Here is a 71,514-nt window from a genome sequence, read left to right on the forward strand (position 1 = left end):
GCAGGTGGACAGGTCCTCCTCAGTGAGGATGGCTGTGCAGGGCCCTTTTCCATCGCACCAGTCCTAAGTTACCAGCCGCCATTCTGCCCCCCACTCTGTTTTTGGGGACTGTGTGTGGCTCTGGGGCCAGGTAAGCCCCTGCAAGAAAGCTGGAGAGGGTCACGAAGAGGGGCATGGGAGAGAGCGGGTGTTCTATCAGTCACAGGGAAGGATCCAAATCCAAAGGGCTCCCTTGACTCTCTTCCAGTCTCCATGGAAAAGCAACTCGCAGCTCTCTTTCCTCACACTCTTTGTGTCTTGGAAGCTGGTTCTTTAAAGTCCCAGGCCCCAAACTCTCTGGGGAGATTTTGCTTTGTTTGGTCAGTATATATACTTAGCTGTCCATTGTTCCTGCTATGCCCTTTTGCTTTTCATGGGCCTGCCCTGCTATCACCTATATGAGCTGCCCCAAAATTGGCAACTCCAAATTTCACCTGATAGGGGAAATATTTTTTTCCCTTCATTTCTATCACTGTAGTTCTCGCCCCTCTTTTCCCTTTCTCTAAAGCAAACAGCACAAGGCAAACTGTGTAACTCTCAAACAAAACCATCGGCTCCCTCCCATCCCTCCACCTCCTCTGGGGCACCCTCTTCCAGCCTGCCTTTCCTGTCCTATGCCTGTCCCTCAGGTCTGCACAACTTCTGCCCCTTTTCCTGCAGTGCCTCCCACCTCCCCTGATGAATTCACCCTTAGTCTCCAGACGGCTCTTCTTTGAGGAAGCAACTTTTTTCTAATGCATATTATTTATACAGAAAAATGGGCTTATTTGGTATATTCAGTGCATGCATGTAGCATTCTTTTAAACTGATTATCTCATTCCCTGCATCCTCCTTCTCCTTCCCTCTCCCGATGAGCCCTTTCTTCTCTATTAGTATCCTTTCTACCTTCCTGCTCTCTTCTCTTCCTCCCTCCCTCCCTCCCTTCCTCCATACTATATAGGAAAAAACATGGGATTCTTAACTTTCTGTGTCTGGCTATTTTGCTTAACATGATTATCTCGTTTCTTCCATTTTCATGCAAACGACATGATTTTTCCTTCTGCATGACTGAATAAGCCTCCATTGTGTATATATGCCACATTTCTTTATCCATCCATCTATCCGTGAGCACTTAGGCTGTTTCCATGGCTTGGCTATTGCAAACTGCACCACCATAAACGTGAATAGGTAAATGTCACTACTGTATGCTGATTTTATTTTTTATGGAAATTTACATATCGCTGCATCAAATGGTAGCACTATTTTCAACCTCTATACTGATTTCCGGGTGGCTGCACTGGTTCATGTTCCCACCAGAGAGGGTTGCTTCTCCCTGCGTCTTCATCAGCATTTACAGATTTTTATCTTCTTGAGGATAGACATTCTGCTTGGGGTGGGATGGAAAATCATGTAGTTTGGATTTGCATTTCCTTGATGGCTAAAGATGTTCAGTATATTTTCTTATATTATTGACCAGTTGTACCTCCTCTTTTGAGAATTGTTCAGTTCATTGACCTATTTATTGATGGGGTCTTTGGTTTGGTTTGGTGTTAAGGTTTTTGTGTTCTGGGTATATTCTGGATATTAATCCTCTGCCGTAAGAGCAGATGGTAAAGATTTCCTCCTGTTGTATAGGCTGTCTCTTCACTCTGTTGACTGTCTCCTTTGCTGTGTGAGAACTTGAACTTGGTGCAGTCCTATTTATTAGTTCTTGCTGTTATTTCCTGTGCTATTAGAGGCCTGCTGAGGAAGTCTTTAACTGTACCTAAGGCTTCAAGTGTTTCTCCTATGTTTTCTTATGGTAGTTTCAAAGTTTCAGGCCTTGTACCTAGGTCTTTGTTCTATTTTGAAAGGATTTTTGTTCAGGGTGAGAATCAGGTATCCAGTTGCAATCTTTGATGTATAAATACCCGTTTTTTTCAGCACCATTAGGTGAACAGGTTGTCCAACATAAATTTTTTTGCCCATTTTTCCTTGACTGTCTCATCATAATTACCGGTACAGTTTTCTATGAACTGTTTGATATCTGTCCTCCCCTCTTTCTTTGCCCTGCCCCCTCCTACTGTGAGCTCAGGGAGAGAGGGTACCCAGTTTGTCTTGCTCACAATTTTATCTACAGTTTTATGCTACTACAATTTTACCCTAGTTCAGTCTGAGTTTTTATTACATATTGATGAATCTGTTTCATTTTATTCATTTATTTTTACTGTACAGACAGAGTCTTACTAAAATGCCAAGGCTGGCAGTGAATTCATGATCCTCCTTCTTCAGCCTCCCAAGTGCTTGGATTACAGGTGTTCAATACCACGCCCAGATTGAATTATTTCTGTCTGACATTTAAGTGGACTCACTGATTTTTTTTTTCAGACCTATTTGGCAATGTTGCTAGGTTTAGATGAAAGAAGGATGTGCTCAGTTATAGCTGCATGGGTGAAAGTCACCTTCCAGGACAGAGAGTTTGCAGAAGTCTGGCAAACCAGTGAAGACTCTGGTCTGGGAGCAGGAGGTCTGCAGGTTGACTGAGGCTGCTCTGACCCCAGCCCCTGACACTGGCCTTGCATATCACTGTTTTCTCCATACTCTAGCAGGATCACAAGCTCTTCCTTGACTGACTCACCTGGATCCTTGCACTTAGGATTGATGGGCACTGCCTTCCTCAACACAGGGAAGCCCTGAAGCCCATGCCATGGGGCATCATGGGTAGTGGCCTCCGTGGATTTGCCCTTATCCTCTACAAGATGACTACCATTTTGTTGGCAGGATACACTCTGCGTCCAGCATTCAGGAGTGGAGGGAATCAGAAAGTGGCTCTGTCCTGTGAGGACGCTAACAAGCTACTTGCTCACTTCCAACAACCACAGCTGGGACTCAGGACTGGTCCGCAGGTTAGCTTGGAAGAGCAGTTCTCTGTGCACATAGGATCTTTCTTTAGCCTTCAGTGTTCTCCACTACCCTTTCCCCCTCTAGCTCTTGCCTCCACACGCTGGGATAGTCAAGGAGGACTGGGGAGGAGGCCCCTTCCTCTGCACCCCAGCTCTTATCAAAGTAACATTAATCACCAATGGGGCACAGAGCTGGTTAATCATTAGACACTCACCATTCCTTGAGGAATGGGAGAAATTTCTGGAAGAGTCATTGGCCTGGGGACACTTAAGACCCAGAAAGTTAACAACAAAACACCAGGTTAACAATCTCAGGACCAAAACAACTAGAATCTGATCACCCTAGGGCCCTAGAAGGCAATGGAAACTTCTCGAGGAAGCTTGGTGCTTGTTGAGGGCTCCTTATTGGGCATAAGGAGGACACCAGACAGGAGCCTAGGACTTCATGTTCCTTGTAATATAAATTTGGCCACCAAGTCATGCTGCCATACTCTTGCTTGTAAACTAGGACAAAGTTTATTGCTCCAAGCACTGCAGGACCAAAGCCCCGCTGGCATTGTGACACCAGGCATGGCCCATCCAGCCCCTTCCATTCTTCCTAAATGCCTTTCACTAGCCTGCCCCTGCTCAGGAAAGTCTGTGAGCCTCCGGTGCTCAAGCCTGTCCCGGCCTTCCATGATGGAGCCTCCCAGCCCTCTTTCTTTCTTTTTCTCTTTCTTTTCTTTTTCTTTCTTTCTTTCTTTCTTTCTTTCTTTCTTTCTTTCTTTCTTTCTTCCTTCCTTCCTTCCTACCTTTCTTTCTTTTTCTTTCTTTCTTTCTTTCCTTCCTTCCTTCCTTCTTTCCTTTCTTCCTTTCCTTCTTTCCTTCCTTCCTTCTTCTTTCTCCCTTTCTTTCTTCCTTTTTTGTTTCTTTTCCTGCCCTTCATAAGCCATCAGAGACTGAGCTGCAAACCTCTGCACACCCGCTCACAGTCCTCACTCCTCTCTTGAGTCCACTTCTGAGTCCTCTTTCCTCTTGAGGTCTCCTTATCTCTACCTGGTCTCCATGAGTCTCCACTTTCCCTGAATTCTGCTGCAGAAATAAAGTGCTACAACTTAGTCCTGACCCAAGATTGTTACCTGCATGAGGGCCATTTCTGTTTATTAGCTATTCAATGTGATCTGTTGTCTAGGACAATAGCCAGTACATAGTAAGCACTTAAGAAACGTTTGCCAGTTTAATGAACTCCATTTTTAAAATTTTTTTATGCTGTGAGTTGGCTGCCTCAAGTAAAGTACAAGCCTTCTTGAAGCCTGGTCCCAGTTCCATAACTCATACAAGTCTTGTCCATTGATGAAGGTGGCTTCCAGAACCCAGGGACAGTAGTGACTACGTGGGATTTGTCAAGGCTAAGTGTCCCTACCTAACCTTTCTATGGAACATGACATGACAGTACAAACCTAGAGCCTTGAAACCACACATAACCCTTGGTTGGCAAGAGCACTTCTACAAATCCATCCAAGGAAATTAACTGAGATGGCATCAAGAATAATAAAACAGGAGTGATAGCAATTTACTCAACCATTTACACATGTCAGTGTGCTCAAAACTGCCCTGGTCATGCTACATGTGTCCTTTGATCCAATCCTCTGAGTCACTTCATGAGATAAGCATTATGACTTTCACTTTACAAATGAGAACATTGAGGCTTATTTGGCTCACAGTTTGGGCATAAGGAGGTTTATTTACTTTGTCTTTTTGAGACAGGGTCTCGCTATGCAGTTCAGGCTGGACTTGAACTCACTTTGTAGTCCAGGCTGGTCTCAAACTCATAATGAGCCTCCTGCCTCAGCCTCCCAAGTGCTAGGATTACAGGTATGAGCCACTGTGCCCAGCTCATGAGGAGATTTATTAAACCTGATTATGGTCATATCCCTCTTAAGTGGCAGAGGGAGAATTTCTTGTCAGAATACCTGACTCCAAAGCCTATGTAAGGTATCCTTAGTATATGAATGTAAACTTTAGGGGCCTTAGTATAAGAATAGGAAATCGTGAGATTAAACATCTAAAAGAAAACAATGAATTGGGTTTATCATAATATATCTGCAATATGGGACATAATTAGCTATCAAAAATAATGTTCCTAAGACTGCTCAGTGACATAAGAAGTATTTTAAATAGGAAGTACAATGAAAACAGATACTCTAATGGGTTGAAGACTGGCATCTGTAAGATACGTACTTGTTCAAATCCTTGGAACTTATGAAAAAGGGGCTTTGCTGATGTAATTATGACAAAGATTTTGAGATAAGACCATCCCCCTGTTACCCAGATGGGCCTGAAATCAAATGATAAGTGTCCCTAAGAGCCAAAAGAGGAAAAGACACAGGGAAGAAGAGAAGATGATGTCAGGGTGGAGACAAAGATCAGTACGATGTGGCCATGAGTCAAGAGATGTCAACGGCCACCAGCAGCTAGAGGAAGCAAGAAAGACTCTTTCCCAAACCTTGAGAAGGAACAGAGGGGCGCTGACAACTTCTCTTCAGACTTCTGACTCCTGGAAGTAGGAGAGAACACACTGCTATTGCTTTAAGCCACTGAGTTTGTGGTCATTGTTATGTCAGTCTCAGAAATAAATCCAAATTCCTAGGCATTTATGCCAGTGGCCACCTGACTCCTATTGTGGCCATCCAGATTCATTGTAGTCTAACCTACAATGCTAGTAGACAAAAATTCTGTAGAATCTGCCTCAACAAATGTTGTCATGTCTTTCTCTAGGAATGGTGCTCTTGAGTCCACCATCGATCACTTAGGATATCAATACACGTAGAGACTTGTACTAATATGTGTGAAACAAAATTCTGTACTTAATATAAACTCTAGTTTGGTTCTGTTAACACTGACAAAGTGCCAAGCACCATTCTAGTTACTGGGATGCCTGGGGGAATCTATTTCAAGTATGTAGTGCTTCTGAGTTCACAAGTTACATCCATGTGTCTATTTGATTTTCAACCTACCCTAAAAGGTTAGCAAGGCAAGACATTTTATACCTGTTTTTCAGATGGGAAAAATGAGGCTCCAGAGATCTTAAGTGTTTTACTCAGTGTCATTCAGTGAGTCCAGGGCTTCAACCCAGATTCCTCTGAGGCACCAAGCCCAGTGCTTTCAAGTCCAGAGAGAAGAAAGTGAAGTCTCACAGCATGTGGGCAAACCTCTTGGAAGAGACAGCATCGAAGCAGAGTTTTTGTAAAGTGAATCATGATAGAACGTTGAATTGGCAATACGAGTGAGCTGGAAGGGTGTATTGCTGGCCCTGGGTCCTCCTTTCCCTCTCTGCTTCTTGGCTGCCTTAGACGGGCAGCCATCCTTCCTTCATTATGCTCTCCCTTTATGCTGTTTCGGCATTGGAGCCAGATGCCATGGACTGCACCCACTGGAAAATATGAGCTAATTAAACCCCTCCTGTTTTAAATTGCAGGTTTTGAGTGTTTTGTTCCAGCAATGGGAAAGTACTACACCCACCCCTGCTTTTGTAAGTAAGGCTGTATTAGAACAGTCTCCCTCTTTCATTTAGATGTTATCTATGGCTGCTTTCACTCTGCAATGGCAAGGGTGGGGAACTGTGATGGAAACTGTGTGGCCTGCACGTTCTGAAACATCTACTATTCCACCTTTGACAGAAAGAGCTTGTTAACCTCTGCAGTAGATGGTTCCACAGGCAGGAGAGGAGCTGGAGGGATTGTATGTATGAGGGTGGCTGATGCCCGCAAGATAAAGAAATTCACGGTTCCTGCTTAAAGTAATAGTCAATTCCTCAGGGTGCTATCTTTTTAGTCTTAATAGCAAACACTTATATGGTGCTTATTGCATACTAAGCAGCATTTTAAGTGTTTTACAGAGGATCATTATTACTGTCATCCCCACTTCAGAGGTGAGGAAATAGGCACAGAGAGGGTTTGAGTACCACGCGGAAGCTTCGACAGCTAATATGTGGCAAAGCCAGGGTTGCAGCTGGGCAGTGAACACTAGAGGCTGCATGTGGACCCCCTGGGTGCCGACCCTCACACCCCTAGGAATCTGGGGCATTGGGTAATTCATTTTACACAATGGTGCAAAGCCCTGCTACAGTGAGGTCCAGCACCGGACACTGTGATAAGAACAAACTATTTTGTTCTGCTTAGGCATTTTCTCACCACTTTACTGCCAATCCCACATACCAGTGTGTGATGCCTACCACTCACTTGAGAGTGCAGAATAGGTGCGGGATGGTGACTCTCTTTTGATGCACTGGCCTTAGGAGGAGGGAAGCTATGACAGAGCAAGTCTTTTCTGGAACAGAGACAGAGTGTGAAAGCCACGACGCAGTGATGTAAGGCAGAGTCATCAGTTGAGTAAGGCAGGGAGGGAGACTGCTCAGAGACCCGTCAGCCTGCCCTGGAGGATGGCTCACACCGACCAACAGGGGCTGCGGGGCTCTGCTGAAGCCACTCGTGAGTGACTGGGGAGGATGAGACACAGGCAGCTCACCTCCTCCCACACCCCGCGGCCCCAATCAGCCGTCTTCCACTGCCTAGTGCCCTATCACAGCTTGTTTCTCATCTGCCAGGAAAGGTGATTGGTGCAAGAAATCTACGCACCTGGTGTCTGTTAAGAGGCAACACATTTCATACTGATTATTTCATCTGAGGAAGGAAGGAGGCTGCTCTGCGGGAGAATGTTTAAGAGGAAGCAAGAAACAGATGGGAGCCGCGCCCACCCGCTGAGGGGAGTTCACCTGCAGCTCTGGGCCGCTGTGGTCAGACTCGCCCCCCACTGCTGGGGAGAAGGGAAGGGAGAGAAAACAGCTGACAGCGAAGGGGAGTCTGGGCTCCAGCAGGTGGTAGGTAGCTCTCCACCCACAACCCCTGCTCCCCAGGCAGCGCCTGGAGCTGAGGAGGAGGAAAACAGGTCATATCTCAGTGTCTTTATCACCCTGCCAGCCCAGTACTGAGAAAAACAAGAGGAAGGAGAAAGAACAATTGATCAGTGCTCTCTGGCTGTCAGGAGACAGTCACATGCAGCATTCCTCCTGCAGTCATGGGTGTCAGGTTAAAAAATGGAATACAAGAAAAAATACTTGGGTATGAATAATAACTTACTGTCTCCAGACACTCCATACCTGGAGGTGAGCGGAGGGAAAGCAGGAGGAGAAGCTGTCTCTGAGTTTAACTATCCCAGTGAGGACAGTTTTTTTTTTGTTGTTTTAATTTTATTTAAGGAGGAAAAAAAAGCAGAGAAAGGGTACAAGTTATACAGATTTACAGAAAAAAATAAACAGTAGGAAATCACTAGTTAATGGATTACATATTGTCATCTCAGAAATAATTGTTGAGGACAGTTTTTAGGGGAACCCCCTGTCACCCATCTGCTCCTGACCTTTGCTGACAGCTGCTGGCACAATTGCTGGTGGGCCTGCTACCTGGGGCTGGGGTCCTTCCCAGCGTGGACTCTTGGGAAGGGTGGAACCTCTACAGCCATAGAGAGCTGGGTGGTGTGGAGCTCTGTGCCCACTGTGCCTAACCCGGGCTAGGTACTCCTCCCTTTCTGTCATACCCTAAAGGCTTACACAACAGGCTCCCCGCTGCATGCTGGGCTGGCCAGCGTTTCAGGACAAAGCTGGCCAACAGGCACGAGTCCCAGGAATCTCAGTCGAAACCTACTGATGCCACTTTCATTTAAATCAGCGAGTGATTATGGGAGCTCCATGTGCCAGGCCAAAGGCACTAAGGACCCAGACCCTCCTCACACAGATTAGGTCAGACTACAATGAATCTGGATGGCCACAATAGGAGTCAGGTGGCCACTGGCATAAATGCCTAGGAATTTGGATTTATTTCTGAGACTGACGTAACAATGACCACAAAGTCAGTGGCTTAAACTAATAGCAGTGTGTTCTCTCCTACTTCTAGGAGTCAGAAGTCTGAAGAGAAGTTGTCAGCGCCCCTCTGTTCCTTCCCAAGGTTTGGGAAAGAGTCTTTCTTGCTTCCTCTAGCTGCTGGTGGCCGTTGACATCTCTTGACTCATGGCCACATCGTACTGATCTTTGTCTCCACCCTGACATCATCTTCTCTTCCTCCCTGTGTCTTTTCCTCTTTTGGCTCTTAGGGACACTTATCATTTGATTTCAGGCCCATCTGGGTAACAGGGGGATGGTCTTATCTCAAAATCTTTGTCATAATTACATCAGCAAAGCCCCTTTTTCATAAGTTCCAAGGATTTGAACAAGTACGTATCTCACAGATGCCAGTCTTCAACCCATTAGAGTATCTGTTTTCATTGTACTTCCTATTTAAAATACTTCTTATGTCACTGAGCAGTCTTAGGAACATTATTTTTGATAGCTAATTATGTCCCATATTGCAGATATATTATGATAAACCCAATTCATTGTTTTCTTTTAGATGTTTAATCTCACGATTTCCTATTCTTATACTAAGGCCCCTAAAGTTTACATTCATATACTAAGGATACCTTACATAGGCTTTGGAGTCAGGTATTCTGACAAGAAATTCTCACTCTGCCACTTACGAGGGATATGACCATAATCAGGTTTAATAAATCTCCTCATGAGCTAGGCACAGTGGCTCATACCTGTAATCCCAGCACGTCCAGTAGGGGTGTGTGCCCCCAAAAGTAGTCAATTGGAAACCAAGAGTGACCCTCTGCGGTGAAAGAGAAGAGCCAAGTGCCGAGTGGGGAGACACCTGGAGATCCAAGTTGGCTGGAGATCAGCAGGGGTGTGGAGGCCACTGTGCAGTCTTGGGAGGCGGTGCTAAGTGGCAGTCTAGAGGAGCTATGTGAGCAGATGAAGCTACACCCTGCCTGGGGCACCAAGAAGACTCTCAGCGCCCACGCCAGGAAGGAGGGTAGAGGAGGGGCTCTGGGGTGCCCACTTGGATAGGACTCTTAATGGGGTTTCCTCAGGGCTCAATTCTCCAGGTACCAAACAGGACAACTCCAAGATTTTTCAAGAGATTTTGCATGTAATTTGCCTACTGTACCCGCTTCTTCTCTTTCTCTGCATCTCCTTTGTGTTTCTCAATGGATTTATACTCCAGCTCTGCAGCCATCTTTTATCCTGTCTGTGTTTAGGTTTAAATGCCACCATTTCTGCCCCTTCTGAGCTACATCAAGCAAAATATTTATCTTGGAATGAGAACAGAAAACACAAGAAAACCCTCTGAGGAGCCATTGGTCAGGCTCTCCTTCCTCAAAGACTGCACAGAGGGAAGGGCCGCCAGGCCAGAGAAGGAGAGGGAGTCTTTGATTGTATCCTGTCTTGATTTGGCCTCAGATTACTAGGTGACCTTAAGCAAGTACCTCACCCTCTGGATCTGTATTGTCTCCTGTGTAAATGTGTAGTAGGTGAGGAATTCCCTATGTGGGGTCCCCTGTCCTAAGAATACCTGAGATTGAGTGTAAACTTTAGAAGTCTTGAATATCTATGCATTTTTCCAAGATGAGTTCCATGAACTGTCATTCAATTTTTATAAGAGGTCAGGTACACCTGCCCAGGGTGACACCCACCACCCACAGCCTTCAGGATGGAGCCTCATCAGTGACACTATAAACCCTGAGGCTGAAAAGGGGGCTGCCCACCATCCTGCCTTCTGTTTCCTGTCCTCTCTCCCTGTCTCCTTCCTTTTTCCTTTTTGAATTGCTGGTTCTGGGGAGCAGTGCAGAAATTACCCGAGTGTGTGGCCCAGCTCTGGGGGACAATGGCAGGGTCCTGGGATCCTGAAGAGCCACACCTGTGATGGGTGACTAAGCCGGGACCCGGCGCGGTGACGTCTCCCTCAGCACAGAGCAGCTGAGCCTCTCTCAGGGCTGCCCAGCTGTGTTCCGCATGACCAAATCGGACACCTCTCACTTCCTCTGCAAGCGGAACCTGGTGTTGTTTGGGTGACGCGCACAGGCAGGTCCGTTGTGTAAAATAGCAAACTCCACCTTTAACTCCAACCCCCACGGCTGGAAAGAAAGGAAACAAACAAACAAAAAAAAGTAACATCTGAAAGGAACTGGGCCTCAAATGAGTAACGACTTTTGTAAGAGCCACAAATGCCACACCGAGCCTAAAGAGGGCTGTGGTGGGCTCCGGAAACTGTTGGTGTCTCAGAAGAACTCTGTGTGTGACCCAGACTGGTTTACTTATGGTGGCTGAGCCCCCGCCTCTTGTCCTCCTGTGTTGCAGAGGCACAATGGTGCTGCCAGAAGGGAAGCTCACATGCACCCTGTCTTCCTCTAGGGTGGCAGGAGGATGCAGAGCTGCAGAAGCGCCTTCCAGGGTTGGGAATACCGCTTGGGGTATTTCCACCCCATAGCAGGGTGGGGCTGATGTCCTAAGCTCAAGCCCAAGCCCTCCAAACCAGAGGGAGGCCCCGTCTCCCCAGCCTTTCAGTGCACACTGGAAACAGCTCTTCTGGTCTCTGGACTTGCCTTTCTACTCCTTTCTACTCCTAGGACCATGACATGCCCATGACCAAGCCCTTCAGGAATGATGCTCCTTTGAAGTCCTTGGTTTAGTTGAAATAAATAAAAATGGAAATATCTGTAATTCACATGAGGCAGCATTGGTTTGTTTGTGTCATGTGGTTCAGAGGCCGAGTCTCTGTTAGGCCTTGCTCAGGGCCAAGGCTCCAGCCAGCTTCCCACAGGTCTGGTTCATCCGGGGACCACGGAGCATGAGCAGATGTGGAAGTGAAGAAATGAAAACCAGAGGCCAGGAGCAGGCACTTCTGTGCTGTGAACTTGGGTGTCACTGACGTCCTCAGAACCTCAGTTTCCTGTTCGGAGGGGCTTTTCATACACACCTCAGAGACACTTCCGTGGCTTGTTTTTGCGTCATGCTTGGCACCCCCGTGAATCTTCAGATCCTCGGTGCATAACTGCTAACGTTGGTACCTTGCCTTCCCCGGGGTACTTGCTCTGAGAATAACAGAGCTCACCATCCTCAGTCCCACCAGCCAGAAGGGGCGGTGTTTGAGCAACTCCCTCCCCCTCAATGCCTCACTGGGCAGCCGCTGAGGCCTGTGCCTTCTGCCATGTGGGTGTCTTGCCCTCTGTTCTGCTGCCCAGGCCAACCCTTATCACCTCTGGTCTGTGGCGTGGACTCCAGTCACCACTTCCAGTGCAATCTGGTCTTTCTGCCTCTAACCTTGCCCATTTGTATCCACCCACTGTCTTCTGAAGCTCCTCCTGGCCTCTGATGGCATCTGTGCCTCTCTCCTGATGTCATCACTCTGGAGAATCTGCCCCATTTCCTGTCTCTCCTCCTGTGCCAGCCCCTGGTGCAGCTTCTGGCCTTTGTTTCTCCACCCACTGCCGGTGGCTCAGATTTCAAGGCTCAGTGTAAGCATCACATCCTTCAGGATTCTTCACTGACCTCACTAGCAGCCCCCTCAGCACTGACCATCCTGTTTCATTTCTTCCTGATCACTTGACTCTTGCTCTTCAGAACTAACATAGGACGGAAGTACTACAAGCCAGCCCCACCCTAAACGACTTTTCTCATGTTAACTCAGTCCATTCTCACAAAATTACCCTATGGGGCAGATTCAGCTGTCTTCTCTGTCTCCATGGGATATCCTCCAAGACCCCCAGTGGATGCCTGAAACTGCAAATGGTAATGAACTGTATATACATACCCCAGATTTTTAAAAACTGGAAGAAGAGCTGGGAAAACTCAAGGCCTTCATATTGAGCTACATTCCCAGCCCTTTAAAAATTTTTTTTTTAATTTTTGAGAAGAGTTCTTGCTAAATCACGAAGTTTTCCAGGCTGCACTCAAACTTTTGATACTCTTGCTTCAGCCTTCCAGAGTGCTGAGATTACAGGTATGCGCCACCACATGTGGCTAATAAAATTTAATTTATAAAATAGAAACGGTAAAAGATTAACTACAAGAACTGATAGTAAATAAGACAAGTATAACAACCCACTATAATAATAGGTTTGTTTTGTTTTGTTGACATCATGGATTGAACTCACGACCTTGTGCTTGCCAAGCAGGCACTTACACCACTGAGCTAAATCCCAAGCCTGATAATATTATTTTAACACTTATTTCTGGATTTTTTTTCATTTAATTTTTGGGAGCCACAGATGACCTTGGATAACTTAAACTGTGGAAAGCGAAACCACAGGTAAGGAGGACTGCGGTATTCTCATCTGTATTTTTGTGGATGAGGACGTGGAAGCACAGCGAGGCTCAGGGCCCCCCTCTGGTCACATAGGTAGGAGTTACATGGCAGGGCCATCGGACCCCTATCTGGTTCTGTGCCCTTATAAGACTCACCTGCTGTTCAGGGATTCGTCTACTTTGTCACCTGTCCTCATCTGCTTGCACTGTCAGTCGCCCTGGGATCCTTCCCAGTGTGGAACCTGCGGACCCTACCTGAAGTCAGCTCCCCTCTGCAGGTGCTCAAGCTGAAGGAGCCAGCGCTTGCCCACCTGCAAGCTGCAGTGGTGAAGCTGTCGGGGAGAACAGGGTCCACAGGGTCAGCTGAGCACCCCTCCCTCCAGGTGACGCCCTCGAGAGAGCAGGGGAAGAAGCCACACTTACAGAGGCTTGTTCCTAGGTGTTCTGGTAGAAGAAACTAGAATTCAGCTGTCAGTAGCTCATGCAAGACCTGAAGAGGTGCAAGGTTCCCAGCAGCCTCCCCAATACGCCACCTGCCTGCAGATGGTCCTACTGTCAGCACTGCTCCTCCCACGCTGAGGTGGCTTCAGATGAGGGCATCTTACAGGCCTCTGGACTGACCTCTTGGGATGCCTCCCCATCCTGCCTGGGCAATCCTTCCCTCTCACTTTGAAGTTCCTACCAAGGGGGACTGGCCCTGGAATGCAGCGCTCAGACACCTGGGCCGCTCTGGCTCAGTTAGGAGACTTTGCAGCTGGCTCGCACTCAGATATAGGGAAACTCATCACACTCTCTCTGCTGGCATGGCTGTAGCATACAAGCCCTGGCTGAGAACACAATGTGTAGCTAGGAGCAAAACCGCAAAGCGTGTCCTACTGGCTGGGTTCTGAGCCAGCACTGCCCATGTAAGGTCTAAGCATCCAGGCAACCAATAAGATGCTAACGTCCTTGTTTACAGAGAAGGAAACTGAGGCTCTAATTGGAGCCACTTGCTCAAGGCCATGTGGTGGCAGACCCAGGTACCAAGCAGATGGAGCCTTGTAACCTCCCCTCCTCTGCTTCCTAGTAGCTGATTCTGAGCCTGCACGATTCGGTCAGCACAAATGACTAAATGTGTTTGAGGATGGCTGACAGCGATTAGAGAGGCAGAGTCCCCCCGCCAGGCCTCCTGGTGGAAAAGCACAGGCCAGGGCATGGCCATTCCTTGCCTGCCCATCCCACATCCCCATTCCAACCCACTGTCCTCTCCCACGCAGTTTCCAACCATCCTCCCACCATTTTCCAGTGTCTGCCAGAGAGGAGGGGAGAGATTTTGAGCACCCATGACAAGCTGTCTGTTGAATGTTTAACCCTTCGAGGTTGGATATTGTTTTTCCCATTTTATAGATGGGGAGGGAGGCTCTGAGCAGGCAAGCACCTTGCTCAAGATTATTTCATTGGCAGAACTGAACTTGCAAAAAGCTAGACCTGAACAAGGGCCTTCACACCTGCCTGCCCTGCCAGGAAACAAGAGAGTGACCTGAAGGAATTTTCAAAGTGACTTCAGAACCCTGGAGAGCAGGGCTGAGCTTGGCTGGGAAGGAGGGGATGGGATGGGAAGGAAAGCCATGGCCTCCTGGCAGACCTCAGCTTATCCTGCCTTCCTCTGGCCAGCCAGTGTTTGGCCCCCTGCCAAGAAGATGGGAGATGCCATCCCTCCAGGGAGAGCCATTGGGGAGTGGGGAGGAGCCACTCATCACCCACCTTCTATATGATATGCTTAGCACGAGGCATTGGGAGCTCTTAGGGTCGCATCTTCCAAATGCCACGGGCCCACAGGCCCAGGAATGCTTGGCCTCAGTGACCTGGGATTGCACCTCGGCTTGTTTGTGTCAATTGTCAGCAGCGATCCCCAGCAGTTTAGCCTGCTGGACAGATACATTCCCACGGCTAAGGAGCTGGGCTGGGCTCTGTGTCCTCCCTTTGTCTTGCCAAGGGCCAACTAGACAACAGGTGCTGGAGCTCCCACCTGCTGCCTTCACTGTAGAAACAGAGGCAGGCAGGACCAGGTGGATTCCACAGAGCTTGAGAAACTTCCACGGCTTGCACATAGCTGTGGAACCAGATGGGCCGAATGAAACCCCAGTTCCTCCTTTTATTAGGTGTGTGGCCCTGAACAAGATATGGTGTCTTATTAAATCTCATTGTTTATGTTTGTAATAAGAGACTGATCCATCACACCTCCATAGTTTTGGAGGAATGGGAAAATTTGCATATGCATCCATCCTTCTGTTTGAATGTTGCTCCAAATGTCCACAAGCTGGAACCCACCGGTGGCAGTGCTGAAGTGGTGGAACCTTGCAGAGGGAGACTAGTGAAGCGGGTAAGGTCATGGGGGCTCAGCTCTCAAGAGTGGACTAATACCTGTGTCACGGGGTAGGTTAAATAGAATTTCCCTCTCTCCTCATTCCCATCCTACTCCAGCAACAGCAACCAAAAATGTCTCCTAAGAGGCAAAATCTCTCCTGGAGGGGAACAACAGCTCCAAGGCTTAGACTCTGTAAAGTGAAGAAACTCATCCCTAGTCACTCGCTGCTGGACCGCGGGGGATTTCTTCACTGTGTCTTTAACCCAAACACTTCCCTCACTTCCCCAATCTCACCCGAACCCGGAAAGCTTGAAGTGAGGTTCTTAGTCTTAATACCAGCCAGCCACATGACCGGGGTGAATTGAATGGCCACTCTGGACCTCGGTTTACTTATCTGTAAAATGATGGCAGACTAGATGAGCTCTAAGATTTGATGAGCCTGTATGTCGATGCTAAGGCTCTAATATCACTTATTTTGTAAATGAAGAAATGACATTCGGAAATGTGCTGTTCTTTTCAGCATCACCTACCTAACCATAGGCAGACCATTACTGCAACCAGCTCTGACTTTGCCGCACTCCCTCCTTGTCTTGTAACCGCCTTGTAGAAGAAGCATTGCCTTCCTGTTCTAAAGATAGGATGAAAACTGGAAAGTGCTGGGCCTGGTCACTTGTGTGAGCCGCTAAGTGAGGTGGGCAGTGCAGAAAACCCTCTGTGTAACTACAGCAGTGCCTACAATGAGGCTTTCCAGTAAGCCGAATGCCACTCATGGAAACATGCGGCTAACTGGCTCTTTGAAGACAGTGGAGAATCAGAGACTGATGAATTACATGCTATTCAGTGGCGGGCTGCTGTGACAGAGGGCTGCAAATGCCACTCCGGGGAAGTGTTAATGAAGGCTCTGCATGCACAACATGCACGGCAATTACTCTGTTCTCGCTGGCACCAGCTCCTCCTGGCAGGAGAGCAGCCCACAAGGCTGGAAGGAGTTCAGTAGAAAGTTCACTGAGAAAGCCAGATGGAGCAGGAACAGAACTTGCTGTTGGGCTCAGCCACCAGCAAACAGACAGAACGCTCGTCTGCCTGCACTTCCTTATCCAGGAGGACAGGAAAAAGAGGTGGAAGGAAGCCTTAGATGGTAGACAGAGAGATTCGGGCTGCTTCTGGCCTGCGTGGAAGCTGCCAGCTCTATTAGCTCCACAGACCTGGGGCCACCTTCACCCCTGGCCTGGAGATGTCATTGAGATGGGGCTCAGGGAACCATCCCAAAACAACAGATGGCCAGGCAGATGACTCATGAGGATGAGGGGTGGCAGTTCAATTTGTAATGGCCCGCATGGCTTTCCCTGCATGGGCAGACCCCTGCGTGCGTGTTCCCAGGTTCCCATCAAAGGACTTCGTCTCCTTCCTCTACTATTTGGGACCAGCCTGTTAGTGGAATCATCCAGGGAAATGTGGTCCCCTAACTCCCCCCAAATGAAATCTAGGGCAACTATGAGGGCCAGCTGAGTCACATGGCCTGAGCACAGGGCTCCACATTTCCCAAGGCAGTGCTGGGGGCAGGGGGAGCTGTGGAGTCTATGGAGGGGTACATGAAGGCCAGATCACAGAAGCAGTCTTCTCCTACCCCCACCAGCTCCCATTTCTTGGCCAGGAGGGACCTTTCTGCTTCATATTGTCCCAAAGGCCACTTGCTGCTGCCTTGTTGAGTCAGAAGGACTGGTTGGTTTATTGTGGAGACCTCGTCACCTAGCCACAAGCTTCCTTTATTTCTAGTTCTATCTCAGGAGGTGGTGATGTCCAACATGCCTGCCCAAGAGGTCGTTGCCACCAAGCATCAAGTACAGTGAGCAGCATCTCAGGGTTGGTGCCAGGATGTGGCAGGTCAAGATGAGGTCCAAAGGAAGAGATGGGCACAAGGCCTGTGGGCCAGGATTCAGGGATTAAGAAGGTTGTCCTCAGGACTAACTGAGCCTAAGCCGAATGAGAAACTGCAGGCCCAGGCATCTCTGGGGCAGTTTGGGGGTGGTTGAGGGCACAGGCTGGGGTGGGAGGGGTGCACAATATGCTCCAGAAGTCAAATTCAGTCTCCCAGTATAAAATGAGCAAGCTCCTTACCATCTCTGAGCTCCACTGTCCTCCTCTGTGAAGTGGGGATCTTAACTGGGCTGTGGTAGGAAGCATCTGAGCCTGCACGGAATCAACTTAGCTCAGAGCTGACCCAGTGAGGAGGAAAATGCTAAAACTGCTGGCCATTGGATCTGCCTCCTCCCCTGGTCATCAGTTCAACACTCAGAATATTTTAGTTTATTTTCTATGGGGAAAAGAAAAGGCCATTCTTGAAAGACACTGGCAGAGAGACTTGGGCTTTCAGCATTTCATTAAGCATACTATGACCCCCCAGGGACAGCAGCTTGGCTTGGTCTGGGGGGCAGAACCTGTCCTTGGGAGAAAGGCTGCATCCTTGGTTTCTTCCCTTTTCTCTCCCTCTAGGCCTCAGGGAAGTGGAGTAGTTCCTGGGACAACCCAGACCTGTGTCATCACTGCCAGGACTCCAGGTTGACTCAGTCACAGGACAAGAAGTGTCCCTGGAAACAGCTGCCCTTTCAGAGAAAACCCCCTCCTGGCTTGAAGAGAAGCATAAATGGTATAAAGGGGAAATAGAAACTCCCTTAACTTTTACCTAGAAAACTCCCTGCTCGTGGCATGGTTAGTTAGCAAGTAGCTCTAGAGACCGCAGGCTTCTTGAAGGTCACTTCAGTCACCCCATCTCCTTCAACATCCGGGACTTAGTGCCTGGATGGAAACATACACAGGGAAAAAAAATAAGAAGGACAGACTCACAGACAATGAGGGTATGAGTGAGGAGGATTTTTGATGGCACCCTTTTCTGTGAGCAGCTCACAGGCTAGCTGAGAGGTCAAGATACACCCAAAACAGTCAGCGTGCAAAAGACAGCGTTTGCTTAAACATCATACTGACACTTGTGCAATTTCTAGAGTTCATTGTTTGGGGGAATGAGAATGAGCCTCCCCAACCTTCAGCCTTAGAAATGATAGATCTCTCTAGGCACTAGCTATGGAGGTTACCCTCCAGGGCACTGCTCCCAACCAGGACTGGGGGTGGGGGGCTACCCAGCACAAGGCTCTTCATGGGGCACAGCTGGCTCTTCTGGCAGCTGGCTTCTGCTGAAGTCTCCCCAATAGCCTTACCAACCTGCTTCAAACTACAGGACCCTTTAGGATTCTTTCACCCAAACTCCCAGGCTTGTGGGAAGAGGTGGCATTTGGTGGACTTTCATGGCAAGGTACAGGGAGGGATTTGGAGTGTGGCAGCCAAAACTGAAGCTGTGCTGTAAGCTCCTTGAAGACGATGGCTGCTTTGGTCTCTGTGCATCTCCTGCACCCAGTGAGGTGCTCATGGGGTTCTCATTGGGTACTGTTGAATACATGAACGACCAAAGACCACATCTCCATCCTTGGGAGCCCTGGAATTCTACCTGTGCCTGTGTTCTAGAAGCATCACATTTCAGTGCTGCAGAATAGTTACTCATTTATCTCGGCCCCTTGTCCATTTGCTTCTGGAAGAGGTCTTCATCCTGGAGACTCAGAGGCCTGGCTTAAAGGTAGAGTCCAAAGGTGGAGTTAATAGACCCATAGCCAAGGGACAGGTGATCCTGAGAACTGGGTATCACTGCGGAACTGTAGCTCCTGGTTGAGTGGGGCAAGTCCCTGGTGTACCCAGCTTGCCTTCTCACACAGTTCCTAGGAAGATCTGACTGTACCCTGCCAACTTGGCTTGCTCTTTTCTTTTGGGCTAACACTCTGTGGCCTCATACGGACTATAGTCAGTGTTTCTAAGTCCTGCTTTAACATGGTTTCATGGTAAGCGCACAGCTCATGGAATGGAGAGGTAAGTTACTGTTTCCAAGGTTACAGAGGCAGTGACATCTGTGGCTTTAGGCTGCCCTCATTCCCCAATACTTCTACTGGTGACCCCAGTTTTGCTTTAAGGAATGACCCTGCTCCGTTGGGTTATTTTGAGGGACTGTCTGTCAGCCAAGGCACCCCACCCTTTCCTGGGCAAAAATTGATCACATTATGGAGGAGAGCAAATGAGACATTCATCCTGAATATGCATTTTTCAAGGAGATACTATCACTGAAAACAGTTGGGTCTTACAGTACAACTCAGAAATTCTATTTTTAGGTATATACACAAAAGAATTGAAAGCACATATTTGAACAGTTACATTAATGTTGATAGTGGCATTAATCACAACAGGATAAAAAAGCAGAAAGAACCAAAATGTCTTTTAGGTAAGCAAAGTGTGTTGTATACATATAATAGAATATTAAACCTTGAAAACACACTAAGAGAGAAAAGCAGACACCAAAGGACAAATATATATATTTTGCGCTTTCGTACAATACATATAATAACATTTCATTTACTTGAACCATTGCCTTGAACAGTCACATTCTGAGACTTGGAGATAGCAGCACAGGGAATTACGGTTCAGTGCATGCAGACTCGGGCTTGTGGTGATGGGGATGTTCTGGAAGTGGACAGTGGTGACGTTTGCACAGCACTGTGAATGTTCTATACCACTAAAGAGCACACTAAAAATGATTCCAGTGGTAAATCATGTATAGTTTTCCATAATTTAAGAATATTAATAAGTTCAAAAATTTGCTGGAGCTAATGCTTACCCAGTACCCATGCCCTGAATAATTTTTTCAATGATTTCTGCTACCTGAACCCCAGGTAGCAGGGTTTCACTGCGTGCCAACTGTGTGACCTGGGGGAACTCACTCAACCTCTCTGAGCCTTGATTTTTCTCATTTGTGAGTGAGGACAGCAATATCCAGAACACAGGGTGGTTGGGTTCCCCCGAAGAGAATTCCCGTCAAGTGCTTAGCCCGGAGGCACAGCTCAGGCTCAGGGAGGAGTAAGTGTCTGGGGCTCCTGGAGAGGGGAGCTGGGTGCTAATGCCATATCCACACAATCAGTCAGCCACGGAACTGCCAGGAGGAGCCAATGCTTACTCCCCTGGCTACACAGCTGGAGAGAGGACGTGACCTGTGTGGTGTTCACTTGCTCCAACCAGTGACGAGAGAGCTTGTGCACCAGATTTATCCTGAGTCCTCCCTTAGTTGAGAAAGCCATTGGCTCCCCCACCATCTTCCCTCAGCTATGAAGATACTTAAAGAAGAGAGACTTTTGTCTCGATAGGAGATGGGAGAGGAAGGCAAACGCTACACTCAAAGCATCTTAGAATTAACGTTTAATATTTTGGGGGGTTACAATTATCCCAATGGGTTTATATGGTACTTTAGTGAGACATGACTGATGAGCATACATACAGGTAAGGACCTAGTCAAATCTAGTTGATAACTGAGGGTGCTATGGTGATAGGACCCATGCATGAATGGCCCCTCATCCCCTCCATCCACCCTCATTGCTGCTCCTACCAGTTCGGGGTCTGAAGTTAGAGACCCAGCTAGAGATACAGCTGACAAGATGATAGAAGTGGAAGGGACAAGGGTGACCAGGGATGTTGGCTGGGGACCTGGAGCTGCCCTCCCAGCTGGAGGTGAGCACAGTGCCTACAGGCCCTTGCTGGCTGGCCCTGGCAACTCTCCCTCCCCTTCACTCAGCAGAACCAGTTTCTGGAGACAGTCTCAGCTGACAAACAGCCAAAGAGCAGTCACAGGGAGGAAACCCCCTATGTTCTGCCACGGGGAGGGGCCGGGAGCCTCAAAGGTCACCTGGAGATCCCTGCCACTGCTGGGTTACTCAGGCTGTGTCCGAGCTTTCCTGTCACTGGACACACACTGAGTACTTGCCAGGAACACAAAGTAGAGCACTGTTCCCGTTCCCTGGGGAGTCTGGGGTTGCTATGTATGGGTCCGGTCCCACAGCCCCTGGGCCTGCTCTGCTTTTGGCCACAGCTCCCCATTGCCTGTGTAGTGCTACCCCAGGGCTCTCTTGCACTCACCAAGGTGTCAGGTCTACAAATGCCAAGTGAGGGGTGCAGCCCCCAGCTAGGAACCAGCAAGGCAATACATCAGCCTCCCAGCAGACTCCTCCTCCTTTCCAGGCTCACGCGCCCCACCCCTTCCTTCCAGGATCAGCTGCCACATAAATTCTCCCCTCCAAGTCCTTATTCAGGCTGTGTGGGAGAAACCCGATTTCCTTGTGTGTTACTGGGGTGGTAAGCCCCACATTGGTATTGGGGGAAGGAACTGTGGGGCACAGAGAGGAAGTGCCCGTCCCCTGGCAGAGGATGAGCCTTCAGAGGTGGTGCCCTTGGGTCTGAATCTCGAAGGATGAGGAGGAGTCCTCTTGCAGATGCGATAGAAGGCATGCATGACAGGCAGGAGTGTGGCCACGGAGACTCCACAGAGAGAGCAAATGTGCAGAAGCTTCCAGTGTTTCAGCCCACGGGAGCCTGGGGTGCCAGTGAGGCAAGGACGTGGGCTGCTGGGAATCTGTCCTCATGCCCAGCACATCAGGGTCCAAGGTGGTAATGGAGCAACGTAGGAGTTGCTGCCACAGCTGGAGCCAGGCCTGTTAGGTCCCCTGGTTCCCAGAGCTGGGAGGAGCAGACCGCCCACCTGGGGCTACAGGAAGCAGAGGAGGTGGAGAAGCCTGCAGGAGCGACTGGCCAGACTGGAAGTCAGCCACGCCAGGGTCCTGTAGCAGGGACACAGGATAGCCTGGGTCACTCGAAGGCAGTGATGAAGGGGACAAGGAAGGACATGATCTGACTCCTCGTGACAGCTACATTCTGCAGAGCCCTCCTGGAAAGCCACCTGAGCCCCCTACTTCCTCAGGAAGCCCTTCTTCTTCCTCTGTCCTCGTCTCTCACCACCAACCCATTCCTATCGCAAAGGTTCTGGAAAAGACCTCATCCCTTAAAAAGCAGTCTCCAGGGACCTGCCCGTGAAGGACACTGCCATATTCTTAGCCCATTTCTCTCTCTCAGTACTGGGAATGAACCCAAGACCTTCATACTGAGCTATCTTCCAAATCCCTTTATAAAATTTTTTTATTTTGAGACAGGGTCTTGCTAAATTGCTAAGCTGCACAAGCTGGGCTCAGAGTTTTAATTCTCATGCCTCAGGCTCCCTGTGCGGGGATCACAGGCCCTGGCACTACACCCAGAGTTTATAGGGGTGCTGTGTGTAGGGATTCTGGAGATGGAGCCCAGGGCCCCAAGCTTGGGCATGCTAGGAAAGTGCACTACCACTGAGCAACGTCCCCAGACTGATGTTTGGTTTTTATTTTTAGAAAGCACAGAGGAGCTGGGCAGGTTTTTAACTTGCCATTTGTATTAGAATGCTGTCGTTTCACGGGGCACAAGTGTTATGTGTGGGACTGGGATGAAAATCCAGCCCATTTGCCAAGAGATCAGGGTCCGCTGTGGAGCAGGGAGAACTGGACATAGCAGCTTCCCCTGTCTCCCTTGCCAAGCCAGAGCAGGCCCTGCTGTCACTGTCATCCTGCAGCGGTCAGCCCGCTGCCCCTGTGCAGACAGAGCCCTGGCCTGAACCAGCCCAGGGCAAGAGCACAGACGACTCCAATCCCGGAAGAAGGAGCATCCTTGAGCTTTGACTCTGGCCAGTGCTTCATCTGTGGTCACTCCTTTCCTGCAACAATCCTGTACAGTGCCATCATCACCTCCATTTTGCAAGTGAGGAAACTGAGGCACAGAGAGGGGAAGTAGGTAACCTGTAAACCACAGCTAGCAAGCAGCACCTATGAGCCGGCACAGCCAGTTGGAGGCTCTTGGAGTCAGCAGTCTAGGGCCTGTGTAGGGGGAGTGGGGGTGTTCTCGTGAGCGGAGGAGCGGGTGCGGAGGGAGAGCGTGTGCCCAGTGGCATTTGCTGAGTGCTTAGAGGGTCCTGGGCCTCCTGGAGCTCTCAATCTCACTGGTGCCATAAGGCCATCGCTAAGCAAGAGCCTGCCTTCCTTCCTTCCTTCCCTCCTTCCTTCCTTCCTTCCTTCCTTCCCTCCTTCCTTCCTTCCTTCCCTCCTTCCTTCCTTCCTTCCCTCCCTTCCTCCCTCCTTCCCTCCCTCCGTCCCTCCTTCCTTCCTTCCTTCTTTTCTTCCTTCCTTCCTTCCTTCCTTCCTTCCTTCCTTCCTTCCTTCCTTCCTTGTGTATCCATCCCCTGCTCTCCCAGAGCTCACACTGTGTGGCAGCCCCACACCATGGTCCAGATGCCCAGCACTAGACACCCTACCCCAGGCCAAGTCCACTAGAAAGAGACCTTCTGCTGGCTATGCTCAGGGTGGGTGGTGGCCTCCCTTGCCCAAGTCCCCAGGTGCAATCTGAGTGTTTCCCTCCCGTTTTGTACCCTCTCCAGCTGGCTGACTGCTCAGACCTGAGATTCCTTCTGGTCAGCACTTGCCCAGGCTGCTCACCTGTGGGGTAGACAGACACCCTGCTATCCCCAGCCAGGCTGAGGGCCCAAGGATGATACTGAGGACCAGAGGCCTCTAGCGTATATTGCTGAAGGCATATTAGGCTCAGACTTTTTTCCAACCCTTTCCCCATGGCCTGGAGAGACCCTGCTGCCCCAGCAAAGTCATGGTCCACTCCCCTGTCCCTTCCCCCAGGGTTTGATGCCCTGTGTCTATCCAGGAAGTTTGTCTTTCCTTCCAGAGTAACCTGACCTTGGCCAGGGAGCATCCCAGAGTGTGATTTCCATCCGGCTTTGTCCCGTGATCGCTGTGGCATGGAAACATCACCCTCCACTCCCCTCCCACCCTGCAGCCACCTCAAGGCCACTTCCTGTGTGACCGTCCTGCTCCTAGCAGCAGAGTCATTCCCACACTGGCCTGGGCTGGGGCTGGGGCCAGTTCTCTCTCCCTTCCCCTCTCTCTCACCATCCCTAGAACTCTCCAGAAAGGAAGCCCTTCTGTTAGGAGGCCGATTGATTAATAGCCCAGCTTTCACTGATAATCCCAACCCTGAGAGCCACAGCAGCCCAAAGCCTTGAGTAAACATAGTAATTTTCCTTAAACAAACACCCTTCCCACAGAGTGAAGTTGGTGATCCCATAGCCAGGCCAGCTGACCCAGCAACCATTTTCCTCTGGTGTCCAGCCCCATGACAAGGCTGCAGGAATGCTTGGGGATTGAAACCTCCCATGGGCCTGGGGCTCTCATGGCTTAAGTACTGTGCTCTACACCTGCTTCCCAGCCTGCAGAAGCTGCTCCACCTCTACCTCGAGCCCCTCACCCTGCCCACCTGACAGCTCTCCTGGAAGGCTGCAGCCCTGCTCTTCATCTCAGCCTGCTGTTCCTTTCCGATTCCTCTTGGACTTGGGAAACCAAACATCCTACCTCTTCGTCTCCTACCTTCAGGCCATCTTGTCTTCCTAGTGTGCTCAAATTCACTTTCCTATTGCTACGCTGGTGGCCTCAGTTTGGGCACTGTCCCCCAAGTTCCTTGCCTGCTTCAGAGGTGGGGTGGAGGCCCTGGGGCCTGCAGAGTGCAGCACCTGCTGACCTGTTTAGGAGTCAGTTACAACGGGTCACAGAACTGAGGGCAGAGAGGTCTCATGGCCTCCGGTCCTATATGGAGGCCATCATGGTCACCCAGTAGGCTGTCTATTTTGGAATGCTAATTTTTCTTGCCTTTCTGTTTGTCTGGGGTGTCTCTCTGTGTGATATCTCTTTTTCCTTTCTCACATTTAAACCAGAGTAGTTTGAAAGTCTTGCTGAGTTGATTTGCTCAAAGTTAAGGGCAATTTAGGAAATTTGCAGAGGAGATAAATAGATTTAGTGGGATGAATAAATTGGCCCCAGGGCACAGCGGGGTGCAGAAGCTCTTGACCAGGATGGGGAGATGCTTGGACAGTGGGGTTTGTGACTCTGCCTCCTGGCAGGGATCAGGAGTCCGCAAGAGTCCAGGGAAGAGCAGTGCTCACCGCTCATCCAGCCTTTGCCATCGTACGCACAAGGTTCCCGGCCTTGACAGAGACTCAGCTCAGAGGCAGAGAAGGGACAGTCGCATCTTCATGTGGACTCTGGAGCCTGGTGGCTGCCCTCAGTCTGGGTGCAGTGTGGGATGCAGGAGCAGTTCCCAAACCCAGGAATGCCAGGAGGGACAGAGTGGCATTTCTGCAGTCTGGAGGATTGATCCCAGAGCCAGCCACACCTCTCCCTTACAGAAGAGGCCTTCTAAAGGTGTGGAGGCATGAACCCAGCAGAGCACACGGCCCTGTGTCCCATCCTTGAGCTCAGCCTCTGCATATGCTGGTCTACGTCCAAGTCCTCCCTGCCATTTGCTGACTCCTCTTTGGAACTGGGCTTATAGATGGTGCCCATTGAGGCTCAGCTGCCCACACCTCTACCTCTATGCTCCACTTCCTCCACCCTATGTCCCTCATACTGAGCCACATCCTCAGTCCACTTGTTTTTTTGTTTTCACAAGGTCTCACTGAGTTGCTTAATGGTCCAGGCTGGGCTCAAATATGGGATCCTCTTGTCTCAGCCTCCCAGAGTGCTGGGAGAACAGGTGTATGCCACCACACCTGGCTCTCTTCTTGCTTTTTTATTGAGATACAATTTGCATATGGTAACGTTCACCCTTTTGAAGTGTATGATTCAGTGTTGTTGGTGTTTTCATAGAATTGTGCAACCATTGCCACTAATTCCGGAGCATTTTTATCATCCTCAAATATACCCACACCAACTGGCCTCACGTGCCTTTCTCTTTTGCCCTGAGAAACTGGCTCCTGCTCTGAGCGGAACCTCGAGTAGTATGGAGATTTTCATGCTTGGCTTCTCCTTCTCCAGCATGTCTTCAGCGTTCACTTGTCTGGTGACATGCCTCAGGGGTATGCCTCCCAATTTTTGTAAGGTAACGCTGTATGTTATTTCTTGACCAAGTTCTTTTTAAAAACTAAACTAGTTATTAGACCACAGAAAAGCCATAACTTCTTTTTTGAAAGAGTCAAGCCCTAACCTCCTATTCAAAATGAATGACTCAGCAGGGCAGGGTGGTGCACTCCTGGAATCCCAGCACTTGGGAGGCTGAGGCAGGAGAACTGTTTGCAAGATCGAGACCAGCCTGGGCTAGAGTGAGCCCAGAGGCAGCCTGAACTATGCAGCGAGACCTTGCCTCAAAAAGACCAGGAAAAAAAAAAAGGCCCTAGATTTATTTAGCGAGTGCTATTTCTATAAACTAAATACAAAACTTGAATTTTACATCCACCCCACAGTCTCCCCCTTTCCTACTCAGAGTACCGATTCAGTCAGTATCTATGTAATTTTTTTACTCTGCATAAAGACTGATAAACTGTAAGGAGGCACTGCCACTTCAATCCACAGAAAATTCTTCTAATCTTCCCGAAGTAGCCCAGAATCTCCCTGGCATGTGTGCCCTATTTCTATAAATTTTAGTTCATTATCACATCTTCCCATGTGTGCTGTGTCCTCCTCCCATTTTCTTTTTGAAGTTACAGGGAGGAAGTTCAAAAAAAGAGGAGAGAAAAAAATAGGAAGAAGAAACTTTTTAAAAAGTTTTTTATTTAACTTTCTTTCTTTCCTTTTTTTTAAAGACCTGTATTTTCCAGGCTGATAAGATGGATGATTTCTATTGTATCTCTTTGATCATCAAAGAGGTAGAAGAATAACAGATTCTTAGTATAGTTATCAAGCTCACCTGGTACCATCAGAATGAAGAATTTAAATGAAATATTCAAGTCAAGGGGGAATACTTCATAGATTAAAATTCTCTGATATTCCCAGTACTCTCATTTATTGCCTATGTGTTTTCCTAAAAATAAATTGGAAGTATAATAAAAAGAATCCAGTGAAAAGCTGGTAAGTGTTTAACATGCGCATTGACTGAATATGTATTTTATTTTATTTTTAATAAATATTTAAAATGTTAAATGCTATATTTTTCTGCTAAAAGGAAAAAGTAATTTTCCATTTTGTCATTGAGTAATATGTAGGCCCTTTACTACTAGTGCACTACTAGCCTGTGATATGTTCTTTTTTGTTGTTTTGCTTTTTGGTGATGATACTGAGGACTAAACTCAGGGCCTTTCCACTAAGCTATGTCTCTAGCCCTTTTCCATTTGAGACAGGACCTCACTAAGTTGCTAAACTTTCCAGGCTGAGCTCAAACTTTCAATCCTCCTGCCTCAGTTTCCCGGAGTGCCAGGATTACAGGCGTGTCCCACCATGCCCCATGCAGTGAATAAACACGGAAGACTGGAGACCCAGGCTCTTCAGGGAATCCTTCTGGTTTCCTTCAGTGTTTTTCCATCTCAAAGAATCTACATGTCTAAGTTTCCTCTATGTGGAAACCTGTGGTAGGTCTTGGGCCCTTTCTTGGGAAGTAGTGGTTGAGCTCCGAGGTCTGGATTCTAGAATGTTATGTCATGCTACCTAACGAATGACCCCAATCAACACTTAGCCTTCCTTTTTCATTTTCTTTTCTTGTTTCTCTTTTCTTTGGTGGGGTTATGGGAAGGTGGAAAGGGTACTTTCCATCCAAAGTTCATGCAGCCCTGGTTGAATTTTAAATAAAGGAAGAAAACCTCTCCCAGGTTGTACCACATGGATCTCAAGACACGAAGACCTTGTGGCCACATCTAGTGAGTCTGTTCATCTTGGTTGGCATAGTAGTTGGCTTTACATCACTGTGAGAAAACACCTGACATAAACACTTAAAGGAGGAACGATTTATTTTGGCTCATGGTTTGAGAAATCTGCGCCATGGTCACTTGGCCCCATTGTTCTTAGGTCTGTGGTCAGGCAGAGACATCAAGGCAGAGGAAAGCTGCTCCCCTTATGGTGGCCAAGATGAGGGTGGGGGTAAACAGAAAGGAAGGGACTGAAGACCAGGCACGGTCTCAAAGATCACACCCACGACTCCACTCCCTTCACCTGGACCCCATCCTCTGTTCCTGTCACCTCCCAATAAAGCCATCAATTATGATCTCATCAACAGATTGATCCACCGATGAAGCTGGACTCTTGTGACCCAGTCTCTTCCCCAAAAACCCATCAGCGAGCTACCAAGATTTTAGCAGGTGAGTTCCGTGTATATTTCAAATCCAAACTGTAACACCTGGTTCTTCCGTGTGCTGCTTCCCACCCATTCACCTTCTCCTTTCTGTGTCCAGAAGCTGCCTCTTGTGGGTGAAGTTAGTGGGCTCCCTTAATCTCTGGCTGGATTTGGCCAACCAAATGGTGGAAGATTGGACAGAGGGAGGTGAACAAGTCGGGAATAATTATTCCTTAGTAAGGCTGCTCCAATGTCCCTTCACTGAAGGTCACAGTCCTCTTTGCTCAGGTTCTGGGCCTCCTGTTACAGGCAGCTGAATTAGATAGCAGTATTATAGGCAGTCAGACAGGGCTGGGCCCTCAAAGGAGCCAGTGCAGAAGGCTAGATACCTTGCAACCTTGGAGGAGACAGATACCCACTGTAGGCCAGACCTCAAGACAAAAGATCAAGCAAATACACCCAAACCCTAAGGACTGATATTCTGAATAGGTCTCTGTCACCCTGAGGAAACCAGGAGTCACCATCCCAACCCCCTAAAGAAGAGCACTGCTCTGCGTGCACGCCTGTTTGCTATGTGACTCACTCCCCATTTGTTCCTGATTCAATCAATTTTACCCACACAGTTCATCTCACTGGTTGACCCACCTTAGGCCCATCTTGTAAATTCCCATTTTGGGCCTGTCTCATCTCATGGTTTTGCTTTATAAAAGTCCCTAGCAAAGAGAGTCTTTGCCAACCCTCTTGGAATTCTTTGTCTCTCTCTGACAGAAGCTTTCTTTCTCTCAATAAATATATCCTGCTCTTAATCTCTATTTTTCCTAAAATTCATTCTTCAATTTCACAGAACACAAACTCATATCAGAACATACAGAAGGTTGGGAGTTTTTGTTCTTCTATATCACTCCCATGAGGCTTTATGTCCAGGAATGATATCTGTGCAGCTGGTACCAGTAGCCAGAGCTCCTGTGGCCTGCATTCAAGTTGCCTAGACCTTCCCTGAACCTTTGGGCAGAGTTGCTTTCTCAACCCCCTCAAATTACCCCACTTGAGGGGTGCCCCATTTCCTGCTGAACTCTGGCTGAGACAGCTGGGGACTGTCAAGTGTCATGGCCAAGAGTTAGGGTTTTTGTTTCAGATTGCCACCCCTTAGTGGCATTAACTTGGGAAAGTTAATTGAGCCATCAAATCTCAACTTCCCTATCTGCAGAATGGGCACAATGGCAGTTCCTTCACAAAGCTAAGGGGGAAGGACAGCAGGCATGGCTGTGGCACATTACTGACCCAGGGGAGACTTGTGTCAATGACAGATGCTGTAGTAGGATGCGTGGAGCTCTGAATGTTTCAAGGGAGGCTGCTGTTTTCCTTTTCCCTTCCTGCTTACTGTCATCTCGCTTCAGACCAACAGCTGGCACAGGAGTGCCAGGGACATTTAATGAGCCCCTGCTCTGTGGGAAGACACCGACATCTCCTCTTCTTCCTCATAGGAGCCTGCTGTCAGGAAGTCACCACAGCATGGAGAAGCTGAGACAGGCTCCCAGGGGCCCTTGGTGCGGGAGACTCTGCTGTAGCTCAAGTCTCGGTCATGCAGATGGCTGACTTTATTACTGCAGCTGGGGACTGTAGGCAGAGGAAACAAGGTCTCCTCTTTGCTTTGTTTGGACCCTGTGCAAGTGCCACCTGCTAAGTGGGTCGCCTCCTGGTTTATGAGGGAGCTGCCGGGTTGCAGAAGGAAGAGCAGGGTCTCGGGACTGCAGAGAGCTGGGCATGACTGTCACTGTGCTCTGGCAGTGGGGAGACCTGTGCTAGTTGCAGGATCTCTTGGACCAGCAGCTTCTGCATCTGTCCTGAACACACAGAGCCACACTGTCAGCAAGGATACTGGCCACTCAAGGATACCGAGCACCAGGTGTCCAGCTCAGCAGCACAGTACCAGCCCGGCAAGCACAAGGTCCTGAGTTTAACTTCTGTTACAAAAAACACCACCAAATCCCCCAAAACTACAGAAAAAGAAAAGGGGTACTGTGAGGACAGGAAATCAGGGAGCTTCTGTGAGGGACCAGAGCCAGGGACGGGATGAGCTGGCTGGGTGAGACTGGGTAGCATCTGAGGATGGGGAGCAGCTGGGGGTGGAGAGTGGAGGATGTGGCTGGAGGGACTGGTCGTGCCCGCTGCCTGCCTCCCACAGTGGGCAAGCGTGGGGGAGCGGACCAGGAGACTGAGAGCACCTGCCAGCGGATGCGCCCCCACACCCACACTTTCCTTCACGTGCTCAACACTTTCAAGGAGCATTTGTTGACGCCTGTGAGGTTCCAGACCTGTGTTACACACTGGGGCACAGCAAGAAAGAGATCTGAGCACTGCTCTTGACAGTCATTTGCATGTGTGTAACCTTAATAAATAAGCGGTTTTCTTAGAGAAATACTCCTTCATGAGTCAGAGAAATACTCTATGCTGAACTGTATGTAATAGCTAAATCCTGCCGAAAGCAGGATTTGTGTGTTCAGGCTGCAGTAACAAATACCTGGGAGACTTGGAAACAGCAGAAGTCTGAGGTCCAGGTGCCAGCAGGTTTGGTCTCTGATGAGGGTTCACTTTTGGCTTCAGAGGTGACACTTTCTAGCCATAATCACAGAGGGTGTGGGTGGTGGGGAAACAAGCTACCTTGGGTCACTTTTTATAAGGACACTGACAACCGTTCACGCACGGCTGGGCCTGCTGACCTGCTTCCCACCAAAGAGTCTATGCCACCACATTCAGGGCAAGAATTGGGTTTCAATGACACCAAGGTCTGATGGGGAAAGGCACACTGAGACTGGACCAGTGTCTATGCTAGGGGAGGGTTTCACCAGACCACATCCACACTGGGAAACGCAGCCCAGCAATGCAAATGAACCGGCCAGCTCTTTCATGCTATGAGAAAGGGTCACCAAGATGTAGCATTCAGAGCAAAGCACAAATTGCAAGACAGTTAGAGAACGGTTCCATTTCTGCAGAAAAAGATCTTGAAGGAGTGATGCAAAGAATTTTCACCAGTGTTACCCACCGGAAGGGACTAGGATGGAGGTGGCCTCCAGGCGGTCTCACTATATGTTGTTTAAATCCAAGAATTTCTGTGTATCAGCTACATGAGAAATGGCTCAGAAGGAATGATGTTATCTTTTCCTGTCTGAAGCTCAGTTTATTTCTTTGCAGAATGAGGAGTTTGTACGATAAGATAAGATATTTAAAGGGTTTTCTACCCCTCCCCTTGCCCCCGCCCCAGTACTAGGATTGAACCCAGGGTCTCTGTGCTGGCGTTACTATATTTTCCTTTGAGATAGGCTCTCACTAAATCACTAAGTTGTCCAGGTTAGGCTCAAACTTTTTATCCTCCTGCCTCAGCTTCCCAAAGTGATTGGATTACAGACATCGACCACCACTAAATTTTTTTTGGTGGTAAAATACACGTGAGGTTCACCATTTTAAAAATTGCTAGAGTACAACGCTGTGGCAGTATGTACATTTGCACTGCTGTGAAATCATCTTCACTATCCACCCCCAGAACCTTTTGATCTCCAACCCCAAATCCATACTCATTGACAAGAACTTCTGTTCCTCTGCTCCCTGCCAGCTCCTGGTAATTATTATTCTTTTCAGTGCTGGGGATTAAACCCAGGGGTTTGCCCGAGCCGGGCAAGTGCTCCATCAGTTACATCCCTCGCTCTGTTTTTATTTTGACGTGATGTCTAGCTAAATTGCCCGGGTTGTACTCCAATTTGTAAACCTCCTGCCTCAGCCTCTCACGTGGTTGAGGTAATAACAAACGTGTTAACATGCTCGGTTCATTTTATTGATTTTCAGGGACTTTTGTTGTTGCTGAGTTGTAGGAATTTTTATTATATATCTTGAATATTAGTTCATCAGATACATAATTTGTAAACGCAATTTTCCCCCATCTGTGGGTCTTTTTTCTGCTATCATGTCCTTTAATGCACAGTTTTAAATGTCAAACAAACCCAATTTATCAAAAGGAATGGATTATAAAACATTTACAATAAAAAAGACGAAAAGAAACATAGGTGGAAACAGCAGGAACAAAGTTGCCCTCCGTGTCCTGGGATTGCGCTGGCCACAGCTGCGGGGGGGGGGGGGGGGAGCTGAGGGCTGGGTGTGCGCACCCCCCCCCCAGGACCCCAGGGGGGGCCTGACTTGAGTGGATGCGTGTGGAGGACTTGACCTGGACTTTCCCTGAGAGGTGTCACTGGGGACCTGCCCGAGTGGCCACAGGCAGGAAGTTCTCTGCCAGCGAAGCCCTGGGGGCGCCCACCTGCCCCTTGCAGCCCCCTAACTGTGGGTCCAAATCCAGGGCCCAGAGCCCGGGTCTCTAAAGAACATCTGTTTCTCTGCCCTTTGTTCCCTGTAAATCGCTCGTCACCTTTCTTTTGTTTCATAAGGATTAATTTTTTTCTGATTCTAAAAATAGTATGTTTACAGCCAAGCGACCCAAGTATAAAGGGCGCGCGAAAACCGCAAGCCACCACGCAGTCACCTCCGCTGCCTTCATGCCCGGCCTCCCCATCCTCACCCCCCAGGGAAGCCCCTTCAAGCCTAGCTGGGCTCCGCTCGGGGTGCCCTGGTTCCCCAGCCCGTTTCCACCCGAGCCTCTATATTGCTACTATTAATGTTCGAACTTATTTTTTTCCAGCCTTGAAAAGAATTATTTTATGTTTCGAAACTCCCTCTTACAAATGTAATTTGGTTATTTTAGGAACAATAAGATAATGCTGTTTATAATAGCGTTTACTCATAAAATGATCACATGAGGTGTTACTAAAAACGGCTCTCATCAGGATGCTGCTTGCCGCCCTGCGTCAGGCAGGCTGGCGAGGAGTGGGCGGCCCCCTCTTCCCTTGACTTTTCTCTGAGAGGGCTGCTCAGCGGGCCTGAAGTCTTGCACATTTTCTAGACGTCAGTCACTGCGTAAAGTTGCGTCCATGGCCCGCCCCAGTGCCCACTACTTTCCACAAAGAGCTGAAAAGTACAGGCTCCCCACGGACTGCTGGGGCGGTGCCCTGTTAGTGTTTAGCAGGGTCTGTTTATCTCCTGCTCCAGTGCCTCATAAACACCCGAACCCCCTGTGCCTCTTGTAGCTCAGTGCTAGCACACCTGGTTAGCCCAGACTTGCAATGGGACAGATGATATCTTATCTCCAAGCCTGGAGCTGAGACATGCCTTCCTCTTATTGTATAAATAGCATAGGTCCAATGTCTAAAATGAAAATTAACTACAGCTGACCACCTTGGCACATACTTGTGAGCCCAATACTAGGAAGGCTGAGGCAGGAGCATTGCTGTAGGTTTGAGGCTAGCTCAGGCCATAGTGAGTTCAAGGCCAACCTGAACTAAACCAGAAAACCATCTCAAAAAAACAAAAACAAAAATAAAACAAAAACTTCAGAAAACCAAAGTAAAATAAAATTTATCAACAATCTTATAACCTATAAAGAACTACTGATACATATATTTTGTGATACACCTGTGCCTATGTGTGAGTAGGTGTGTGTGTGCTTTAAAAAAAAAACAAAATAGGGGGCTGGGGATTTAGCTCAGCGGCATAAGTACCTGCCTTGCAAGCAGGCAGTCGTGGGTTCGATCCCCGGTACCAATAAAAAGGAAAAAGACAAAAAAAAAAAAAAAAAAACAGAAAAAAAACAAAATATACTACGAATACTGTTCATATCTATTTCCTTCTCTTAACAATAGGTGATAATGGGGCTGGGGATTTAGCTCAGCAGCATAAGCGCCTGCCTTGCGAGTAGGCAGTCGTGAGTTCGATCCCTGGTACTGATAAAAATGAAAAAGACCAAAAAAAAAAAAAAAACAATAGGTGATAATAATCTTATTAGCTATGTATAAGTTAAACACTCTGTGCCTCAGTTTCCTCAAATGGAACATGGGATGCTATGAAGATTAAAGAAATTACCATGTGCTGGGTGTGATGACACACTCCTGTAATCTCAACTATGGAGGAGGTTGAGGCAGGAAGATCTCAAACTCAAGGCCAGTCTAATCAACTTAGTAAGACTCTATCTCAAAATAAAGTTAAATTTTAAAAAAGCCTGGGGATTTAACTCAGTGATCCCTTGCAAGACGTGATGGCACACACCTGTAATCCTAGCATTTGGGAGGCTGAGGCAGGAGGATCATGGTGAGTTCAAGGCCAGCCAGTACCTACATAGTGAGATCCTATCTCAAACCAATCCCCCCCCCATTAACTCAATGATCCCTGGGTTCAATAAAAAATTTAAAGCACTCATATTAGGGCTTGGTACACAGGTGCCCTCCATGGGTGTCAGCTGTTATTTTAGTAAGTATTACTCATCGTTCTTAGTGGCTGCACAGAATTCCACTGTATACACTGATGGATCTGGTGGTTTGTCCCAAAGCAATATTGACAGACATTTTTGTTTCCCACGGCTGGAGTGAGAGCTGCTATTGGCATCTAAGGTGGAGGCCTGGGATTCTGCTAAAATGTCCCACAAGGCATAGGACGGGGTCCCAAGACAAGTGAATAGTGCTGAGGCTGAGAAAACTGAGTCTAAGTGATTCCTAGCTGGTGTCACCAGCCCCATCTCATGGCCCGCTGTCTCTGGGCTCAGCTTTCTCACTCTGCACCATGTGGTCATAGTCACGCCGGAGCTGTCTCGGGGGGAGACAGAAGTAGGCCTGACGTGCTCTGCACAGGGTGACCTGGCACAGTGCAGACACGAGCAACTGTTTCCATGCCCAGCGGGGCAGGAAGGGGAGTTTGAGATTTGTACCCCTCAAGACCTCTTGCACCATCAATAAATGGGCGCAGCTTGAGACCATACTCATAAGTGAAATAAATCAATCTTGCATGTGTGAATACCGAATAGTTTCCCTAATGTAAGTAATGATTCAAATATATAAAAGTAGGTGGTAATCATGATTCCCCATTATGCTGGCCTTGAAGCCTTAAAAAGTTTTCACTTATTAATTGGAAAGGCTTTATTCTGGGCTGCTTGATATTATTGCCTGTGATGAAATGAACAGCTATTTTGAAGAAAATAAGTCATCATAATAGCTAGTGCTGATTTACTATCATCTTGTTTTGAAGCCCCACCAAACTGTGGCTCTTCTGTCTCCATTGGTTTTATCATGATGTATCTTTCTGGATTTTATTATATGTGATAGTATAAACAAAAATTGTTATAGGCAAAGAGATAATATAGAAACCATTGTTTATTTTCTGTTAGTGGGTTCTAAAAACCCTACAATGCTTTCATCCACTTGAATGGTTTTACACTGACTTGATATGTTTGAAGCTATAGTATATGAAGTTATATTCAAATATTTCAAGGAAAAAGACACTATGGTAACTACTATCAAACCGGGTTATTTGGTGGTGAAGCACTAGGTTGCTGAAACTGTCATGCTTTGACCTGTATTGTTATGATGTTATGTCCTCTTTTATCTCAATCTCTTCCTTATTCATTAAAAAATTATTTAGTTATTTTTTATGATTTTTTTAATTAAGGGGAAAAATCAAAAAAATTAGCAGGATATATAATAGTAACTTATTTGATTTCCTATTAACTTGATTTGAAGTCCTGTAATACTCCCGCTATCTTGTTTTGACTGATTAGACTCTGTTCCATTCTGTATGATAGTATCAATTTTGAAGGTATAGGCAACTACTTTGAAGGCAGTAATATTCACTATGATGCCCATTCTGGTTTGACTATTATCTTCTTTGGAAGTCTTGTAGTGTTTACAAGGTTTAGGTTTTATTGGTCTTGTTCTCTACTGTTTTGTTCAACTTTATAATACCTAATGAGATAGACAATTCTTTTTAAGGAAGCAAGAGGCATTATGGTAACCATTGTCGATAACCATGTACCCTGTTTTTACATCATGTGCTATGTCTATCCTTGGTTTTGACTGACAGCTTTGTTTTGCCATATTTGACTTTATTCTCTTCCAAAAAAAAAAAAAAGTAATAAGAACTAAGGAGTAATAAAACCCAAAATGTGTAAATTTTGTTGTAAAAAAGAGAGGGAAAAAAAGTGCTCTAAAGTATACAACTGCAAGTGTGTTTAGGGGTGTTAAATAGATGCCCATATTAATGTTTTTGGTTGGATCATTGAACACAGCTGTTTGCAGTCTCACTGTTTGAATGTCCACTTTGTATGCTTTGATACTGTGACTTGAGCAACTGTCTCTAGGATGATAATTGTAATCTATTAACTGGTGATTTCTTACTGTTTTTTTTTTTTTTGTAGTTTTGTATTAATTGTACCCTTACACTGCTTTGTTTTGTTTTTTCTCTTTTTCCTTTTAAATAAAATTAAAAAAAAAAAAAAAAGACCTCTTGCACCTCCTGTGCCTCTTCAACAACCTAAAGGGCAAAGCTCAGCCATATCACCCTTAGTACTGGCACTATCACCAGGGCCCTGGCTCACTGCCATGCTGCCTTGGGATGTCTGTCGGGATACAGGAGGTGTTGTAGTCAAGGGTTGCAGGGAGAATGATTACATACAGGACACAGAACTTATAATACTGTCTTATGATGGTCACCCAGAGTTAAATATAAGAAAGTGCAGGAAATCTGCCCACAACACCAAAGACCCAGGTTATTCAGTCAAGGGCCTGGATCCCACAGCAGTGTCCTGCATGAGTCCAGATGAAGATCTACCGCCAATGACAATGCATACCACGAGTCCAACTGGAGGTCTAGAGCCCACGAGAAAGACTCACACCAGTCTGTTTTATGGATCTGCACTGGGAAGACCCAAAGGTCAGGGTGGAAGCTAGAAAGTCTATGCCAGTGGGGTGAAGGAGCTTTGCTGGTAGATTGAGGGTTCTACACTGGAGCTGAGAAGTCACACAACAAAGACCAGGGCTGTCCTGAAAAGCACCACAGCCATCCTGAATGAGAGGGAGGTCCTGACCTCCTCTGATGATAACAGCTGAGTACCTATCAGGAAGCCAGCATGAGGAGTTTCTCCTGGAGATTAAACAGCACACATCTTCCCCTCTGGAGCCAGGAAGCGATGGTTCAAAGTGAACCACAGCCACTCCCAGAGACATGATCCCGAGCTCCTCCAATGATAGTGGCTGAATTCCTATCAGGGAAGGCAGCATGACCAGCTCCTCCAGAGGAACCAACAGCTCGACACAGCAACACTTAGGAGAACCCACAACACCTAGCTTCTCCTTTTCCACGTCTCTGTCTATGCTGGCAACTTTCCTCAGGTGGGCCATCTACACGCAGCACCATGCTGATTTAAATCAGCTGGTGTTAAATTGACCACCAGTTTTGAATTCATAAAAAGGGCCCTGTAGGCGCCACTCCTGAATAACCTCCAGGTGTGTGGGGGGGGTTGGGCTCTGTTCTCCTTGTCTCTAGAGTATACACTGAGGCCCTTCCCCCCCCCCGGGATTGGACACAGAGACACATTCTGACAGTGACCTTTCGTGCTGTTGGAGGGGCTGGTGTCAATCACAGAGTATAAAAGGGTTCTCTAGGAGGTCCCCGAGGTTTAACCGTGGGTGAAGAAGTGTGGAAAGCCAGCCTTTGGGGTTAACGCTACTCACTCCCTTCCTTTCATCCCACTGCGCCCCACATCCCTCAAAAACCCATGACCTTGCCCACCCATTTCCATGTGGTGAAGGCAGCTGACTCCTCTGGACACCTGCAGCCCTCAGGGCCTCTCTGTGGTTTATCTCACTTGGGCTTCTCCATATCAGGCCCTGGGAGACATCGATAAGCCACCCAGACAAGACCCTGCCATCACAGGGGAGACAGGCCGTGACCCTGGGCATGGGTCAGTGTACAGAGGACTGTAGTGGTGATGAAATCTTCCGGGGAGAAAAGTGGGGCTCCCCTAGGCCCATTCCAGGCAGCTTCTCCGGTGAGAGGCTTGGTTGCAGCCAGGATAAGGAGTTGGGATGGGTGCACACAGGTCAGGAGGGAGAGGATGTACAAAGACCCTGTGGTGGGAAGGAGCAGGAGGAGGAAGACACACGGTAAAGCAGAAAGGCTCCACTACCTCGTCCAGCACGGCGGTGGCATGGATGAGGAACCCAGAGTCAAGGAGAAAAGGCCATTCACCATGTGGCTGTAACTCCTCCTTCCCAGGACAGCATCTTTTCCACATACAAGTCTGCAAATCCCTCCCCACCCAGTCCTGGGAGCGGCTGCGCTGGCTGGGGCCTTGATCACCTCCCTGCTCTGCCAGGAAGCAAGAGGCGATGTGGGTAGGTAAGGGGCTGCCTCACTGCTGGGCGCAGCCTTAAGCCCATGCACCCCAGCTCCATGCCTGTCTTGTCTCAGGCATTCACCTTGTCCTTGGGAAAATAGGATTGTCATTTAATAATAGTTTAAATAGGTTCCTGACAATGCTGAAGGCTCTCACCCAGGGGCTGTGAAGTTTAAACAAAAACGTTTGAAGACAGATGGAGCTCTCAGGAGGCACAGCGTCAGTTTTGTTATTGTTGGTTTGTGGTGTTGGGGATCAAAACCAGAGCCTTGTCCATGCTGGGCAATGGCTCTACTACTGAGCCAGCCCTGGCTTTGACACTGGCCTTGTCTCGTAATGACAAAGGAGGCGCCCACCCATTGCTAATAAGAGACATGAAAACTGCCACAGCTCTAAGACACCCTGTTTCGCCAGTTAGGGAAAGACCAAGTGTTTGCTCACCTGTGGGTACATGGGAGGAAATAATTGGTACAACCCTGTGGAGGGTAGTGTTGTAGGGCTCACACTCTTTGATTTAGTAATTCTATTTCAAGGAACCTTTCTACAGACAGAGCTGCAGCTGAAGAGTTTATAATAGTGGTGGTCAGGAAACCAGCTCAGTGTCCGCGCACATGAGCTGGGCTGATAGGATGGTCACACACCAGAGTACTAGACAGCACCGAAACTCAGACGGAGGCTCTCCTGTCCTGAGATGGCAAAGTATGGAGATGTTATGAAGTGAAAACTGGCATGGAGATGACTCCAAACCACCCAAGAGCTCAGCAGCTCTCTTCCAAAGACCTGTCTGGGTGACCACATCCCAGGGTGCCATCCAGCCCAGCACGTGCTCCACAGCTGGCCAGCACATGGATTTGCCCACAGAATGGGCACCTTGGAGAGCAGTAGTGCCTCCAGGGCAGGCGCCTGATGGAGCCCTGCAGGTCCCCAATGCTCCGGGCCCTAGCCTGCCTGTTAGGCTCAGATCCTGAATGCCCAGCCTTTCACACCTTGGGCTTTTGCACCTTCCTTGGGCTCCTTACCCCCCAGCTATCTCCGCCCTTGCACTTTCACTGCGCAGCCATCCTTGCTGTGCTTGGCTCTTCCAGAGTCCTGGCTGAGCTGTCTCAGGGAGACTGCTCTGTGCTCTGGGGGTCCGGTCTCCCAAGAACACTTTGCACTGCTGCTCAGCTTCCACCCCAATCCCAGGTCTGTCTCTGCTTCACGAGCTAAGTTTCTCAAGAGGGCCCAGCAGGAGATCACGGAGGCTTCCTGTGTGGCCCGGGGCCTTCCCGGTGGATGTGAGCCTGGCACACATTCCTGCCCCTCTTTCCCAAGCCGTGACATACTCTTAGCTTCTCTCTTAAGATCCACTTAATAGCACTTGGCACCAAAGCAAGTACCCAATAAACGCTGCTATTATTTTATGGGTCTCCAGGAAGCTAGTTTGAGTCAATCCACAGTGTATTGAGAGGAAATTTATTTCCTCACTGTTTCCCTCAGCGGAACTTAAGAGCAGAAAGTTATCTGGCAATGCTTTGCCCAGTGACCTAGTGACGGAGACTGGGAAGCAGCAGTGTGGGCCCCAATGGGGCTTTGAGTTTTAAGGGCTGTGGCTGAATCCCTACAAGGCCCACTGGCACTTTCAGCCCAGGGGGCCAATCCTCCCTGGCGGGCCAGAGGGGTGAGGAATCGGGTGTGGATAGGACGGCAGCCTGCAAGGTCCCAGCCAGCTCCTGTCACCCCCTTACCTCAGTGGAACCTTCTAGTTCTAGCCCTGCAACTCCCACAGAGGTGAGAAGATCTGGAAGTCAGGACTGGGCAGTGAGGAGCCCTTTCTGCTGCCTTCTCATGGGCATGGCTTCCTGGGAGACATCCACTCCCTCCTTGCCAGGCTCCCAGCCCATCACTGCAGTCCCCGAGCTGCTGCAGACCCTCACTGTAGCCTTGTAACACAGCCACCTCCTCCTCTGACAGGAAGCTCCTCCGCTCCTCCATTTTCCTTTGTCTCCCAGCCTCGCTTCTGCTCAGCCTCAAGGGCAGCCTTGGGGACTTCTGCCTCCCTTCACAATGGGCCGCCAGGATCTACCACTCTACTACTCACTCCCCAGACTTATCTCTAAACATGTGGAAATGTGATCCAAGGGCTTTCTGTTGCCAAGCAGCTGGTGGCTTCCTTAACTCTGCAACGGCTGATGGGTGGGTGATGTGGAGGCTGCAGAGTTACAAAAACTCCCCCAGGTCTGGGTGTCACCTGGACCAGGCATGGCCTGACTCTGGAGGGACATGCTTCACCCCCATCCACACTCTACTCTTACACTGCTGAGGCACTGGCCCACCCAGGACACCAACACACATACATGTGAGCCAGATTCCTCCCCTGCTCACGCATACCACCACCCACCTGTCACCCCACAATCACACCCCAAACAGACTTATAAAGATAACAGGGTTTCCCATTTGCAAACCTTCAACAGGCATAGACAAAGACAGGGTTCCCATAGGCAGCAGAAATTCTCCACTCACACCTGCCATCACTTACAGCCTACCCTCACTGCACACGCACACTGGGGATCACAGACACAAAGGTAACCCTTAATCTGCCCTCCCAATCTGAGCTCTGACAGGGACAAGTTGCTCAGCTCTTATGATACCCACTGGCAGCTCACATAAGGGCGATCCTCTCTGCCACTCACAGAGACACACACAGGTGAGCTCTGTACACACACAGGCCTCTGCATAAATGCCCAAGCCTAGTTTCCTGTTTCTCCCCTCCCCCCACTCCTGGTCCAAGCTCTTCTGGGGAAGCAGCTGGGGTCACAGATCCCGCCTTCCCTGGAGGTAGCACCCAGCACGCCCACCAACCATCCCAGCTGGTGCCAGTGCAATCTCCCGAAACCTCAGGGAGTACGGTAATGGCTGGTGCTGATTTGCCAGTATCGTGGCATCGTGACAGTCTCAGGTACAGCGGGAGTTGGGTCACTGTCTTGGCAAAACCAGCTTGTGCTGGATTGGCTTGAGGCAGCACATCTCTCTTGAGTTTATTCCTCTGGTCTCAGGTCTGATCCGGACCTGTGGCTTTTCCTTACCTAGCAGTAGGGAGATACTCCGGCATTGTGATACACAAGTTGATCCCTCTCAAGCCCAGAGTTTATGGGCCCAGACTCCCAGGAAAAAGCCCCAGGAGTGGGTGGGAAAAAGTGGACAAGTCAGCGCTGGATCTTGGAATAGGACTCTGACCTGCTTGAAAGAGACTGTTCTAGCATGATTTTACCTGCCCAAAAGGTTCCCCACTGCTGGCTACCCCACCTTAGAGCCCTATTCTTTGCAATTTGAAGGCTTATCTGTCACCTTCCTGGCCAGATATCTCTGCCCTAGCTCCTCCAGGGGCCATCATACCACATGAAATCTGTTCCTCAGGTTTTTTTGTGGACTGAAAAGCCAAAGGGTAGTGTGTATTGGATAAAGCTAGATGCTCAAAAGATGTGATCAGGAATCTTCTTTCCTACACATATGTGCTTCTCTCTTAAGGACTCTCTTCTTAAATTTCCCATAGTGGTGAGTTTGAGGCCAGCCTGGGTGACCTATGAGATCCTGTGTCAAGCTATAGAAAGAAGATGAAAAGACAGAGAGAAACAGAGACAAAGAGAAAGAAAGAGACAGAGAGAAAGAAAGAAAAAAAGAGACTGAGTTCCACCCCAAGTCCAAAGTTGTGTCCAAAGCCCCAGGCCTAATTCTCCCCAACCAGCACCAGCTTCTATGCCCGCTGGGGACTTGGAGAGCAGACCAGTCCACCAAAGCACCTGGATGCTCCCGAGGAAAGTTAAGGCCACTTCTGTAGAAGAATGTGACTGGCAGAGCAATGTTCACTGGAGCTGTGGTCCTCAAGCGTCCACAGGCACACAGATCTCTTGGGGCTCTTGTTAAAAAGCAGGTTCTAGCTCAGCAAGTCTGAAATGCGGCCCAGAGCCAGCATTTCTGACCAGCTCCCGGGGACGCCCTGGCTGCCCTACCAGGAACCACACTCGGGTAGCAAGGGCCCTGCGCACTCAGTACCTCACTCCAAACAGGCTTTGTGTTTGTGCAGTGAGGGAGGGGAAACTGAGGTGCTGATGGGACTCGATGCCCCTCAGTTCTTTCTGCATCCCTGGGCCCAGCTGTGCCTCTTGGGTTGCCGTCTTCCTCATTTCTGTCTTGTGAAGGAGAAAACAGAAACTTTCTTGAGTCACACCTACATCAAGGGCTGAGCTGCTCTGCAGGACAGGGCGGCTCTCCTCAGCCAACCCCTTCTTCCGCAGAGAGAGGACAGGGGATATCATACTCCTTCCCAGAACCCCTCCTACTTTGGAAAAATGTGTGGAAGGGCTGCTGAGACAAAGAGAAAAAAGGGACCATCACACTGAGGTAACACTTTTCCAGCAGAGGAAATTCCCAGGTTGCCAAGCAGAGAGTGGTGTCAGCCCATGAAGTTTTTACAGCAAGCATAAACCCAGGTAACCTCCTGGCTCTGCTGTTTGGAAATCAATGCTGCAAAGGCCAAAGGTCATCTGGGAGCCCCCCCCCCCAGCCGCCCCGCTTCCCCCAGGATTATTTTTAACATTCTGGCCCATATCAGTTTGTACTTTCATGCCATCTAGGTGGTTTCAATAACAGATAAGGCTCACCCAGGGCAGGGCCAGTCACAGCCAGGTTCCAAGAAAAGAAATTGGTTTCCCTGGCCCCTGGCACTGCCGCACAGGGACAGGCTGGACATTTGTGAGTGTTTTTAGGGAGACTTCCTGGTCACCTATGGGCTGGCACAAGAGAACAATCACTCAGGTGATTCCAATATAGGATGGGGTCCTGGAGGGAAAGCTGGTTCCCCACTGTTCTGGGTGGAATTGTTGGCCCCCAGAACTCAGAGCGTGACCTTATTTGGACATTGGGCCTTGGCAGATGTGATTAGTAGTCAAAATGGGTACAGTGGGTCCCTGACCCAATAGACTGATATTCTTAAAAGAAGAGAAATATAGACACACACACACACACACACACACACACACACACAAACACAAACACACTTCAGTGTGCAAAGAGGAAGGCAGAGAGGTTAGGGTGATATAAGCATCCCCTTAATAGTTATTTTCAGCAATAGAAGCCAAATATAGAAAAATCTGCTGGCACCACACCAGAAGCTCACAATGAAAGATCTGGACAGAGTTCCCAGCACGGCCACCTTGATTTCAGCTTTCAGAACTGTGTAGGCCACTCAGTCAGGACCTTTGTTCTTGTTCCAGCTCTGGTTTGAAAGTCCAAGAGTCATACAATTTAACACTTAATTGGGAATGAAACTGTAAGTTGTTTGCAGGTTGGGATGTGCCACCTGGGCTTTTTCCTCTGGCCTGGGAATTCTGGGCCTATTTAGTCACTCAGGCCACAAACCTTTATTTAGCTCCTATTCCTAGTCAGCCATTGGACCGGCCCAGGATTAAAGTAGATACCAATTAGTAGAGTGCAGGTGGCTTCGCCCATGCACACCCCTCAGAAGTCCCCTCACAGGATCCATGCTCTGGCAGCAGGAGCCACGGCCCAGGGTGGAGCAGCTGCACCTCTGGACCAGCCCGGGGCAATGGAGTTCATGGAAACTTCAGCAAAAAGAGGTCAGAAGGTGCTAACCATGACCTTTTCCAATCAGAAAATGGTTTCCTGCCATGGCTGAGGTTGAGCCTCATGCAGGAGCTCTAGGAAGCCCAGGATTTGGGGTCCAGGATGAACCCTGGACTGGTAGGAGAACCAGGGTCACCCAGAGCCCCTCTCCTCTGCCAGCTTCCCTCTGGCCTGCATGACATTTTGGGACTGTTAGGGTTTTTTTGGCACAATAGAGAAGCAAAAGGAAAGAGAAAGTGGCCTTTATTGAGGACGTGGAGAGGAGCCCACAACCTGTGGGGGTCTGGCTTTCTCCTCCAACCGGATACAGATGTCAGAAGCGGTGCATGGCGCAGGCACTGATGACTTGCGAGGAACTGACTGGAATTCTCTTCACACGCAGGAAAGGAAATTGTAATCAGGGCTGAAGGGGAAAAAGGAGGAAGTGGTTGTCAGGGTGTTTTTGCTTTGGCCTTCTGCCATGTTAGACCACTACCATAATGTATAGTAATCTATACTAGGGCACCCAGGTGTGGTGGTGCACTCCTGTAATCCTAGCTCTCTGAAGGCTGAGGCAGGAGGATCTTTGCAAGTTCGAGACCAGCCTGGGCTACAAAGTGAGCCCAAGGACAGCCTGAACTGCATAGCGAGACCCTGTCTCAAAAAGACAAAAAAAAAAAAAAAAAAAAAAAAATCTACACTAGGGCAAGAACCTTTCAGGGACCTGTTTACTGCAACTGGCAGCCTGGCAGAGGCCCCACTGGCTAGAAAGGGCACGTAATCTTTCCAGTGTCTCCATGGATATCACAGTCACACAGGACCAGCCTGCCCCCCCCCCCGCTGCCTGCACCCCCCCCCAGTCATGTTAACTGAGTGGGCACACAGGGATGAGCCAGGCACAGGACAAGAAAACTCCCACCAAATCACACCCCTTGGCACACGCAAAGCCCCGCCCACACTGCTTCAGTGCCTGGTTCCTGCCTTCCCATCAGCGCTCTAACCATATCGTCCTCTACGCAGATTCCAGACAGACTTTGGTCCCCCAAGCTCCTGCCACAGCCCTACGCCCCACGAGTCTTCCCTGCCACCTTTCTGTCTTTTTCCATGGAGGCAAAATTCATGGGCTCGAACCTGACTCTGGCACTGCCAGCCATGCGGCCTTTGTCGAATTCCTCACCATCATGTCAGATTCCTTCGCCATAAAAGGAAAACAGCTAACACGTGACCCCATCCATCGAGTTTTGAGGTGGTTTGCATCACATTCTTGGCATAGAGGGGCCATTAGCAAGCGAAGGTGTCAGCTCTGCCTTTACGGTAGTGGCAATGAATACCCCTGACTGGTATACAGAACAAGAGGCTTATTCTGCCACCAAGAGACACATTCCAATGCATTACAAAGCTGGGAGACATGACGACAATTTTACCTGCTTTCTTGTGATTTTTCAGCCTATGACTTTCCGTGGAGGAATTTGCATCAATACAATCGATTCGTTCACTTTACAAACACGTACTGAGCACCTGCTAAGGAGGTGACGTGTTTCTGGCAGTCCCAAGAGCAGGGATCTGATGTGGGAGATGAGGCTGGAAGACTGCTCCTGGTGGCTTCCAAGGCTCGTATCATCAAAGTGCCTGTCGTGCGTTGCCAAGACGATGGCAGCTTCTTTGCCCATCTCTCTATGTGTTGGACTTGGTACAGCCTGGAGGTGATGGCCAAGGAGGTAAGGCGGGATTGGCTTGTGCCCAGGAACTTGGATCAGTGTGAGGGTTTGAGTTCCAGCCTTACCTCTTCAGTTAGCCTCCTAGAGCCTCCACCTACTCCTCTGCTATCTGAGCATAGTGATAGCTGGCTGAGCGTTCTCAGGGCTGCTGTCAGCTCAAGTGTATGAAAACAAGCCTCTTGACAACTGTATTTCCCCATTCACTCATCCCTTATGGATCCCCCCAACCATCCAGCGTTAGTCTGTCTACTATCTTTTAAGAACCATAAAGGAGTCAGGGGCACTGGGGAACTCAGACAGACACCGGCAAATGCTGACTACCAGAGCTCAATAGCCAGAAGACCTCAGACTACCATCTCAGCCAACATCAGGTGTAGTGGTTGGGGTCAGGGGGCAGGAGCCACTGGACAAGTTCCTGGGAGTGGCTGACCCTTTCTCAGTCCAGCTGAGATGACCGGAGGCCCCGCTGGTCTAGGCTAGAATAGTCCAACCTCGAGGTGTGTGTCCAAGTAGACCTCTCGTCCTCCCTGGATTCCAGACAGCCTGCCTGGCCTTTCCTGCTGAGCTCATGACCCTCTGATTCCTGTTTCCAGACAGGAGATGGGCTCTATAGCAAAGGTCGGGTGTAGAGGGGTATGGGGTATATTACCTAGGCAGTTACCAGAATTTATCACTGAATCCACGCTAATGGCCTCTGCCCAGCACCTTGCTGTGACAGTATGAGGCAGAGGTGTCAGGGATTGAGGACTGAGGCAACGGGAGTGAATGTGAAAATTCAGGGATCTCATTTTTTCTCAATTAAAATGTCTTGCTTTGGGCTGGGGGCATAGTTCAGTGATAAAGCATTTGCCAAATATGTACAAGATCCTGGGTTTGAGTCCTAGCACTGTGGGGAAGAGGGGGAAAAGAATATCCTTAGCAAACCAAATGTAAACCTTACCCCAAATGGCTGTAACCACACAGATCAAATTATCTTACTAGTAAGAGGGTCTCGGATTGGGTGCTCCATGGGTGGTTAACCCAAGACCCAACAGCTTCCATGTTCTTCCCAGTCAGCCATCTTTGAATGCTCCTCTGCCTTCTCAGGTGAATGTTCTCATGGTGAAAGAATGACTGCCATGGACCCAGCCTCAGTTTCTTCTACCAGGACCCAACAGTGTCCGGTAGTAAAAGGGGGCATCTCTTAAGAGCCTCATTTTGAGACCCAAAACCAAAATCAAGCCAACCAATAAACAAAACCCTCTCCCAGAACACATGCTCCCACATTCCTCCCAGCTCCTTGTCTAGGGCGGTTTTGCACCTCTCACCTACATCAGTCTCTGGTAAGGAGCATGGGGTGACCCATGGAGCCAGCAGCAGAGGCCGTGTGCGGGAGGGAAGATCACCCAAACTGTCAGGACAGGAGAAGGGCCCGGGGACCACTGTGTCTGCATCTAGCTAGCCACAGGAAAGCTGCAGAAGAGGAGCTACAGCTTTGGGATCTGGGGGACATGGTGGTACAGAAGGAGACTGACAGTTTTGAATGAGTTGGTGAGTTGGCTTCATTCAGCCGGTGAAGAAATGAGGAAGGGAATCTCGCATTGTTTTCTTCTCTTTCTTTTCCACCTTCTCCTCCCTTCTCCTCCTTTTGTTCCTCCTCCTTCTCCTTCCTCTTCCTCTCTGTTTTCTCCTCCACCCTTCCCCTTTTTTTTTTTTTTTTTTTTTTTTTTTGAGACAGGTTCTCACTATGCAGTTCAGGCTGGCCTTGAACTCACCATATAGCCCAAGATGGCCTCAAATGTGCACCAATCCTCCTGCCTCAGCCTCCGGAGTGCTAAGATTCCAGGTGTGCACCAACATACCTGGTTGTCTACTTGAGTTTTATTGTCCTTGGATGAGACTCTCGTGACAAGCTTGGGCTTCACCAAGGACCCCATGGCCTGGCTCCTCGTGCTCCCAGCCTGTCTTCTGCAGAGCAGGGCCTTAAACACACCATCACTGTAGCTGGAAAGCCAAGACTCCCTGCCTCCCCCCAGCACCCTGGAAACTCTTTGTCCCCTTCCTGAGAAGCACCCCCAAAACGTTACCCTCAACATCCTGTTTTCCTTGTTACTTCCAATCTGGGTAATTAAACTCAACACCTCCAGGGTGATTAAAAATTAATTTGGCATTCAACAGGTCCGGAAATGAAATTCAGTGGGAAACACACTTGGCAAGCCTGGCTAGAAGTAATTAGAAAAGAGTCCTGCTGGGGGAACAGAGGTAAGGAGGGCATTGTGGCAGCCACAGAGGGTACAGAGGGGAGGTGAGTGCCGGGATTGCACAGTCACAAGCTGCTTCCCCCTCTGTTCATTTACTCTTATTCATCGGTTGGTGGGATTACACTTGGCATGGCCAAAGCAGTCAGTTGAAAATGTGGGTTTTTAGCTCCTGGTCAATAAGGATTTGTAGGCACCACTTCTGCCCAGCTTGCTTGTGTTTCCACTCTGTGTCCTGTGCTGCTCCCCAGCTCCCCCCTAGCAGCTGCTGCCGCCCTTCCTCTCTTCAGCCTTCTGATCACAGCAGGCTCCTCCTGGCCCCTTCCGTACCTGGTGCCATGCCAGCACCTCCTGGCCTCCTACCCCATGCCAGTCCAGCCTATGCTGGTCCTTTCCTTGCTTTGCTTTTAACCACTGTCCTTCAAAGGCGGGCCCTGCTGCAGGTCAGCTGCCCCAGGGGTCTTCTGTACCCCTTGTCTCCCAGGCAACAGTCCCACTGCTTGAGACAGTCAACCTGGAGGCTGATATTCCAGGATGCTACAAAAGGGCATTTCCTCTTCTCATCTTGGAAACCACCAGGGGACTTCACACCTCCCCTACCATCCAACTCTCCCATCTGGTAGCTTTGGATACCATGGGCAGCAGGATATATTGAGTTAACCCTTGAGGGCCAGGACATCTTTTTTTAAGGAGTTTATGAGTGGGGGAGGAGGGGTGTATTTTGCTCAAGATGATCCTTGTCTCTTTCTGCAACCAGGTTTAAGGGAAAACAGTTCTTTTCCTCTTGGCCTTCCAGGCCTATGCTGTCCAATAGGATCACCACTACCCGCAAGAGGCTATTGCATTTAAATTCATTAAAACTGAATAAAATTAGCTGCTTTTCACCCAGTGAGCTAGGGTGCTCCCCTGGGCAGGGCACACTTCCATTGTCACAGACAGGTCTGTCGGATTGCACTGCACTAGAACGTAAGCCTCAAGAGGATCAGCTTGGGAGTCAGATATAGTCTGTGGCTCTGGACAGCTCAGTTAGCTTCCTGAAGCCTCTCTGGGTTCTCCACCAATAGCAGCCGCTCTCCTGATGAGTCAGGAGCTCGCAGAGGCTCAGCACAGAGGCTAAAAGGTGGAAGTTCTGCGCTCTTAGAGGAGAGGCTATGGCTTAGAGAAGTTGGGTCAGAGGATACCGAGGACAGAGGAGACAGGGCACGGATTCCCGCTCCATCACTGCCCATGAGCCAAGTATGCAGCTGTGAGCCACACAGGCTAACATGCTAAAGATATAAGTCAGTGTAAAATCAGGATGAAACAAAACTGCAGCATGGATTTTTCTCTAGCGCCTGGGATCCAGCACCAAACTGCCTGGGGAGCAGCTCCAGCTAGATGCCTCTGAAGGTGCCAACTCAAGAATCCCCAGAGGAAAGGGTGCATTTTGTTCCCCACAGCCACCTGCTCCTCCTGCGTCTCCTACCTTATAAACATCACCTGGTTGTCACAAAGCTGGAAAGCCTTCTTACTTGGTGTCTTAGTTACTTTTTTTCATTGCTGAGAGAAAATATATGAGACCCAAAGTTAAAGGGGAAGTTTTATTTTTGGCTCACAGTTTGTACATAGTTGGCTGACTTCAAGGCAGTACTGCATGGCAGAGGGGCACCACAGAGAAGAAGCGGTCCATGGCAGAGCACACAGGAGGCAACAGCACAGCAAACAGCAGCAGCAAGTAACCAGCCTGCCTTTCTCTTTTATCCTATTCTGGCTACCAGCCTTTTGGGTGGTGACACCCAGAAGTATGCTAATTCCAACCAGTGAGCCAATCTAATACCATACACCCTTAAGTCTCAGTATCTCACACTCTAGATCCAGCCAACTCTGAAAAGCCCCACCTGTGAGTGCATGAGGCTTTGGAGGGGGCCATCTAGATATTATCCATAATACTTGGTCCCCTGAATTTATATCTGATATTGTAGTTTGAGATATCACCATTTCACAGACAAGGAAACTTACTGGAGGAGTCAAGCTCTTCAACAGTACCCTGTGCTGCCTTAAGCCACCAACAAAGCCTCCTCAAATCTGCTTCCTTCTCTCCAGTCCTATGACTAGCATGCTATTCTGGTCATCCAGCCTACTGCCTGGATTGCAGTGGCAGTCCGCTCACTAGTAGCCAGGTGTCCAGAAGTCCCCCTTTTTTGTCCTTCCCCTAGGTGAAGTCTTTATAAGCTGAATGTCTGATGTCATTGCTTCCCTGGTGACAATTCTCCAAAAAAATCTTTTTTTTTTTTTTTTTTTTGGTACCGGGGATCGAACTCAGGACCTCACACTTTCCAGGTGCTTATGCAGCTGAGCAAAACCCCCAGCCCACCCCCCCAAAAAATCTTGTTCATCACTTTGTGTCTGGAGCCTGACTATTATGGTTTCTGCTTAGATGTCCCCACAAAGCCTCATGCAGTCACGAGGGAGGGGCAGATTTTCAGAGGTACCTCAATCTATCATTGATTTGTAGTACAATGCTAAGATTAAAGATACCAGAATTAAGGGTGAGTGATTGCTGACTCAGTCCATTGATTGGATCAGATTGGCACCACTCTAATTTCCATAGATTGGATACAATATAACGGACGAAAAGAGGCTTGTCTCACACTTGCCTTGCTTGCTTTTGCTGTCTTCCACTGCCAGGAACTGTCGCCCTCTGCCATGTGCCACCGTGCCTCAGGGGCAGCCAATTATAAACTGAAACTTTACTAACGGTAAACTAAATGAACTTTTCCTCCCTTAACTTGTGAGTGTTGAGTATTTTGTCTCAGCAATGAGAAAAGTAACTAAGGCACTGACACATAATCAATGAACTCTGCATGCATGGCTGAATGAATGTATGAATCTTCTAAAATAGCCCGATCCAAAGGACTGTCAGGACTGTGTGACTGAAATGCTTTGGGAACACCCAGGCTCTGCATGAGGCCACCTGGGCACAACCTCTGAGCAGAGCAATGGCTGAGATATTGTAGCTAAGAGCATGCGGGCCAACAAGCTATATTTGTTGTATCTCCAGAAAGAGCAGGTCAGAGAGGATGGAGGAGAGGGATTGGTCTACAGGGGTCCAGGGAGGGAATTCCAGCATGTGGCACAAGGACGTCTGGACCATGTGCCTAAGCTGTGGCTGCACAGCCTCCAGGGAATGAAGAAATCAATGCACTGGATGGTTCCACCACCTTTGCCACGGAAGGAAGAAATTCCAGGTGAGAGCCTGGTCTTCAGACTTTGGTTAATGGCAACCAGGTTCAAGGTGGAAGTCACCTCTGGGACTCTCCATCTAGTTTCCTCTTCTGGGGAACTGAGGAAGATACCCTGAGACATGGGATAATTTCTATGTCTTTCCCACCACCTTCAGCCCCACTTAAGAGCTTTCCAGGGCAGCAGCAATAGCTTGTGAGCCCTTAGACAGGTCATTTCACTACTCTGTGCTTCAACTTCCTCCTTAGAATATTGGGTTTGGACCTGATGACTCCTGTTTTAGTCTGTTTCAGTTGCTATCACAAACAACCTGAGACCAGCTGATTTATAAAGAACAGCAGTATATTTGGCTCAGGGTCTTGGGGGCTGGGAAGTCTAAGAACATGGCACCAACATATGCTTAGCATCTGGCATGGTAGAGGCCACCAGTGATGAGAGAGTGCAAGCTTGCCTGCTCCAGTTCCTTCCTCTTATAAAGTTGCTAAGGTCAGACCAGGAACCCCACTCTCATGACCACTAATCCACAGAGTCCATCTCCCTGGACACTGGAGCTGGAGTCATTGCACTTTTTTGATGCAGATAAACTTTAGCATTCATAAGAGAAGACAGAAGCAACGCTTAGAAAGAAGAAAAATACTTATGACATTTTTTGAGTGTCACATCCAACCTTATTTAGAATAAAAGCATCTGGTTTGGTGGCTATTTGACCCAAAAAGTTTCATTTTTTTTTTCCTTAAGCCTGTTTGGGATGGAGGTTGTTTCTTTGTAAAGTGGATTTTGCTACATAATCCAGGCTGACATTACACTCCTGCTCTGCCTCCCGAGTGCAGAGATTAAAGCAGGTACTGCCATGACTGCCTGGGATGAAGCTATCTGTCACCTGCAATCAAAAATGCCCTCTTTACCAAGTATAATGATGCACACCTGTCACCCCAGCCCTTGGGAGGCTGCAGAGGATCACTGTGAGTTCAAGACTACTCTGAGCTACATAGTGAGACCCTGTCTCCAAAAAAAAAAAGTGTCCTCCCTGATGCAGAAGGTGTTCTGGAGGCCATGGAAGGAAAGAGACCCTGAATAATTGATGGAATCCGGGAGGAGGAGAACAGGAACATTCCAAGCAGAGAAGCAGTCCAAGGAGACCCAGCATCAATGGCTGGCTCTGCACCCCAGCTGCCTCCTGACTCTTGTCCCCGCGTGAGTCATAGTGGCCTTTTCAATCAAACGAGCTTAGTGGTGTCAGCCTCCCAGGTCTGTGGAGCTGGAGAAGCACAGTCAGTGTCAGTTCTTTGCCCGAGATCGCTCTAGATGAACGAGCTGATGTCTATACTGGAGCCCGAAGTGGAATAGGAAGTGGATGCGGTGTGGAGAGGCTTACGGGTCAGGAGGTTGGCCTTTTTTTATCTCTGGTTCTCTCAGAACCTGTAGATCTTCCATTGTTTCCTGATAAGCACATGGAAGTACCCTGTTCCCAGTCAGGGCCAGCAGCACAGGAGCTGTGACTGTCAGGCTCACTCCAAACCTTGCTTTCCCCCCCACCACACCGGTCCCTGCAGAGAGGCCCCGTGCTGGCAGGGATGCGGGCCATCTCCGTGAGAGGAAGGTCCAGCTGCTGGTCAACAAGGAAAGGACCATCTCCATCCAGGACCCATGCAGTCACAGGTGTACTAAGAGGCCAAGCATGGCCTCCCCCAGCCAGCTGTTGGAGATGCGGTTGGACAGATCAGACCCTGCAGGAGGGGAAACTCGGGATTTGGGGAGCAGATGATTCTGAGGAGGCCTGGCTCATTCTCGAAACACACTGTGCTTGCCCTATGGGCCCTGCAATGTGGCTCTGGGAGAAAGGTCAGCAGGAAGTGCGGCTGGACGCTGGGGAAACACCCCAGTGTGGAGGAGGAGGACCCCGCTGCCCCTGTCCCTGTCCTCTGATTGGTGTGACCTGCAGGAGGAGGCTGTTCTGCAGAGGCTGCGGATAGGCTGTGATTGCTGGGTGCTTCTTCTCCTTTTGGCCTTCCTGCTGCTACTTATGTGTGACCAGTGTGACCTGAAAGGCCAAGGCCAGCCTGAGGGGCTTCCTCAGACTCCCTACTCCCTGGCTGACAGCCACCTCAGGACCTGCGAGACACCAATGCCACAGGGCACATCCGGGCTTTTCTGAAACTGCCAGCGCCTCTGGGTCACTGGTCCTGGTCTTATGTGTGGGCTTGAGGCCTTACAGACCAACAGGCCTGGCCCAGGGTGGTGCTTCAGCCTCTCCCCAGGGCACTGTCCATGCAGCTCCAGGGCAGGAAAGGCTCCTGCCTACAGAGAGGAGTACACTGAAGCCAAGAAGGGGCTGGCTCACCCGGAATCCGCACTCATGGCCCTCAGGGAGAGGTTCTTCCCTTCCCTGCCAGTAAAGTTCCCCAAACAGTGTGGGTGCTGCTCCTTTTGCAGAGACCTGGTAGGCTCCCCACTCTTCCCCTTCCCCAGATACCTTGGACATCCCTGGGTCCCCCAGAGTGTGGGGGGCTTAGGGGCCCCGCCTGCTAGCATCCCTTTCCTCTGACTCCTTGCTCAGAGCAGCTGAGGCAAGGACCTTGTCTCTCTCCATTGTCTGCTTAGGTGACACCTCAAGCCACCAACATGGCTATGGCCGAAATCACCACTGCCAGCAAACTCCCGGTTCACAGCCCTGCCCCACAAAGTCAGATTGAGTGGGGAAGGTTATGACACTGTCAGTCAATATACTCCCTTCTCCTGCCCACAATCCTTGGTTAGGATACCTGGCCAAATTCAGGCCAGTCAGGGCCAATGAAACTCAGTTTAGGCTGTCAGAGAAATGAACTGGTCCTTTGTCCTCAGAAAAAAGTGTGAGCCTGGAGCTTCTGCAGCCGTCTTGACACCATGGGGGCTGGAACCAGGCTGGGATAGAGCTATTTACTTGGAGATGAGTTGAACCAAGAGACAACAAGGAACATTAGGTCTTGGTGACATCATTTTATGCTCCTGATCAAGTCCTGTCTGAAATTAGTCACACCCCTGGGATTTAAGATCTAAAGTCAATTAATTTCATTTTTGAAATTAGTTAAACAAAGGTTTTGCTTCACTTTCAACCAAAATTCCAGCAACACAGAGTCACACTTGGATCTTGCTTTGCTCCCTACCCCAACCTTACTTCCCCATCAGACGCTCTCCTGCTCTCCTCAGAGTCCCATCACCCACAAATCAACTTACAAAATACACACCTGGCCCCACCATTGGGCCCATGTGACTGGACTACGAGAGTTTTTTTGCTGCTGGAAAAAGTGCCCACATGGGTGTCACTCAGGCCTGCCTTTCCGTCAATGGTCCTGCCTCTTTGCTGGAGTTCCCCAAGACCACAGGTCCAGCTGCAGGTCTGCTCTGTTAAACTGGCCCCTTTCCTGGGATGATCTGTCCCCTCTCAGAGAAGCCTCCCAGAGCCCTCTGCTCACCACGCCCGCTGCCAGGCTACAGCCAGCCACACGCCCAGCCCAAACAAGCCCTTCTCCTTCCTGAGAGGCCCTCGAGGCCCGCAGCTGAGTCAGAGCCTCATGCTCTGCATTCTTGCCTCCCTGGTCAGGCCTGGCCCTTCCGGTGGCCAGCCGCTCCTCCGTCCTGGGTGCCACCTGCGCTGTTCCCACGGCTGGTCGGAAGGGTCCCTTCTGTATAGGCAGAGGTGACCCGGTGACCGCTCAGCTCCTGGGGCCTTCAGGGACGGCCACAGTGGCTGGGTTCTGTACCAGTCGCTCGAGTAGGATCCTCCTATCTTGCTGCCCTTAGCAGCCTGCCCTGTCTGTCCCTAAGAAGAGGAATGCAGATTCCTTTGATGAGAACCCAAATTCCCAGGCATCCCCAGTGCTCTGACTGCACCTCTTTAGAACAGGGCTCGCGGCAGCCGACTCAGGGATCTGCACTCATCTCCTCTTTCATTCGGGGTCACTGGCCAAGAGTCGGTTCTTTCCTTAGCCCCAGTGGAGCAGCCCAGGAGCCAGCCGCGCTGCCCTCCCGACTTACTTGGAAGAAGAGCAGGAAGCCTAGCGGGCCTCTCCTGATAGGCCATACCTCAGTGCCATCAGAGAGCAGGCGCCAGAGTCAGGCGACCTTGCAGGAAGGCAGATCTTTGTCGGTGGAGACCCTTTTCTCCTGCAGTAACAGGAACACTGTTATCATCCCGAGGCTGGGCAGAATCAGAGCAACACTTGTTTAAAACACATAAAAACACAGGGGACTTGGGAAAACATTGGGGGCCCTGGGACAGCTCTGGGAGGAGACTGTGGGGAGTCTCAGCTAGAGCAGTTGAGTCAGGGATCAGAGTCCTGAGCAGGGGCTGGATGACCCGTCACATCAGAGCATTGGGGGGGGGGGTATCCAGGCATCCAGGGGATCCAGGACACCCAGAGGGCCTCATGGAAATCAGACTCTCTGGGGGGATTAGGAATTTGCTGAGGACTGAGGAATTTGCATTTCTTCTTCCTCCTTCTCCTTCTCCTCTCCCCCCTTCCTCCTCATTTTCTTCCTCTTCTCCTCCTTTTCCTCGTTCCCCCTCCTCCTCTTCCTTCTTCCTCAGTTTTTTTCAGAGAGACTCTTACCCTGCCTCAGCCTCCCAAGTGTTGTGATCCAGCCAGGTACCACCACCACACCTAGCCTGGAATCTGCAAGGCACACTTGCCTGCCAGGTGCCTCGTACCTGACTGAAGCTGGAAGCAGACTTGGGGTGAGCCTTTGCCCAGCCTCTCAGCCTCCCACCTGCCCCTCCCACCCTAGCACCCTCTGAGCCCCTGTGACCTCCAGCCCTCATCACCCCGCAGGGTCTGTATTTCTGTGCCTCTCTAGCTCTTGTTTCCAGCCTGCTTGTAAACTTGAAGAGGGCAAGCACTGGGGCTCTGGTTGCAGATGGGCTGCTGGATTCAAAGCTTGGACTGCTCAGCCCCAAATTCCAGTCCCCTACTCGCCTGTTCTTTGATCTTAGGCAAGTTGCCGAGCCCGCATCTGCTCATTTCTAAAGCGGAAACCAGAGGATCTGTTTCACATGGCTGATGTGAGGAAGATGTGAGATTTTATTATATGTGACATCCAACATCGTCTCTGGCACTGAGGAAGTGGTCAATAAACCTTCATTTTCTTTGGAGACAGTGTCTCACTATGTAGCCCAGGCTGGCCTCGAACTGTGCAATTCTCTGGCCTCAGTACTGAAATTATAAGCATGCACCACCACACCTGGCCAGAATGTTGTAGTTTTTTAAAAAATTAGAGCAATGTAATTGTTCAGCGTTCTGTGGGTTGATGATTTGACAGTACAGTTGAAGCTCGGCTGGGCGGCTTGTCTCTGCTCTGAGTGGCACTGGCTGAACTCATTCAGCAATCTACTAGGGATTGAACCCAGGCTCTTCCCACTGAGCTACATTCCCGGCCCTTTTTTATTTCGAGACAGAGTCTTGATAAGTTGTCTAAACTGAGTTTGAACTTGGGATCCTTCTGCCTCAGCCTCTTGGAGGCTGGCATCCCTTCTAACAATCTTGGCTGGTGAGCTGGCTGGTTGGGGTTAGCTCCACCTGGTCTAACTTGATTGGCCATTGGCTGATGCTGTAATTCAGGCACAAAAGCTCTCTGCCACCTGTGGCCTCTTCAGTGGGGTGGTCGAGTTCAGGCCTCCTGTGACAGCTGGATTACGAAAGGCAGTCGGAAAAGTCAAGTGTCATTTTTGCAGTATTAGTCAAAGCAAGTTACTGAATCAGACTAGAGTCAAGGGATGAAGCAATCGCTCCAGCTTTCATGGGGGGTGGGGGGAGGTGTCCAGGCTTCCTGAGCATTTCTAAGCCCCTATATTTGTTATTTTTCTGCATCCAGCATATGTATGGGTACCCGGCCCAGGATACACTCAATACATATTTGTTGACTAAATAAATAAGGCAACAAAGGATACACTACAGACCAGAGAGGAGAATTCACTTGCTTAAGGTCACACAGCAAGGAGTGGCAGAGCCCAGGCCAGAAAGCACGGCCCCTGGGGCTCAGATCCGCTGCTTCCCTTTTCATCATCTGCTCAGACAGTTTCCTGAGGCGGGGCGGAATTCTCCGAATATTTGCCTCACTCCTCAGCTTCCGTAGCCCCTGGAGAAGAATCCGGGAAGCCGGGGCTGTGCTTGCTTCCTACTGAGCGTGGGGTCGGGGAAGGAGACACTTTGGATAGCCCAGCGGGCAGAGCAGCAGCCGCGCCCCCCCAGGTCCCACCGCGTGGGGGGTCAGAAGCCAGGGCGGCCGCTTCCTATCCCCACACTGTGTGGTCCCTCACGCTGGGAGGTGTGGGTGGTGTACACAGGCACGCAGGAGCACACAGGCGGGTTCCTCTCCTTGTGGGGCAGGCAGAGACCCCTAGGCTCTGACCTTTATGGGTTTGGGGGAAGGGAGTAATGGGAAAGTGCTGGCCCAGGAAGTGTTGTGAAACCCGTGCCACAAGTGGATCACCGACCGTTTCCTGCTTCTGAGCACCTAGGGAACGCCACTGGCGGGGAGGGGGGGCACCACGATCCCTCCCTCCAAAGATGGTGGCCCTGCCCGTCACCCACCTGCGGGGGTGGGGGGGAGCATGTCTATTTTTAGCCAGAGGTAAATGACCTCTGCAGACACCTGGGCCACATTGCCTCAGGGCTCTGTCACGGTTGGATGGGGACCATATTGCAGGGCTCCACTGCTCCCTGCTAGCCCCCCCTTCCTTCCTCCCTGTGGGTGGGCACTCAATGACCCCAGGGGAGAGTGTGGCAGGGGGTGCTGGGGTCACACTGAGGGGAAGTGGTTCAGACTGCTGGGATGTCACTTTGGGTAGTTTTCCTGTGAATCCTATACCCTATCACCCAGCCAGGGGACACAACTTAGTGGAAATTGATAGGATTTTCGCAGCAGTCAAAGAGAGAATATAAAGTCAAAATCACCTTTATTCTAAGAACGTAGAGAGAAATCCATGACCACTGGGGCCTGGCTTTCTCTGCTGGAAACGATGTGGGGGGGGCATACATACAGTTTTTTGTTTTTTGGGGGTTTTTTTGCGGTACTGGGGATCAAACTCACAACCTCTCATTTGCCAGGCAGGTGCTTATGCCATTTGACTGGGGTAGTGCTTAAAGGTGGCATCGCTGATGCACAAATAGCTGATTGGGACTCTTTGCCTTTGCGCCACAGGTAATTTGCATGGGGGGGATGACCTCAAGGTAAACATCCCTTGGTCCCGCCTCCCATTGCCTTAAGGTCCTGTGGAGGGCAAAGTCCTTTAGAAATCACAGCTGTGGGGTCCTGGAGCCCAGCAGCCTGGCTGAAGACAAGCAAGGGTTGCCACCCCCTCACCTTGGTCTTCTGACGCTTGACGGCTTAGGTGCTGAGCTGGCACCCAGGGCTCAGAGCCTGGTTGTGGATTCACAGGCTATGAGAACAAGGAGGACCCTAAACATCATCGAGGGCATTGCCTTGCTGCAGTGAACAGGACTTGGTGGGAGAGAAGGGCAGGGGTCCCCTGGATCAGTACCCCCTGCCCCAGGCTCTGTAACACATTATTCAGCCAGAGCTGCCTCTTGAGAGAAAGCCAGCAAAGAGCAAGTCTGCAGGTCAAACCATAGGCACAGCAGTCCAGGTTCCACACCAGGAGCCACATACTGCAGTGAGCTACTCCTGGGGAGAGGCCTGGGGGTTAGACTGGCATCACTGAGGGTCCGTATCAGCCATGCCATAACCAGGCCCCACCCAGGACCAGGCTCAACCCCTGTGACTTCACTCCCCAGCTTGACTTGAGGGGTAGTGGATGGCCTGTGCCTCAGTCTTCTCACCTGCCAAATAGACCCAAGGCTCCCAGTGTAGATGTAAAGATCCAGTGCCCTCTCTGGGGCATGCTGGGCAGTGGAGTCTGGTGCATTGCACCTGGGCAGCAGGCGATTCGTCAGCAGGGTCGGCTTTCCATGCCCCAGGGTTCGGCCTCCGTGGAGGCGACCAACTAGACTGAAAACACGCAGGGGAAGAAAACTGCATCTGTATTAAACACTTAACTGTCGCTTTCCTTGTTAATATTCCCTAAACAATGCAGTCTAACAGCTATATTTGCATACCTACCTACTGTAAGCCATCTAGAGGTGATTTGATCATACCCGAGGACAAGTTACAAGCAAATATCATGCCATTTTATGCGAAGGACTTGAATGTTTGTGGATTTTGGTTTCCTGGGGTCCTGAAATCAACCTCCTGCGTATACCAAAGGACGACTGTCCATTTCTCACTTCAGGCCTCAGAGTCTGAAAGGACTGATTCATCTCCTGTCCTGCAGCTCTCACCTGCTCTGGGGATTTGAGAATGGACTCTGCAAGCCTCTGCTCAAGGTGTCACCCAGTCTACTGAGAAACCCACAGGGTGGCTGCGGCCAGACCCAGCCAGACAGGTTGCTCACAGAGCTAGAAGCCAGTTCAGGTGGCTCTGGCCATTGGTCAAATTAGTCTTGAGTGACAGACTATTTATATATCTCGTAGTCAGTAACAGAGCAGGAGGGTGTCAGAGACAAAGCTATGCCCTCCTGGGAGTGGTGCCTCATACCTGTAAGCCCAGCACTCTGGGAGGCTGAGAGAGGAGGATCACAATTTTGAGCCCAGCCTGACAAACTTAGCAAGATCCTTTTATAAAACAAAACAAAATAATAAAATAGGCTGGAGATGTAGCACAGTGTGAAGATCGTGGGTTCAGTTCTCAGTACCTGCCCCGCCCCAAAAGCCAGACCCTAAAACATGGGCCTAAGGAAGGAAGAGATGTGAGACCCCAGTGGGAGCAGAAGAAGTGATTCTGAAGTTCTCTGCTCTTCTCCCTTTGGGCTTCTGAGCCTTTGGCCTAGGCAGATTCTCACTCTTGCAAACAATATCTGAGGTTGTCAGTGTTTCAAGATCCTCAGATAAAATGCTCCACAGCAAAGGGAATTGTTCTTACCACTGAGGACAATTTCCGCTTGGCTGGCAGTCTGCTGGGCTCGGTTCCTGCGTTCCTGCCTCCCTGCCTCTCAGGGGACTGATACAGGAGAAGACAAACCACTGCCCAGAGCCTCAGGCCAGGCCCAGGCCTCCTACCTCATGGAGAAGCAGGGGCCCCAGGTCTTTCCCACCACACACAGGGGCACTGGGAGCTCAGCTTTCTGCCTCAGGGGCCTAGCTGCCTGGGTGATGACTCACTCGTGTCAGCTGGTGCTTCCCACCTGAGAAAGGTGCGGCAGATCACCCTGTGCCAACAGGCCGCGTGACCAGCCTGCGCCAGGGGCACTGACCCTGCCAGGAGGCACATGTCCCGCAGTAGGGACTCCCCCTAGCTCTCACCTTTGGCTTCCCCAGAGGCCATCCCCACACAGACCTGGTGCATGCAGCCCCAGACTCAACCTGCAGGCAAGGAGTTGGGGGTTCTTGTTTGCTTCTCTCACTCAGGATGGGCCCATTGGGGCAGGGGTAGGAGAGAAGGCCTCAGAAGGTGCCTGAAGGATATGCCAGGAAATACCATGGGTTCCTGGGTAGATTACTTCAATTCTATTTTATGCCTTTTAATTTTTTAAATTTTTATTGTTTGAGGGCATGGGTTGAGACAGTTTCACTTATACAGCCCAGGCTGGCCTTGAACTTGGTGTGATTTTCCTGCTTCAGTCTCTTGCATGCTAGGATTATAGGCACGCCACATTGCTACTGGCTTTATGATTTTTTTTTTTTTTTAAAGATACTGCAAACAAGCTGGGCGTGGTGGCTCATGCCTGTAATCCCAGCACTCTGGGAGGCTGAAGTAGGATGATTGTTGCAAGTTTGAGACTAGCCTGGGCTACAAAGTGAGCTCAAGGCCAGCCTGAACTGCATAGCGAGACCCTGTCTCAAAAAGAAAAAAAAGATACTGCAAACAGCTTTTTAAAACTGAATGTCTTGTCTGATCTCTTTTACCTAGTTCCCTTGTCCCTGTATCTCTTTCCTACAGCAACTGATTTACCACTTTGCCGCGAGGGTCATCCAAGGATACTTTGTACTTGCAAGCGTCTGTAAGCATACAAACATGTACACGTGTATCTCCTTCTATTATGTACATAAATGTGAACATATTGCATACATGATTCTGGAAAAACTATTTTTTATTTGATGCCAGGTTTCGTGGGATGACACTGGCCGCCTCGCAGCTGTCAGCAAGCCAGTGGACACTGAGCAGGTCTCCAGGCTTAACTCTTTGGTGAACACTTCTGTGGCTGTGTTTGAACCAATCCTTTCTCACAGTTGGGGTGCGTGATGGGCTGAGGGGGGTTCTGGCTCTTGGGCTGCAGGAGGGCAGGAACCTCAGAGGGGGCTGTAGGTGAGCCCTGGTACAGATGAGCTGGAGGAATGAGATTTATTTTAAGAATTGTTTTAACAAATTCTTTTCCAATTATGAAATGAAACACAGGCAATGTGGAAACCGTGGGCCAGACATGAGCATCACAGCCCCGGGGACTCCTTGGTGGGGGAAGCCACCACTGAAGTTTGGAACTTTGCTGCTGGTGTGTTTCCACATCTGAAAGGCAAAGATTAGCAGTGGTCAGCTGGATCGGACCTGAGCCGGGTATGGCTGCAGGAGCACTGGGCTCTGGCTGAGGAGAATGGAGGCAGGCAGGGTTGGGGTCAGGATGGAGCTGGCATGGCAGAGAGCCTAAGTGGGCAAGGGAAGACTCCACCCCTGGAGGGGTCACTGTGGACATTGGAGCTAAGACCTCAGTAAGCCAGCCTGGCCAGAGACCCGAGGAGTCTGCTCTGAGCTTTTAGGGGAACTAAAAAAACACTCTATCAGACCTTTGGAAGAGTAAGGCTGCAGTTCTGAGGAAGATCACTTTGAAAATATCACTTGAGGGCTGTTAAGAAGTGCGGCGAGGCTGCTGTGTGAACGGGACAGCTATAAAGAAGGGGTGGCTTCACCGCTAAGAGCACAAGCTTGAAAAGGGCAAAGTTTTGGTGGCGTTTCAGACACTACCCACCAGCGGGGTGGCACTGGGCAATTTCCAGGGTCTCACTTGGCCTTTGCAAAGTACGACAACGCTAACACACCTGCAAGCAGAGGCTCAGCAGGAGGATAACACAGAGGGCACAGCCAGGGCACACACACAGTCACGGAATTCTGGAGAACAGATCGAGAGCATGAAAGGGCAAGGCTGGAGCCACAGGAGAAGGCACTGGGAGGAAAGTGTCCGTGTGCGGATAGGAAAAGTGAGGCCGCTGCACCAGGCAATGCCTTGGGGTCCCAGGAAGTGCGGTGACACAGCCTACTGCTGTCTGTGCCTAGGAAGTCCCCTGGGGAGTGGCAGCTTGAGAGTTACCATGGGGATGTGGCTAGAAGCCAGAAGCCAGAGGTCAAGGGACAGCTGGAGATGAGGAAGTTCAGCAAGTGAGCCTTACAAGTCTTACAAGAACTTTGGCAGAAAGAAACAGGGAGGTCCCAGGTAAGGGCAAAGCTGTAGGGAAGAGGGAAAGGATGCTTTGCCTTTAAGTCAGAGGTATTTAAACATGTTTATAGGCTGAGAAGAAACCAACAGAATTCTCAAAGAGAGGATAGACTTCAGGTTCCTCATCTGAAAAATCAGAATGCGGATAAGAAATCTTTGAGGACTTGTCAGCTTGTATCTACCCATCCATCTATCCATCCATCCATCAGCCATCTGGCCATCCAACCATCCATCCATCCATCCATCTATCCACCATCATCCATCCATCCATTCATCCATCCATCCATCCATCCATCCACCATCATCCATCCATCCATTCATCCATCCTTTTATCACCTATTCTCTGTAGATCTCTGGCCTGCACTAATTGCTGATGAGTGGGGAGTCATATAGGAAAAGGCAGTGAGGGAATGAAGTAGAAATAAACGTCCTCTCTGCAGGGTCCTGTGTTGAACAGGAAGAGAGGAAAAAAAGGAAAGCATGAGATGACTCAATAAGGTCATAAAGGGGACTCAAATCTCATGCCCTGTAGCCCCCTAAAATAATGTCCTAGCACTTACCCAAGCTCTGCCTGACTCCTCCTGGTCTGCTACCCCCAGATATTGAGAATCTGGCCTTGTTTTACTCCCACTGAGCACCTCCACTCTCAGCACTGTGCTGGCCCATGTAAACAGTCAAAGAATTCATGCTTCTTATGCCTAGCTACCTACCCACTCAGTATTGAATGAGCCCCACAGTGTGCCAATCTCTGGTAGGGAATCAGAAACAAAATAGATCTCTTTGCTCCTGGAGTAAGTTGGTTTTGAATTGCATGGTCTGGGAAAACAAGTCCATCTTCGGTTAGATGCAAAGTGAAAACCACAGCAGGGGTAAGAGAGAATCAGCTTTTCCATGGCTGCGAGGAGGCCTCTCTGAAGAAAGAGGAACAGGGGTCCCCAGGTGAACGGCACTCCCAGTTGGGGACCTGGGCGCACCTCAGAGCAGAGATAGAAGTTAAGAGCAGAGGGAGGGGAGCACAAGGGCCTGAGAGGCATCAGTGTGGCTGGAGACCTGGAAGAGGCAGGCAGGGCTGTGGGGCTGAGATGTGGAAAATGTTTTCTACCTGAGAGCAGCAGGAAGCCGTCAGAGCTGTTTAATCAATGGAGGTGACAAAGAGGTGGGCGCTGGCTTCTCCATCCTCTACTCTAGACATTGCTGTAATTTTTTTTTTAAATAACAAGCCTGTCTTGCTTAAAAAAAAATGAGGAAAATGCTGACAGGAAAAGATGGCAAAGCTACAGAAGAGTTAGGAAATGGCAGGAGAGGGGCCCCTGCCAGCTCAGGATGGTGAATTGTACCTAAACAGAAATGCCATGGAAAGACTAAGGATAGGAAAAGTAGTCCTCAAACAAGATGGGGACTCAACCCACATGCAGCTAGACTTGGGGCTGGTGTGAGCTGGGTCTGGGGTCCACTGCCTCCCCCAGGCTCCTCTGACGAGAGGACACCACTTCCTGACAGTTGTTCAAACCCCAAATCAGCAGGAGACATGGCCCAGTGAACCCCATTTTCCCTCCGAGCAGCTTGGGTAACAAGACTTCTCCCCAAGGGATCACGGTTCTCAGTTCCTGGCAAGGGCTGACCCTGTGGGGATTGTTTTGCTGACAGTGCCCAGCAACCAGCGCTGGGTATTGGTGGTAGATTGGAGTCCCCAAGAGGAAGTTTCCTCCCAAAGAGTCCTCAGCTCTGGGACTCAGAGAAGAGCTGGTTGGGAGCCCAGGCAGGAGATCTCCCCTTCACGTTGCTCTTAGGAAGTCTGCTCTGCCTCCCTCTCACAGTTAGTTTTTTGGACAGCTCAACAGGCCCACCTCCAATGGAGTGAGGACACATTGACCCCTGGTATCCTCGGCCCCTGCTAGCAATGCTTGGTGACTTTGCAAAGTAGGCTTCATGTGCTGGCAGGAGCCCCATTTCCTCCTCCCCTCTTGCTGACTGCAATGGCTTGTCCTCTGGAGTGGCTTCCTCCAGCAGCTTGGTGAGGGCCTTTGGGTTTTGGGACTTCTGAGAGAAGAGAATATGGGGCTGAGCAGCGCCAGGGACACTCAGAAAGACTGTTGCTCCCCTTAACCTGCAGCTGGCAGTCTAGATCTCACACTTTGGAGGTAAAGGGGAGAAGGTAAAGGAGGTAAAGGGAGCAAGGTTTAGGAGTTGGACAGAGCTGGTTTCACACCCAGAGCCTCAATTTTCTCACCTGGGAGATGGGAATGGTACCATCTGCACCTCCTAGCATTCCTGGGATCAAGTGGGATGACTGGTAGAGTCACTAGCACCCTCTGTAACTCTGTTACCTATTTCTACCTCCACCCCCGCCCCACTTCTGTGTCCAGAGATCCTGATTCTGACCCAGAGGCCCGGGACAGGCCCTGGGTGAGCCACTTCCCTCTCTGCATTTCAAGTTCCTCATTTGCTGAAACTGGGAGCTCTGTGGAAAGACCAACGGTAGGAAAAGTAGTCATTTCTGATCTGCAAATCATTTCTGATCCTCATACAAGGTGGGGGCTCAACCCACGTTCAAGCAAAGGCTGATGGGGGAATTGTGGATGGCAACAAGGATTAGGGAAGCTGGAGAAGTCATCTTCTGTGGAGTTAAGGTTCAGGGGGATCCCTGAGGAGCAACTCTTCATGTCTTCCTACTTTCTATGCCTCTGTTTTACAAAGTGCTCACACAGATCACATAGGTGCTCCCAAGAGCACGTCCACTACATGACTGCTCATTCTGGTAAAAATGGAATTGTCCACAGAAATCCACACAGCAGGAGAGGGGCCCCTGCCCGCTCAGGATGGTGAATTGTACCTAAACAGAAATGCCATGGAAAGGGGCCAAAGGTGTGCAGGCTAACCTGGAAGTTGGCCCCTCTACCACATGGAAAACTGAATTGCAGAACTTAAGGCATGGCGTGACTTCATGCTGTACCATCTTCCTCTTGTATTTGTGTGTTTTAAGTGAACACAGCACATGTCCATGTGTGCACGCACATTTGCGCGCGCGTGCGCGCGCGCGCGCGCACACACACACACACACACACACACACGTTTTGAATCATAGGAGAGAAAATCCCGGAAGGATACACAGCAAACTGTTAATGGAAATTCTCTCCAGGATGGAAAACAGATTTAAAATTTTTTTCGGTATTTCTGCATGGTTTGGATTTCTTAGAACTATATTTGATGAACTCTTTCCCTCCAAGTAAACAGGAAGAGAACTGGAGGGAATCAAATCCAGTCCTCTAAGAGCAACCTGAGGAAGCTGAGATAAAATGAGAAGGGTTCATGGGGCAGGGCAATGTCCCCCCCCCCCCGTTCATCTAAATTAGTTTGGGTGAAGGACCACAAAAATGCGAGTGGGGGCGGAGATGTCTGACCCCTTTCCCTGGGGTCCAGTGACCCTCCTGGGCTATGCTTGCATCCTCCAGTGCATGTCTGAGACCCCACAGAGTACTTCCTGGGAAGATGGCACAGGTGCGCTGGGCTGCACAGGACAGAGATGCATGGCTGTTCACCGTGCTGAAAGACCCAAACGTCTGTAAAGCTTGCTGGTTTTCTCATTCCCTAAAGGAGTCCCCACCAATAATTAAGCCAAGAGTAAGCCATGCATGGTGGTGCATAACTGTTATCCCAGCACTCGCAGAGGCTGAGGCAAGTTCAAGTCCAACCTGGCAAACTTAGTGAGACCTTATCTCAGAAGGAAAGCAAGAAAGGAAGGAAGAAAGAAAGAGTTACTGAAAACAAAGCAAAAAATAATTGTAACGCCCACCACTGTGACCCTTGTCTCATTCCAGCCCAGCCAGTGCTATGAAGCAGGTGGTTTCATCTTTTAATTCAGTTTTGCAAATAAAGAAACCGAAGCTGCTCGGGGATACGCAACTTGCTAAAGGTCACATAGCCACAGAGGACAGAGGGTGGGTGCACACTGCTCCCCCTGACTCTGGAATTCACCTTACAGCCACCATTCAGTGGCCTCTTAGTGACACACAAACCAAGAAGTTAATGATTTTTTTTGGATCATGCCTTCTCGGTAAAGTAACCATTAGCTTAACCACAGATATTTCTCAGGAAGAGGCTGGGCTAAGTGTTAAAGCACTTCTCAAGCGTGTGAGGTCCCGGTCTGATCCCTTGTACTGGGGAGACAGAAAAGCAGAGGTGGAGAAAAAGTAAGCAGGAAAGAGAAAGAACAAACTGCTTTGGCAATGTCAGTGTTGAGGTTGTTGATTGAAACATACTATTACTGGTGGTGATGCCTGCAGCTTCCTTGAGCTGGTGGTGACTATCCAAATTTAAAGAAAGGTGGAAAAAAGAATGCTACTGCATTATATGGCTTAGCTGCCCTGGTGTTTTACATGGCTGTAAAAAGCCAATACTGAGGGGCTGGGGATTTAGCTCAGCGGCATAAGCGCCTGCCTTGCAAGCAGGCAGTCATGAGTTCGATCCCCGGTACCAATAAAAAGGAAAAAGACAAAAAAAAAAAGCCACTACTGGCTGGGGATATAGCTCAGCTTGTGCCTGGCAAGCACAAGATCCTGAGTTCGATTCCCAGTACCACTACCAACATCAAAAAAGAATAGAAAAGTCTATACTACATCATGATATAACCAAAGTGACTACCTACCCCTGCATTGGGTAGGCGGAGCCTGGGGCTGAAAAGAAATATGCATCTCCCAGGGCAGGAAATCCAGATGGCATTCTTAACATTGGAAAGAGCAGGAAGAGACCTGGCAGGATGGTATTTCCAGATGTGAAGGTTCCAAAGACTCCATTTCAAGATGGATCAGCCCTGCCTTTGTTCACAACTGATTTGACACAGATAGCTGAGAAACCTGAGCTCGTGGGTAACTATGATCTACCCTGAAAACAAAATAAAACCCACAGCAAAACCAAGAAAGACAATTCTGCCTCTGGCTGGTGGCAGTGGGAGAGGGGAACAGCTATGAACAGGGACCTGGGAGACAGGACTCTTCGTTAATCACCAGGGACAAGGCGATGGCTTTGCCAGAGAGATTGTTAGGACGGTTGTTTCTCTTGAAACCAAGGGTAGGTGAAGGTGGTGGTGGGAAACAGGCCTGGTCACACCATGGCCAAGGGCAAGCTTCTCTGGGGCCCACAGTCTAGCCAGGGGAAACCACTAAGGGAGCCCTGAAATTACACATATGTGACCCTGATGTGTGGGTCCTTCACTCAGTGGAGCTGTTTCCCACAAGGCCAAGGTGTCACTGAGCAATGTGAACTGTTGGTTAGGGCCACTCAGGGGGACCCTCGGACACAGCAACCTGTGGGCACAAGGATTAGAAGGTGACATTTATTTTGTGAGAGGGGGCTAATGGAGATACCTTAAATCAGGGTGTGCTCCTCCAGATCTGGAGAACCAAATCCACACACACCAAGAAGGTCCTCCCTAGGAGATCCTCATTCAATCCAGAGGTTGAAGGAGTCAGCACAGGAGGCAGAGACTAGACGCACCTGGGCCAGGCAGGAGTCTCTCCCTTTTTGTGGAAAAGCAGGAGCAAGCCTGAGCCTGGACCTCAGATGGGCTGCCTGGCCCCTCCTCCCAGTGAGCTCGCCCCCTCCAGCAGAGCTTGTAGTTGAGCACCCTGGTTCAGTTCACGCCTTACCCTTACACATCTGGAACCTTGGTGTCTGACCTCGTAGAGGACCCCTTAGCCCATCTGAGAGCCTGATGCAGTAGAGGACAGGCCGGTCCTTGGTACCCGGGCCTGGTTTGGAAGCCCAGCTTTCCCACGCACTAAGGACAAAAGAAAAACAGATTTAAAGATCTTGATTGGTTTTATTTTGTGATAAAGGTAATGTTTGCTCTATAGAATCAAACGTGTTCTGGTGGATCAAGCCAAGGAAGTTGGTTTTAGAGACAGAGAAAACACTTAGGAAAGCAGAAAGGAAGAGAAAGAGTAGATTTGTCATTTCAAAGATTCTTTCTTTATAAGGCCAGGGGCAGGGAAACAGAACAATGGAAAAACTACTGACTGGGAAATAGGAGGTCACTTCAGGTAACATCTTAGAAAGATTAAAGGATTAGCAGCAGGAATCCATTGTCTTTGCATTTGACTTGTTTGGTAAATTTGGCTATGTCACATTTTCCTGATTTCTTGGAAGGTCAGATAAAGGCTTAGTTTTGGTTTGGTGAGTGGCACTTTATTTAATACGGGTGACTTCATTCTGATTTTGAGTTGAGTCTCTTGGGCCCAGTGCAGGAACCTGCACCAAAACAATGGCAGTCTGTAATTTTTGTTTAACACAACTTGGGTGGACTCTTTGAGGATCAGTGTCCTCACCTGGGAAAATTAGGATTCAGTCCCTAGGTTGGTTGTGAGACTTAAAACCTGGCCCCTGGAGCTGAGCTGGAGGAAGGACTACACTCAGGAGTCCGGAAGGGGATGGGGTAGGCAGGGGATTGACACCCCTCTCCGGTGACAGGTCACAGGGGAACACCGTCAGCGACCCTCCAGGACAGAAGGTGCCATGTCACTGGAGCCCAGGCTCCCTGAGTCCTTCTGGCTACAGTTTCCCCCATAATCACCCCAGTGCTGGAGAGGAGGCTCAGGCCGGGAAAACTTCTATGAAATGCTGGTGTGGGTAGGTGCCCTGAGGACCTACAGGAAACGGAACTCTGTCCACTGGGTCTACGCAGATGGGAAAGCAGTTAGCACCTCTATCTCAGACAGACCTAAAATCAACCTCTCTCTCTCTCTCTCTCTCTCTCTCTCTCTCTCTCTCTCTGTGTGTGTGTGTGTGTGTGTGTGTGTGTGTGTCTGTCTTTCTCTCTCTCTGTCTCTCTCATCTGTCTCTGTCCCCTCGCTCATTTAGGATTCAGATGCAGTTGACTCCTGGTGTTGCAGGCAGCCGAGTTATTTAGAAATACTATAGGCAGTGAGACAGGGCTAGGTCCTCAATGGAGCCAGTGCAGACACCTGGCAATTGTGGGGGAGACAGACACCTCTGCTGTGGGCCAGGTGTCAAGACAAAGGACCAAACAAATGCATCCACATTAATTAGTTCCCTATCACCCTGGAGTCACTATCCCATCCCCCTAGGGTAAAGGTCAGAGCTCCAAAATGCCCGCTTCCTACATGACTTGCTTTCCCATTTGTTCCCAATGTAATCAATTTTACCTGAACTATTGATCTTATTGGCTAACTATAGTACGTCCCACTTTATACTCACCTGCTTTGTGAGTTCCCAGTCTTTCCCCTTCTTGAACCCGGCTTGCCCCATGATTTTGCTCTGGAAAAGACAGAGTCCTGAGCAACCTGCTCGGTCCCCTTCTGTCTCTCTCTCTCTGACAGAGCTTTCTTTCTCTCAATAAATATATTCTATTCTTCACCTCCGTTTTTCCTAAAATTCATTCTTCAATTTTAGAGAACAGGAACTCGCTGACATAGTAGGTTGGAAGGAGCTAATCCCTTCGTACCCTTGACCTATAATCTTCTTCGGATGTCTCTGTGTCCTGCTGTCTGGGGTATGTCCTGGACACATGGTCCCCTATCCCTGATCCTGACTCTTACCAGTAAAGACTTCCCTCTGTTCCCCTGAGGCTCACCAACACTCTTCCCATCTCCCCTGTGCTGCCATCGTCACCACAGCCTAGGAAGGATGGCGGGGAGGGACGTCTAATCTCCGTTTTAGAGATGAGCAAACTAACCCGCAGAGCTGGAGTGACTCACTGACCTTGCTGGGCGGGTCTGGTCCTCTCCTAACCCAACTGCCATCTCTGATTCACCTAGCCCTCTGTCCCCAGTTACCTGCTGAAAGCCAGATGGGCTTTGCTTCCCCACCCAGATTTTCTGGTCATTTCCTAGGGCCTGTTGAACAGAGGCCCCCAACCTGTTCTCTCTGTATACCTCACCAGCAACTGCAGCAGACCACCTGCTGCTCCCACCGCAGCACTGTTTTCCCATTTCAGTGACTTTCCTCCTGCTGTGTCCTCTGCCAGGTATTCTCCCTCCTTCTGTGAACTGACCGCATCCACCACAGTCCAGCTCAAATGCTGCGCCCTACTTCGGAGCCTCCCCAACTTCAGCAGGTACATCACTTCTTTCTCTGCCCTCCTGAGCATTTTGACTTCGTCTCTCTCAGTGCCTTGAGTTCAGTTTGTAGAAAGTTAGTGTTGGTTAAGTCTCAAGTTAGGTTAGTCTCTTGAGGGTCTGTGACCAACCTTTAGAGCCAGAACCCCAACTTGGTCATTTTTTGTTTTATGACCTTCAGTAGTGACTCAACTTTTCCTGGGCTGTAAAATGGAGATGATACCAAGCAGAGGTAGGATTAAGCAGATCACTCGGCCAGGTGCCCCTGCCTCCTCAGAGAATGACAGGAGTGACAATCTCGAAGGTATCCCAGCAGGATCAGATGTGGCTGAGTGTGCACAGCCCAAGACACTGCCGCTCACTTTCTTTCCCCCACCTGAACCCACCTGAGGAATCAGCTTGCTGTGGATCTGGGCAGCTACCCCTTGGAATCATATTAATCTGTCACATCAGGATACTTTGGGGAGTCTGTTGAGAATGCAGATTACCAGGCCTTGCCATAAACCCTCT

General features: G+C 49.5%; 1 long non-coding RNA gene across 1 annotated transcript; it reads right to left on the bottom strand.

Annotated features, from left to right (window-relative positions):
- Positions 1–44,547: 44,547 nt before the first annotated feature.
- On the bottom strand, positions 44,548–49,122 carry LOC134472722 (uncharacterized). The gene is made up of 2 exons (XR_010042649.1): positions 47,860–49,122; positions 44,548–44,724 (listed from the first exon to the last, which is right to left on the bottom strand). It is a non-coding gene; the product is annotated as an uncharacterized LOC134472722 (long non-coding RNA).
- Between the last annotated feature and the right edge of the window lie 22,392 nt (positions 49,123–71,514).

Source organism: Cavia porcellus, unplaced genomic scaffold, assembly GCF_034190915.1.
Source record: "Cavia porcellus strain 051 isolate PalLab524CR breed Dunkin Hartley unplaced genomic scaffold, mCavPor4.1 scaffold_2, whole genome shotgun sequence".
Taxonomy (NCBI): Eukaryota; Metazoa; Chordata; class Mammalia; order Rodentia; family Caviidae; genus Cavia; species Cavia porcellus.